The following is a 72089-nucleotide window of genomic DNA, read 5'->3' as shown; positions in this document are numbered from 1 at the left end:
GGGGCCTAAAGTGTGCCAAGAAAACATCCCCCACACCATTACACCACCACCAGCAGCCTGCACAGTGGTAACAAGGCATGATGGATCCATGTTCTCATTCTTTTTACGCCAAATTCTGACTCTACCATCTGAATGTCTCAACAGAAATCGAGACTCATCAGACCAGGCAACATTTTTCCAGTATTCAAAGGTCCAATTTTGGTGAGCTTGTGCAAATTGTAGCATTGAACAGGTGTTCCTAATAATCCTTTAGGTGAGTGTATATATATATATATATATATATATGACCTCTGCAGGTGCATTTTTGCATGAATCAGGAATATATATATATATATATTCCTGATTCATGCAAAAATGCACCTGCAGAGGTCATCGTCACCAGAGTACTAATCCTGTCTCTGGCATCACATTCCATTGCCACATGTGTATTCAGTTTATTTGACATTCTTCCCTCCTATTGGTCCAGCACACCACAGCTCTGCTATCTGCTCCCTCAGCCTTCTCTATATATATATATATATATCCCTCTGTTCTTTTCAGTCTTCGCAGTCTTGCTTTCAGTATAGAAACAATTCTGAGCCCTTCATTTGTGCGTGTGCGTGTGCGTGTGCGTGTGCGCACAAACTCTGTGTTTCTGACCTTGTCCTGGATTGTCCCTTGAACCCAGTTTGCTGATTGACTGACCTTTGCCTGTCTTTTGACGACGACTTTTGGATTTCCCTTCTACCCTGATAGCCTGCTTTTTATCCCTCTTCCATTACCCTGACCTGTTGTCATTAAACCCCATCCCAGTTCTGCAGTAGCCCGCACCTGGGTCCTCCACTTATGACATCCCCTGATGTGACACTGGACAAATCAACCCTTGTCTATTTTTCGATTCTCAAATCACAAATGAGTACAATATTATGGTTCATTGTCAGCCCACTTTTATTATTTTAGTTTATTACAAAGTTTTTATTTGTTTAAGGCCTGTGAATTCCATCTATATACAATTATTATTATTATTATTATTATTATTATTATTATTTTTTTTTTTTTTATTATTTTTTTTTTTATTATTATTTTTTTATTATTATTATTTTATTATTATTTTCTACATTAACAACATGACTAAAAATAGTAGTGACAATTCAGTCAATAAAAGTAATGTTTAAGTGGAGATGACAATAGTCTAATCATATTAAATGTTGCAAGTGTTTTCATTTTGTGTATTAGACCTATTATTAAGAACTAGCCTATATACTGTGAATTATATACTCAGTGGTTCCTAGCAGTTCGCCGCAGTCTCAGCATGAAGACAAAAAAAAAGAATTAAAAAAAAAAGTTTGTTTTTAAGTTGTTGTTTTTTTTATACAAAATTATCTCAAAAGCGGGTCAGCTCAAGCGTCAACTGTAACCTTTACACTGAACACAGCACGTATGCTACTTCCTACAGAAAACTACCATACCCAGAACGCATCACTCTGCCAGCTTATTTACATGGGATACGACAAGGAAGTCTGTACGGAATGCGTGTGAATGCTTGAGTGATATACTTATTGTAAATACTGCACATGTGCAGGGCTCACAAACTGAACATTTTGCCACGTCTCTTGAAACGTTAATAGCTCATTTGACTTTCTCAAGTGCTAGAAACCCTATAGATTTTAATGAAATGTCCCAGTGTCCTGACAATTCTCTCAATCTTTTAAATCTCACAGTTTTTAGCTTTCCATTTAGATTCACTTAAAACTCTTATAATAGTCATGGCATGTTTTTTTTTAATTGTTAAATCCTCAAGGGAAGGGGGGGATGGAAAGGTTATGTGAGGAATATATATATATATATATATATATATATATATATATATACACTCACCTAAAGGATTATTAGGAACACCTGTTCAAATTTCTCATTAATGCAATTATCTAACCAACCAATCACATGGCAGTTGCTTCAATGCATTTAGGGGTGTGGTCCTGGTCAAGACAATCTCCTGAACTCCAAACTGAATGTCTGAATGGGAAAGAAAGGTTATTTAAGCAATTTTGAGCGTGGCATGGTTGTTGGTGCCAGACGGGCCGGTCTGAGTATTTCACAATCTGCTCAGTTACTGGGATTTTCACGCACAACCATTTCTAGGGTTTACAAAGAATGGTGTGAAAAGGGAAAAACATCCAGTATGCGGCAGTCCTGTGGGCGAAAATGCCTTGTTGATGCTAGAGGTCAGAGGAGAATGGGCCGACTGATTCAAGCTGATAGAAGAGCAACTTTGACTGAAATAACCACTCGTTACAACCGAGGTGTGCAGCAAAGCATTTGTGAAGCCACAACACGTAAAACCTTGAGGCGGATGGGCTACAACAGCAGAAGACCCCACCGGGTACCACTCATCTCCACTACAAATAGGAAAAAGAGGCTACAATTTGCACAAGCTCACCAAAATTGGACAGTTGAAGACTGGAAAAATGTTGCCTGGTCTGATGAGTCTCGATTTCTGTTGAGACATTCAGATGGTAGAGTCAGAATTTGGCGTAAACAGAATGAGAACATGGATCCATCATGCCTTGTTACCACTGTGCAGGCTGCTGGTGGTGGTGTAATGGTGTGGGGGATGTTTTCTTGGCACACTTTAGGCCCCTTAGTGCCAATTGGGCATCGTTTAAATGCCACGGCCTACCTGAGCATTGTTTCTGACCATGTCCATCCCTTTATGACCACCATGTACCCATCCTCTGATGGCTACTTCCAGCAGGATAATGCACCATGTCACAAAGGTCGAATCATTTCAAATTGGTTTCTTGAACATGACAATGAGTTCACTGTACTAAACTGGCCCCCACAGTCACCAGATCTCAACCCAATAGAGCATCTTTGGGATGTGGTGGAACGGGAGCTTCGTGCCCTGGATGTGCATCCCACAAATCTCCATCAACTGCAAGATGCTATCCTATCAATATGGGCCAACATTTCTAAAGAATGCTTTCAGCACCTTGTTGAATCAATGCCACGTAGAATTAAGGCAGTTCTGAAGGCGAAAGGGGGTCAAACACAGTATTAGTATGGTGTTCCTAATAATCCTTTAGGTGAGTGTATATATATATATATATATATTCTGTATTGTTTGTATAATTTCTGTAATGCTTTCGAAATACCACTGCCCAAGGGGGAGGGCTGCCATATCAAAGCTGCCATTGGCCCTTGTGACCGTCACTCAAACAGGACCCTTCCTCTTCATGTTTGTATAAAAGGTGATGTCTGCACAAAGACTTCCTCTTTTTGCCGGGAGCTAGAACTCCCGTGCAACCTTGCAACTCTTGGGCAGTGCTTTTTTTCTCAGATAACCACGGAGGAGGAGGGGTTACAGTATAACCAAACCGTCGGAAGGGAGGAGGCAGGAAGCTGGTAAGAGAACCTGCCCCGAGGCATACCTACTAGGAACCGTACCAACTCTATGATAGAACCACAGGGGCCCCTTGGGACCACATCTGGGTAGCCCAGATGCGAAGACCGCAGTCACGCTGAACTGGGAAGAAATAAGCAATGGTGTATCCACGGGCAACAAGAACCTTGTGCCTACCGTGAATCCTAGTAATAGCGGCCTCCTTCTCTACTAGGGGCCAATACCAAGACCACACCATATAAGCACAGGGTGCAGTCTCTTACCCTATGCTCAACATACAGCGGGCTAACCAGACTAGATAGCCACTGCTGGATAGTTCAATTATTAATAAATTAATATATACACAGCGGACCAAAAAAAAACAACTCAAGTGCCTTCCTCTGGACACAGCAGCAGTGGCCTCCAGCACATCTAGCATAGCTAGGGTGGAGCCACAGACTGCTGGCAAAGGAACTATATACATAGTGAGGCACGTGTGCCCTCGCTAACAACAGGAGCAGTTGTCCACGCTCAACTTAATAAGGAGCGGACAAGCACAACTGTCTATTCAAAAGAACTATATACACTGCGGGGTGCAGGAGCCAACTCATGCACCACACACAGGACACAGGAGGAAGTTACACACTGCCGGCCAGCAGCTAGTGGCAACAGATCCTCTACTGATGTCAATAATTGAACTATATACACAGCAGGTCACAAGAGAAGCCAGGAGCCAGTGCCTGATAGACTAATGAGGCTCAACTGAAGCTAACAATGGATTCCCAATAGAAGGAATGTCCAGCCTGTAGAACTGAACAAAGGTGTGCAGCGAGACCCAACTCACAGCCGCACAGATGTCTGCCAATGGGGCGCCTTGAAAACGGGCCCACGACGTGGCTACACCTCGAGTCGAGTGGGCCACCAGGTGTTCAGGCACTGGGGCTCCAGTTGACTCGTAAGCTATGGTAATGGTGTCCACAATCCAGTGCGAGAGGCTCTGCTTTGAAAGCACCTGGCCCTGTGTCCGTGCTCTGTAGGACATAGACAATTGGTCCGAGCGCCGAATGTCCTAGGTGCGCTCCAAATAGCACCTGAGAGCCCACACCAGGCACAACAGGTGTAGCCTACTCTCCTCCTCTAAAGAGAAGGGAGGAGGATGAAAAGCCCTCAACTTAATAGGCCTGTTGATATGGAAAGGAGACGACACTTTTGGAAGGAAAGCAGGATTAGGCTGAAGCGTAACCCTGGAACCATCTCCCACAAGATGGACACACGCAGGGTGAACAGGGCATGTAACTTGATCACGCGTTTTGCTGACGTGACCTAATCTTAGGTCATCTGACTGCAAGGGCTCAAACAGGGCCTTGAAAAGCACGTCCAGCACTACATCAAGGCCCAACGTGGGAAGAGAAGTAGCGCAGGTAGGCCTGGGTGTGGAGGTGCCAATTGGAGGCAAAGACACCAATGCCAAGATGGTCTAATTCACCCTGGGGAAATCCACCAGCCCTGCTTCCTGCGCACCCTGGGTCTTGGCATAGACCTCGCCTGACCGTGCTTGGGCAGGGGCCATCGCCGGGTGGTCCCAGGAGGATTGCAGCTCTGCTAGGAGGTCAGGCAGTAGCGGGAGGGCCTGTGTGGGCCGCTGCGACCTCTCTCTCAAACTTGGAGGGTGGAGGGTCCACTGGCCAGGGAAGTTGGTGGGACTCCACAGCCTGCTGGACGACTGCCACAGCAGGGATGAGATCCTAACCTATGGGGGGAGGAGGGGGGAAACATCCTCCCTCAGATCCGCCTTCAGATCAGATCAGATCAGTTGCTCCGCTCCCCTGGTCCGGTCCCGGACAGAGGGGGCAGATCACGTCACCACTCCAAACCGGTAGCGTGCAGTGGCCACACATGGCACAGCGGAAGGAGGAGGAACGGGGTACCGTCCATACCGTCAGTACCATGCTCGTGCACTGCAACGTGCGTGCGCAGCGACTTCTCCGGTCAGTGCGGACAACGAAGGCACACCAGTAGCCGAGGTGCTCTCGCAACAGTGGAGCACCTAGCGGGACTTGCTGCTGTAAGCGCGTCTCCACTGGCAATGCAACACAACACATTGGGAAGAGGTACTACACGCTGACCACACGCTACTGCACTGGGGCGCTGGGTTAAAAAAACAGGGAACACTTCTCCCAAGTTGTGCCTTTTCTTTTGTGGCAACAACACGGGAGGTCCCGAGGTGTAACACCAAGCACCGCCGAAGTGTGCCGAACAAAGCACTGCACACTGCAAGAGCTGCACGGGCCGTACAATCCTAGTTGCACCACGTGTGCCGGGGGGGTACTGGGAACACTGGGCGCCGCGCTGTTCAGAATCCGGAGGGCTCATGGTAGAGAAACCACCAGCCGAAGTGGGGCTTAACACACCAGAACCACTACACGGATGAGTGAGTGCAGCAGAGCTCAATCCAGTAAACTGGAAGAGTGAGACCTCCTACAGCCGCAGCCACAGGCTGTAGTGCGGGCGCAAGCCGGCAGAGGAGCCCCTCTCACGGGCAAGGTCTCTTATGACAGACCGACAAAAACCAACACAGCGAACTAGCCTGAATAATAATAATAATAATAATAATAATAATAATAATAATAATAATAATAATAATAATATTAAACGACCAGTAGTCATGTGATAGCCGAGATGAACCGAGGCATCCACGGACTTCCACGGCGCAGACAGGACAAAACAGCGTGGCTACTTTAAATAAAATTACAATAGCACAACATACACAATTGTAGCAAATTGGTGGAAGGAAAGCACAGTATATACTGCCAGCCAACCGAAAAATGCAGATTTCTGGTTTGGATAAACACAGAAGGCTCTCTTACAGGTCTTGATGAACCAAAGCGAAGGGTAAAAAGAGGAAGTCTTTGTGCAGACGTCACCTTTTATACAAACAGGAAGCGGAAGGGTCCTGTTTGAGTGACGGGCACAAGGGCCAATGGCATCTTTGATAGACAAAAGTCTTCAATGCGTTCCAGCGATGCACACTGAAAACCCCCAGTGCTTCTAACTCGAAAGATAACAGTTAGTTACTGATATTAGAGTCTTGTAGGTGTATTCATAATACTATATAAATGTACTAGTTGTTCGTAAGAATCAGTTATATCAAGTTACAACCAGTTAGCTACATAGGCTGCTACTGTATATTTAATGCCGATAGGGTAACACAAGGCTATATGTACACAGGACAGCTCTGAGCAACACAAACGGAAGCACTTGGAACTACTAGTTTACTTCAGAGAAATCATAATGGAAAATATATGGGACACTTAATTGTCAATGTTAATCTGGATCATGATACAGGGAGACGTCAGGCTCAACTAGATGGCACCATCTGTAAATTAAGACTTTTTAATTATTATTATTATTATTACTTTTGTAATTTGTTTCATAAATATGCTTTCAATATGTCATGGTGCTTACTTTTGAAAATATGGTCACCCTAGATATATTCTACAAACTTTAAGATAAATAATGTAGAATGTAATCATGTAAAAAATAACAACTCATCTTCACAAAACAGTTTTTATTTGAAAACATAAAGATTACACCGACTATTAAATGTCAATTGTAATATTCAATAAAGGTATTCTGCAGTTGACATCATAATGATACTCCGTCTGTGACTCTACATCTTGACAGCACTTAGCTTTCACCATCCAGGATGTAGGAAGTCACTTATTGTACTTGTGTAAATTGTAAATTGTAATTTGTAAAATGTATTATTCTGAATTGCTGTTTTAGCTAAATTGAATTTGTAATGATTGATGCCTTGTACTTCACTGTATTTTCGAACTTATGTTCTAAGTCGCCCTGGATAAGGGCGCCTGCCAAGAAATAATAATAATAATAATAATAATAATAATAATAATAATAATAATCTTTATACATCTAATTTAAAACTGTTTTGTTTGTGTTTGTAATTTTTTTACAACATTCCATCATCTTATTTTGTACCTTAAAGTTAATAAATAAATAAGAATAATAAATAAATAAATACATAAGAAGACTTGGTGGAATATTCCTTGTGCGTTACCTTCACATGCACAGTATTATAGTGCTGTTCTACAATGTAGCATTGGAATTTTGACAAGATTGGCATCATTAGCATCACCATATCGCTAATGAGTATTTGCATGTCACTACCGGCGTTCCGTAGTCTGAGCATTCATTGGCTAAAAAGTCATATTCTGTGCAAATGCATTCTGGGTATGGTAGTTTTCTGTACGAAATCTGTTTACAAACTGGAGTTATGGATAAAAAGGGGTGAGATTAAGTTGAAAAAGAGACTAACTGACGCGGGTGCATGTAGGTTTTAATAAAAGGCTCTTTTGGAATCGTATGATATTAAGAAGTATTCGATCTCAATCAACAAGACAGTAAGTGAACAGGTTTTATTTATGTAGCTACTGAATTGAATACATACTGTATCTTTTATTTATGATTTATTGATTGCTCTGTTGGGGTTTTATTTATGTGTAAGTGACTATGTACTGTATCTGCTATTTATTATAGCGCTATGTGTTTTTAGCACAGCTTATGATATTTTGTGGCCTTAATTGGTGACTATAAGTAGTAATTTCTAACCAAAAACGTGTTGATCACAATTTTGTGTCGGTGATTTATTGTCCTTGATTTGTGGGTTATGCATTGTCACTGGTAATGAGGAGCTCGTGATGAAAAGTGCGTGATAAATGAATGCAATACAGCAGACCAGCAGGGAGAGGAATCGGATCTAAACATTCTGAATACTAATACAAATAATCTAACTGTAACCCCCACACTACAGATAGATCAAAGCTGATGTAATGAAAATTGTGAAATCTGCATCAAAGCTGTTTAAAGAGGATTTGACTGACAGTTCAAACCATAAAGAAGTCTTTGAAATTAATGTTGGGTTTGTTGAAGGACTTAAAGTCTTAAAAGAAAATCTCAGAAAACATATTGTCTTTACAGTGTTGATAAAGAGCTGGGCAGGAGCTGCTTCAGTTGAAACATTTAAGCAGGAACATATACTTCATAAATAGTGTAAATTATTATTTTATTGTTTTGACCCAATTATTTCTTCACCAGTTTTTTCTATTTTAATATTTTAGTAGTTTTCATCAAACTTTTTGGTTAGTATTTTATTTTCTATTATTATTATTATTATTATTATTATTATTATTATTATTATTATTATTATTATTGCAAAGATTTAGCAGATGTCTTTATCCAAGGTGATCCACAGGGTATAGCAAAACACAAAATACAACTCTCAAAGTTCACCAGATTGAGGCATTTAACTGTTAAAATGTACAATTTATTTTCACGGATTGTGTGTGTGTGTGTGGTGGGGGGGGGGACACTGATACTATATTATACACTATACTGAGTCTGCTACATTATATACCTCCAGATGTATGTAGCAAGATTAAATTTGTATGGAAAAGGTAAGGAAAAGTTTGAGGCTTTACATATTTAAGATTTGAAAATATTACTTTCCAGGTAGGAAAAATGAATACAAATAATATTTTTGCCTGTTTATCTCTACTGGAAAAGAAAGGTACATGACCATAAACTGAAGAATAGTGATAGTGAGTATGACGGCTGTTTGGTTTCAAACTATTTAAGTTTGATTATTACAATCAAATACATTGTCAAATAAATTAATCATGTTTAAAGGGGTATATACTTACCAAAGCCTGTATCAATCAATGTATGTATTTCAGATATACCATTTACCAATGTAAACAGCCAACCTGCAACTAAGACAGAACATTAAACAAGTGATTGATGGAAGACACATTTAAAACAATTATTGCAAGCTTATCATTTAGAGGTATATTCAATTCCATGTCAATATATATTTAAGTATTTAAATATATCTGTAAATGTATTTAAGATATCTTTAAATATGGAATAGTCCCCACAGAAATCTGCAATGTCTGCAGTGTCTCAAAATGAACATGTAATACTATGACTGCCAATTTGAATGACAATGCTAACATATGTCATGAACAGTCAAATTACAAGTACATGAACTAAAAATACATAAGCATACATTACTTTTAGGTGGCATTACTTCAAATTAAAAACATTAAATATAATTGTCTATAAAAATAGTTATTTATTTCTTAATCAAATTAAATGTACATTTTAATCATTCTCTGATAAATGTATTGTGAACATTATGTTTGTAAATGCCTGTATAACTTTAATACATTTTTACAGTTATCAACAGTTTTACAGTTTAGAACTCCAGTATTCAACTTTGTATTCCAAGCAGCTGCCAGTAAATGACATTAATGTATACCTGGTCTCTGGAATTTATTTGGAGTGGACTGTTAGATATTTGCCAAGCTATACATCTCCCAATCATTTAGTGAGAGCAGAATGAAAAGCATGAAAAATATAAGATAATCTTGAATATGGACTTACGCAGCAGAACTTGTTCTCTCTTCATTGTAAAATGTCACCTTGGAGATACCAACAAAGTTGCTTCAGCCATCAACAGAATAAACGTTCTGTATATGCATGAGAATATTTAGACAATGGCAGTAACAATTTTTGAATTTTAACCTAACTCCTGTGAGAGTATGCAAATTGCAACCAGGTATATTAAGCAGCAAACAAGGAAAATGTAAATATTATGTAAATATTGTGGTAGAAATGTGGTATTGAATGTTGCAGTCTCAAATGATTCTTTGTCACTGCTTTTGTTTGCTTGGATGAAGTCCAAACTTAGAACTTGTCCAGAATTCACAGAGCCTAGATTGGTGACAGAAGACCAATGATCACAATAGTGGTATTCATATTTTTGGAATGCTATCTCAATGCTAAAGTGAGTGATGCTTTTAATGTATACATTGGTTAACAAGATTACTTTATCCCTTCTTGTCTATGAAGGTAGCACACTGTATAGAATTGGCAACAATTTAAAATTAAGAACACCTGTGTTTTCTGTGTAGATATCACATCTCCTCTCTCCTATTCCCCAGCTCACCACCAGAGGTCATCACCCCCAGAATAAACTCAGCTTCTGACATTCCACAATCACCAAATTAACATTCCAAGTCACCATATACACTTCTTCCATCACTCTCTACTCCCATTGGTTTTCACACTTTACCTCTGTTACCTGCTTCCCAATGCCCCTGTGTATATGTCCCTCAGTTTCCCCAACTTATCGCAAAGTTTTGTCTTATCCTTGATAGTCATTGCTGAGCATCATCCTCATCCTGTTTCTTTGACTACTTTTCTGGATTTCCTGGTTTTGTCTGTTTCTTCCCTTGATTGACCACTGGATTGTTTACAAACTGCCTTCTGGATATACCCCTTTGGACTGTTTGCCTGGTTTCACTAACATGATTGAGTCTGTGCTTGGGCCCCCCTTGCCCTGTCCAGATAACCGTGTCAGTAGACTACAAGGTGATCAACCATAGAAGTGATAATTTTGTTGATGAAATTGATGACCAAACAGTTTTTCATTCAATTAAGGCCATTTAGACAAAATTCTGACTAATCACCCCAGATGACAACGAAGAGAACTTCCTGTATGTTGACTGAGATTATCAATTCATGTTTCTTCATTCAGTTGCATACAAATGCATGGCAAAGTAAACAGGGAGTGATAATCCTGGGCTACATACAGGAAGTCATTTGCAGATATCTTTAAAAATATCTAGTGCAGGGGTTCTCAAAGTGCGGCCCTCAAGGATGTTTGGTGCAGCCCCCAAAGCCAACCTTTAACCATCCGTTTCTGAACTTTTACTATATTTTTACAGTTTTTGAACATTTTCTGTTACAAATTGCACATGTAATTTTGGTGAAAATAATAAAACAACAATTAAAGTTCATAAAAAGGTATGATTTGGGACATATTTTGTTTTCACCAGTGGTTCATTTTCTACTGCAGCCCCCCATCCCATGCAACCTCCGGAATTTGGCCCTCCATCACCAGACATTAGGAACCCTTGATTTAGAGATCTCTCTAAATAAACAGGAAGTCATTTGCAGATATATCTAAATGATTTGCAGATATATCTGGAATTATTTGCAGATATCTTTAAATTAATTAAAGATATCTCTAGAATGAAGCCTGTGAAGTCCGCGGAAACACTCCAGTTTTTCCAGGACTTTGGGGAGGTGGTGCAGTCCTCCTGGATGAAGTCAGCATCTGCACCTGTGACATCATGTCAGGAAGAGCTGATGTGCGCCACAGAGGGGGCAGAACAGATGGGCCTGGGACCCTTCCCTCCCATTGGGGACTCTGACTCACGCCTGGTCCAGGCCAACACACTGCTGGGGAAGGAGCCCCTGAGCCCCAACAAGCAGTGCTGCACCATGGACCTAATGCTGAAAAAAGTTTACACAGCGGAGACACTGGCAGTCAAGGTGGCAACGCTCGATTCTCATGCTCTACATGGGACACCTGGCCCTCAGTAGCGGACACAGAGGAAATGGAACTGACAGCTGCCTATATGACAGACCTCCTCAGCGAAGGAGGGAAGGCAATGGGCAGGTCTCTGGTGGCAATGGTTGTGGTGAGGTGACATCTTTGGTTGATACAACCTAAGTTTCAGGATGCCGAGAAGTCTGTGCTACTCAACGCAAGGCAGGGCAGCTCCAGACGCAGGGGCCAGGTGCAGCAGAGGGGAAAGAACAGGCTCTCCGGCTGGAGACCTAGGGGCAAAAGTGATCCCCGTAAGCCCTCTGCGAAGCCGCAGGAGTGTGGCTGCCATCGCCAACCCCACCACCCTCTGACAGACCAACCGGACTCGACCAATGGCAAGCCTGCACTCAGGATTCCTGGATGCGAAAGAAGATGACCCAGGGATACGCCCTCCAATTCCACTGTGCCCCCTCCCCCCCAGAGGGTGCTGACCACTACTGTCTCTGTGATGTGTGAGAAACGAGCGATACGACTAGTGGCCACAGAGGACTCCCGAACAGGGTTCTATTCGGGATACTTCCTAGTGCCATAGAAGGACGCAGAGAAACACTGTGACACCCCTATAATATCTGCTGGACACCTCTGGCCACCCCATTTCACATTGTCTAGAAATGCTGTTTCTCCAATAGCTGCTTTTCTTGACGTTTGTGTGAAAAATGCAGATATTTTTTATTGCTTCGGCTCGCTACCAGCTCCTTTCTTCAGCATGTTGTTGGAGTGCGCTTGGCGGTACCATGCACCAATATTGTAACAATTAAAGGAATAGTTATAATAACAACAACACAGTTATTATTACTAGCTATTATTACCATTACTAATATTATCATCACAAATAATACATTTTCTCTTATTTAATCATATAGACCTACATTTTGATAGTCGTTTTTTTTTTTTTTCATTTCCCTCGCCACACCAAGGCAATGGTAGGGGAAACAATGAACTTAAAATTATTCATATAATATTGCTTTACAATTCCAGCTGGGTAATAATTTCTGTAGTTTTCAATATATTCTCAGTTATTTCATATTATTCAATAAAACCTTTCATCCAACAATTTGTACACTGGTTATTATACTTTTTTTGTTTGTTGTGGTGTCAATGTTATCCATGTACACCAGAGTATTTGCCGCTATTCATAAATTACGAATATGTTGTCAGTCAATAACGTAAATGTATTTAAAAAAAAAGACTTATGAGTTATGAATAGTTCAGTTACAAAAGTTGTCACTACATTAAGATTCTTCACATTTTGTTCGACTTAGTACTGTACTATCCATAGTTAGTCTGTAGCAGGAGTTGGACTAGGTTTGTCATCCTGTACTTAGTCTCCTCTAGAGGGCAGCAGCAGTGATTTGGGTTTGAGATAGAGACTTTTTTTAGTCCACAGCTGTGGACTAACTTCAGCTGCCAAGTTTGTTGCATACTAGTTAAATACGGAGCTGCGTACTAACCACAGGATCATCTCCACTTAGTACGCTGCTTTCAGGTCGTTGCAATTTACCCTATATTCCTAATGTGTGCTGTCACACCGTGGGGGATTACCACAATGCTGGGCTCTTGAAATAATATAATACAGGAAATTGATACAGTTACAGGGAGATGTACAGTATGGTTAAATAAGTTCAGGTTTATTATTTACAGTGCCAAACAAAAGAAAACCCTAACTCCTTCTTGAGCCTTACTACACTGTGAAAATTGGTCACTGTCTAAACATGCAGCTAATACAGCAAACAAATCACAATCTATAAAAGTAGTCAGTAGTCAAAATGGGGGTGAGAAATATATCAACTGATGCTGCTACAGAATCACTTTAGAGAGAATTATGCTCTTGCACATTATACGTTATAACAAAAGAAGCTCACTTGAATAAGACAGTGTCTAAACACTGTCCCCAAAATTAGTACTGTCATCTTATAGGTGTCGCTGTAAGACACAACTCGGACCAGGAAGTGAACGAGGTATTTGAGCAGACGGTGATGCTCTGCAGGCAGACTGTCCAACTCCCTCATTTAGGCAGCTGCTCAGCTCAGCTTCGTCTTTACATCCTAGAATAGGAAACAATTTAATTTCCTTTACCTCAAAATGGTTGTAGACAGGGTTCTAAATTAACACCCGCCAACCCGCCAAATGCGGGTTAAAATTCATTTTGGCGGGTGTTAATAAAAACTTACTAGCCAGTTTGGCCGGTGATGCATGAGGCATTACATGCATGATACAAAAGTCTCTGTTCTCAGTCATTTATCCTCCTGGCAGTACTTCCTACATTTCCCATGAACACTGTGCCGTAATGCTACGTGATGACGTTTCATACGCCCCTTGGCTGCGCGCAGTTTGCAGTGAAACCAGCGCGAGAAACCATGGAAACGAACGGAGCGTCCACCAGAAAACACGAGGAAGAATAAGAGCAAACAGAGCCAGAGCAGGGAGCATAGACTGAAAGAGGAGGGAGTTAGCTAGTAAAGTAAAGTAAAAAGTTAAGATTAAACTAAATGCGGCAGTGGTTGGGACAGACTTCTGGGGGTGAGAAGAGGAACGAGCCAGGGGATGAGGACAGAGAAACGAAGAAAAGAAAATGTAATGCCAAATGGCTGACGGGTCGTGAATGGCTTGTGTTTGATCATGAAAATGTCATCATGTTTTGTCAGGATTGCCGCATCTACGCGAAAGTAAAAAACAAAACGAACAATTTCGTGGTGGGAACTAATAATTTTAAAGTCGAGGCAGTAAAGGACCATGAGAGTTCCCGAAGTCATCAGGAGAGCCTTAGGATTAAAAATGCCAAGACAGGTCGTATTGAAGAGAGCCTTGCTGTAAGAAGCCTCGCTTTATTGAAGACGTCTGAGTTGGAGAAGATGCAGCTACTTTTTCGAAATGCCCATGCCATCGGAAAAAAGGGCAGGCCTTTCACCGACTTCGCATGGATGTGTGAGTAAGTGAATTAACGTTACTAATTACATGTTTTAGAAACAGTGCATTTAATATGATTCAGGGTGCTTCCATAGAAACAGATTAAACTTTACATTTGGGGGTTTAAAAAAAAAAAAATCTCACTGAAATGTACTATGTTGTAGCCGCTAACAGTGGCTTCATTTACACAAAAATTAATTTCAGGGTGGACGGGAAGAAAGCTTGAAGATAGGAGAGACATACACAAATGACTACCAGGCAAAAGAGTTCATACACTACATAGCAGAGGATGAGAGAAGAAAGATGAGGGCAAGATTATCAGATGGCAAGTTCATCTCGGTCATGTCAGATGGATCCCTTGACAGTGCAGTGATGGAAGAAGAAATGGTCTACGTCAGGAGTGCCAGTGAGGGGAAGGTCAAAGTTGATTTTGTCGGGGTAAAGCTGTCTCAAAGCCAGATGCTACAAATATAGCTGAAACAGTGTGCAGTATAATGGAAAGTGGTGTCAGCACTGATTGGAAGAACAAGCTAGTGGCAATCACCACAGATGGAGCATCTGTAATGACAGGAGTAAACAATGGTGTAGTTACTGACATCAAAGACTTTGATCCAACCAAAGCCCTTTACATCTGGCATGCTGACAGTTTGCGCACACGCAGCCCTTACTTTGTGCGCAAATTTAGAACAAAAGGAACGGAGGGTGGCTCAGATTCTGATGGCACCTCTGAAGAAGAAGAAGAAGAAGAAGAGCTCTGAAGACATGTGATTTAAATGATAGATATATCCCAAACTTGAAATGAAATGTTTGCACTTTCTGTGTATATTTTGTTGTGTTTTTCATGCCAACAATGTTAATAAAATGATCAAATGCATTCAGTGGCACTCATAATGTCTCTTTATTTTCACCGGAAAAAAATTTGGCTAGTGGAAATTCTGAAAAAGTTACCAGCCACATTGGCTGGTGATCAAAAAAGTTAATTTAGAACCCTGAATATTATAATAATATAATATAATAATATAATATTCATGACTTGCTAGCTCCGTCAGTGACGTAAGAAAACCACTTGGGTAAGATCAATAAAACATAGTATTGAACAACTAATGCACTAACTTCATGCACACTGTTTAATTTGCACAAGTTGTCACATGACAGCCATGGATTTGGTGATGTAAGTATCTTGAGTACTCTTCTAAGCACATGTAAACCTGTGATGTTCCTGCAAAAACAGCAGGAGAGCTGTATGTAGAACTAATTTACATATTTATGTGTTCCTTTGCCCTTAATTTGCATGATGTTGGGTAAACAGCAGCTCGTCCTGAGTGCAATAAACTAAGACCATGTAAACCCCGAGAGGGAGAGGGGCATTTAATCTGTGACTCAAGGACATGGTCTTGAGTAAGGTCAACACACATGTAGAGTAAATACACATGTAAACTCCGCCATTGTATCTTGGACTCGGGTTTCCCTCCAATTGCGAGTGAAACCTTTGTCCAGCAGGGGGCTTCGAACTGTATTTTGACAGTCTTTTTCTTCTGTTTGCAGGGAGCTGTTCCACCAGGCCAGACGAGACGAGATGGGGAGATTCCGGTTGACAGAGCTGCAGAGTCCTGGGTCCTTGGAGCGGTCCAGAGGCCGAGGCAAGTGGAGATTGGGACCGACCGGGAGCAACAAGGGACCTAGAAGCCCGGCCGACCATCTACCCAGAGCCCGGCCTGACCAGGACTGCTCCCCGCTGACGTCACCAGCCAGGATCCAGGAGAGGCCTCGGATCCCAGGGACCGACCAGGCCGAATGGCGAACGGCCCTGAGGGAGTTGAAACGGGGCCGCCTGCCTGAAAACCAGGAATCCTATGCGCCCGACCATATGTGAACCTCTGAGCTGGCTTCCTCGGAGGCCCGGACTTCTCCCCACAAGGCCCGCTCCCTGCAAGAGCCCCGGAGGTGGAAGCTGCTCCCCAGCCAGGTGGACTTGCCCCAGCAGTTGTGGTGGGGAAGAGGCGAAGGACAGAGAAGAGGAGCATGGGTAGGGGGGGTGCGAAGAGCAAGAGGATTAATTCTGCAGGCTCTCCCCCCCCCCCCGCTGCAGAGACCTCTCCCTCTCAGTTTTATACGCCCCACTCCGAAGTGGGCCTTCTCCACTCCCCCCAGTGGGCAGCCTGGTTGAGGACCGGCCCCCTAATAGTAATATCCCTCCTGCCCCACACCCAAGACTCTCTCAGGGGAGGGGACAGGTATGCCCTCCTGGCAGTAGTGGGAGAGCCGCAGGTCCTCAGAAGAAGAGAGTCAGCGCCAGTGTCTTCTGCCAAGAAGACCTCAGGGCCGCAATGGCAGAGTCACTGGCGCTGGGGGAGGAGGCCTGTGGCAACAGACAGCCAGGAAGGGAGAGACCACCCCCTCCCCCACCATTAGTTAAAAAGACATCTAGCGGGGTCTATCCAGTTCTCTCCTCTGTTACACACAAGGCCTCTGCTCTGCCACTGCCTCGGCCGCAAGGGAACCAGGGAAGAACCTCCAGCACCACGGGCCCTGAGCCCAGTGAAGTTTCGCCAGCCTTACCGTGTGGCGGGAGCCGAGCCCCCCCCCATAGTCTTCCTAGAGGATCAAGCAGAGGCAAATGGTTGAAATGATGGGTGTGAGCGCTAAGCTAGGTGAGGGAGAAGAGAGAAGTGGGGAAGAGGAGGGTTTCTTTACATGATTGTTACGGAGCGGGTAATTGCTCTCACCGCCATTATGGCTTTAGTTATTATATCTATAAATGTGAGGAGCACTGCTGAGGTGAAAAAGAGGGCCGATGTTTTAAACTCTCTGGCTGGTATGAAAGCAGATATTATTTGCAGTTTGCAGGAGTGCGGCATCCCATTCCAAAAAGAATACAAAGATCTCCGGGACACTTGGACCCTAGTCGAATCCTTCTGGTCGGGGTCCAATGTGTCCCGAGCGGACGGGATTGCCGTACTCCTGAAGAACCCATTTATAGCTGTAAATAAATTTAGGGTGATAGAGGTGGGCAGGTTGGCCAGCCTCAACTTTAAATACAAGGGGGCAGTATTGAGGCTGGTCAATGTCTATGCCCCCACCAGCCAGAGAGAGAGAGTCCTCTTTCTCCCTCAGGTACGCCCGCTCCTGATCGGCACCTTACCAGTTATCATTTCAGGTGATTTCAACTGTGCTCTGAGGGATGTAGACTGGAGTAAGCCCTGCAACGATAGATCCAGCAGGGACCTCGCTGCATTCGTGGAGGACTTTGAACTCTGTGACGCAGGTCGGGACCTGGCCCTTTTGTTCACCTGGGTGAGTTCTTCTGGCTCCTCCTTCTCCAGGATAGATCTCGTCCTCCTCAGTATGCCACTGGAGAGGACCGCCATGTCTTCAGAGGCGGTCTTCTTTTCAGACCACAGGTTCCTGATGACAGAGGTGCTCATCCCGAGAACTTGGGAGTCGGGGCCTAGGGTCTGGAAGCTCAACACCCCTCTGCTCGATGACCCTCGTGTTATTAAGACCTTTAGCAGACGCCTCGAGGAGTGGAGGACCCTGAGGGACCTTTTTGATTCTCCCATAGAGTGGTGGGAGATGGTGAAGAAAAGGACCAAGGGCTACTTCATTCAGCTGGGGAAACGGAAAGCTAGCGAGAGGCGGGCGAGATATTCCCATCTAAACGCCCGCCTCCAGCGCCTGAGTCTTTTACAGCTCAGAGGCTTCGACCTAGCTGAGGAGGTGGCCCGGGTCAAACTGAGTCTCTCCGCCCTCTATCGGGAGGAGCAAGAAAAGATCAAGGTCCATTCCAGGGTCCGCATCATGGAGGACGATGAGAAGTGCAGCCGCTTCTTCTTCAAGAAAACGAAGGAGAGGCGGCCTGCAATGTCCTCCATGATCGACTCCTCGGGGCAGGAGGTGGAGGGCAGAGAGGCTGTTGAGACAGTGGTGCAGGACTTCTACAGGGAGTTGTACGATCAGAAGGTGGTGGATCAAAATCTGATCCATCACTTTCTGTCCCTGTTGGAGTCCCGCAACGAGGGGGACGAGGAGGCGGAGGAGGATCCAGAGATCACCACCACTGAACTCTCCCAGGTGATGAAGAGTCTTAACTCTGGAAGGACACCGGGTCCCGATGGGATCCCTGCTGAATTCTATAAGATCTTTTGGGAGGTGCTTAAGGAAGATCTGGCTCAGGTCTTGGGGTTGATGTACAGAGAGAGTAGACTGGCCCCTTCTATGAAGAGGAGTATCCTCTTTCTTCTTCATAAGAAGGGAGATCCAAAGTATCTGAGGAACTGGCGGCCAGTCAGCCTCCTGTGCACCGACTACAAGATACTGGCCAAAGCACTGACGCCCCGGCTGCAGCGGCCACTCCCTCAAGTTGTGGGTCCCGACCAGGTCTGCGGTGCCCGGGGGAGATCGGCGGCCGACAACGCCATGCTGCTCAGGGATGTCGTGGCCTACTCGAACGAGAGAGGGCTTCCCCTGGTCCTAATCAGTCTGGACCAGGAGAAAGCCTTCGACAGAGTGGGCCACGAATACCTGCAGCTTGTCATGGAGAGGATGGGTCTCGCTCTTGGCCTGAGGAAATGGGTGAAGATCATCTACAGCGGCCTAAGCAGCAGGGTCCTCGTGAACCGCCACCTGACCGAACCATTCCCCTGTCGGCCCTGCTGTACGTCCTCTGTTTGGAGCCGTTCATGCAGGCGAGCCGCCGGGATGTCCGGGTGACAGGTTTCCATCTCCCGGGTTCCGGCGGAGAGCAACTCAAAGTCCTGGCCTATATGGATGACGTGGCCGTGGTCTACACGGCCGTGCCATCTGTGGCCAGGGTTGAGGAACTGCTGGACGGCTTCTGCAGGGCGACCGGGGCTGCTGTCAATAAGGCCAAGAGCGAGGTCTACCTCTCCAGGGCATGGCCTGTCGTCCGGGGCCCGCCGACCGTGTTCCCTGTGAAGCCGTTCATCAAGGTTCTGGGGATCACGATCGACGGGACCAACACGGGCACCCGGAGCTGGGAGGAAGCCTTATCTAAAGTCCAAAGGAAGATCCACGGCTGGAGCACAAGGACCTTGACGATGGCTGGTAAGGTGCTGGTCGTAAAGGCCATCCTCTTCCACATTACTTCTCTACATAGGCATGATCTTCCCCCCAGACAAGGGCATCGCAAAACTAGTGACCAGAATTATATTTCGGTTTGTCTGGGGGAGCAAAATGGAGAGGCTGAAAAGAGTGCAGATGGTGAAGGTTACCCTGGATGGAGGCAACGGGGGTCCCGGACGTTGTGCGGCTTATAAAGGCGCAGGGGCTGGCATATGTGGTCAAGAACATCTCGGCCTCTGCGCCATGGATAACACCAGGCCGCACTCGTGGGACCCCCCGCCGTTCTACAGGGCGCTGCGAGCCTTTGCGCTCGAAGTAGGCCTCCATAAAGTCGTGCTGGCCTCCTGGGATTATAAAACCATCTGTAGCCAGATGAGATCTACCCAGGAGACCAGCCGGATAGAAGATTTCTCTCCCGAAACCTGCCGGTTTATCTGAGCTAACGCTACGCACGTTTGCCTCACAAACACGCAGAAAGATGTCTCCTGGATGGCTGTGAGTCGGTGTCTCCCCACACGAGTGTTCATGCACAGAAGGGGCCTGGCCCCTTTTGACATCTGCCCCTACAAGGGTTGCCTGGGGAAGGAGACGGAGGCTCATATCTTTAGGGATTGCCCCTCTGCCTGCAGGGTCTGGCTCCTGTTTTCTCCGTTCCTCCGACTGCCCAGCAGATCCTTTATGGTCCAGCCAGGGGAATCACATCTCCAACCCTGAGGTGCTGGTGGCGTGTCGTCTGCGCAGTGTAACAGGCCCCGTGGGAGGGACGGAACATCTGTCTATTCAATAAGCAGGAGCTGGAGCCAGTCGTCATCGCGCGGAGGGGCATGGTACTAGTGAGGGATTACGTCAATCTGGAGGTCCATCAGAGGGGCAAGGAGGAAGCCTTTAAGAACTGGCAAATACAAGATCTGGGGGAGCTCAGGATCCAGTGATGGGACCCACCTCTGGGGACGGCCATCTCCCCCTGGAGCCCGAGTTCAAGATCTTTTAACCACTTTTAATGAATGTTTTTTTTTTAAATGAATCAGAAGCCCCATTCCCTCCTCCAGTGAAAGCAGTGGTTGCAGAGCTCGGAACATTGGGCCCCGCCGTGGTGGAACGGCCTCCTGAAAAGAAACCCACCGCGCCCCCACGTGTGAGAGTGGATAGCAGGGCCCCGGGAGCCGGGTCGAAGGACAGTGTAACTGAGACCATCTCACTGGAGAGAGCCAGCCCTCCCTCTGGCTGCGACGGGCCAGTGGTGAGAAAGAAAGTCCCGGAACCATTGCAGCTGGAGGGGGAATTAGATCAGGTGCTGGCTTGAATAGAAAATAAAGCCAAGGCCAGAAACATCGGCACTGCACAGGGGTCCGGCAGGGGAGCATTGCGAAAAGCGCCAGCGAAACAGAAGGGTGCCTCCTCTAGCCACCTCGAAGATGCCAGCAGTGGAGGTAAGGGGGACAGAGGAGAGGCTAACCCACGGTTTCACCCTCCAGGGGTTCCATACCTGGAGAAGGGGGCCGCGGAGAAGTTCATGGAGATGTTGGGGGCCAACGTCCAAAGGAGAAGATGAGACAGGGTAAGAGATACCCCTACTCCCCCCCTCCCTTTTGTTAAGAAAATCAAAGATGGGGAGGGGGGAGCTGAAAGGCACTCCTCCTCCTAATATGTCTGGTCCAGGAGTCCTTGGGCCTCTTCTCCTGAAGAGCAGAGCCCAACCTGACATGCTAGTCTCAGTGGTACGGACATGAGTGAAGCTTCCCATGTGCACTCAGACTGTCTCTCTGTCTCTCTCTCTCTCTGCAGGTCTGTGAGGGGCCGAGACGCCAGCACCTAGAAAACATTCACACACTGTGAGGATGACGGCGACAAGACCACAGCCTGTGGAGGGGTTCAGGAGTGAAGCATCTGCACTGGGAAGCATAAGAACATCTATATCGGGACTGGGAGGGCCTCCTCTGCAGGATTGATTGTCAAAGTATTTGTTTTTATTCTTTGAAAATAGTATTTACTACTGTGACTGTTTTTAAATGTTTTTAGAGCACTGTTTTCATTTGTTTAAAGATTTTATTTTTATGAGTTATCTGATGAATTGACCGTCTTTTAAAAAGAAAAAAAGGAATGCATTAGACTGTTTTGTTTTGTTGAAACATTTTTTAGTTTTGATTTGTCTAGTGCATTCACTGTTAATTACAATGCATCAGATTGTTTTTGAAGTGATTTGAATTGAGTTAGTTATTGAAGAACCCAGTCTGGATGCATAGATGTTAAATGTATTTATTTAACATGCCAGGCCTGGAAGGGGCCCGACATGGACGCACTATACCTCAGCAGAGACTTATTGGACAGCAAAAGTGAACAGCCTTATATACATTGCAGGGCATGTGGGTCTGTGGCCTGGGTCTGTCACTGGGGGTTTGCCACTTTTGTCCAGTTTGTCACTAGAGTGTTATCTTGAGGTCTGATTTCTGACCCTTGTAATGTTCATGGTAGTCTTCCTCGGAAGAGGTGTGGGATCCAAAGAACAGATGTCTTCCTTTGATAAACTAGGAAAGGTCCGATCCCACGGATCTTATTTAACAACTGTCAATCGCTCATTAACACAAACAGTTCCTGCCTATCCACAAACAGACTTTTAACAAACAGCTGTGGGCCCTCTCTTTCTCTGCAGTTTGATCCTTTCTATTATTGACAGGAATATCTAGAGGCTATGCCCTGAACAACTTGCAAAATGGTTGTTGTTATCATAATACATTCACTTTGCTTGGTCTGCATATTATTATTAATATAAAACATAATACAGTTCATATAAAACATTAATAACGTCTCTCAGTTATATTCACTGATTGTTTTGAGACTTGTTTTAGGTTTTGTTTGCTTTTTTGAAATCACTTTGATTTTAATTTGAATCTCAGAAATGATTTTAATGAATTTTTGAAATGGATTAAAAAACTAAAAATGTATCATAAGTATTACAATTTTGAATGTTTTTTATTATTGCTATGCAAAATACTTAACCTAATAAAATAGTATTTTTGAAGATTGTTCACTGTCTTCATTTTCTGCGATGGGAAGGGAAAGTTAGATTTATTTTATTAACTTTAGGGTTACTGTAAGTAGTCTGTGTAGGATGAATGGTGATATTGAGATGGAGAGCATTCCTCTTTCTGGATGAGAGTCTTTAACTTATACAAACACTGATGTGAGTCCAGTGCATCAGAACTGAAACAATGTTGAATTTATTATTTTATGAACTACTGTCAGTTTATGAACTGTCACATACCGTGGGACACAGGGACAGGGGAACCCAGTTGCGGTGTGTGGTGGAGGTAATCAGACAGACGTGGGTTGGAAACTGGCAGGACAGGGCAATCACAGGAAAGGCAAAGACGTGGTCGTGGTCACAGGCATTGGTCGGGAAATCAGGAGAAGTCCAAAGTCGTGGTCGGGAGGAAAAGCAAGTGGACGAGGAAATCTAGAGTATAACTAGGCATAGGGAGAGAATGCTCAGAGATGCAGGTGAATTGACAAAACTTCACGATGAGTAAGAGTTAGTTAGGGGTTTATATCTGAAGCAGAGAAACAAAATGAGAGGTGCAGGGCGAATGGGAGCAGGGGGTGATCACAGAAGTGCACAAGAGTTTCAGGAATGTTGATTGATAAGGAAGGGTGAGGGCGACATCTAGTGGAGGAAAGTGGAAGTGCTTAGACAGGTGTGGAGGTCTGGGCAGTTGCCGTGACACTGTTCTAACATTCACAGGTGTGTTTGGTTTTATGACAGGCTCATCCTTTCTGAAATGTGAAATGATGAAGGTTACTGTTTTAATGTACATGGATTCAGGGTTTCCATATTCAGGTCCACCTGGCCAAACTAATGCATGAGCTTCAGAAGAAAGAAAAACAAAAAACACAAGCGCCCTTGTTCTCGCCCCCCCCCCCCCTTATTTTACCATTAAACTTACAAAACAATATTTGTTTTGAAAAGACAACATTGTGTATTTTAGTTTTACAAAATATATGTAGGACAGACCAAGCAATACAGTAATTGATAGAGTATAATTAAATACATACGGAAATAAGGTTATATACAATTTGGACACTTGACATGAAGCATTCTAAATTAAACGTAAAAGTGGCATTAACAGACAATTATAAATTACAGCAATAACACTTCTGGGAAAAGAGTGTATTTCTGTGTCTGCAGATCCGACTCTGTGTTCATTCCTGAGGGATGCCCTGCTCTCTCCTCTCCCACTGTGATATGAGCTCTGCTATGTTCTGCAGAGATCAGTTTCACTCTGTTGAACAGCTCAATAAAACTGCAAAGCATTAAAAAAATAATAAAGAAGGGTGATGAGGGAGGGTCAACACAGGAAAGGGTGAGACATCGCCAAACTAAAGTGTCTTCACATCAACAAACTTTTTCCAGCAGTTGAGAAATAATAGTGTGCAGTGTGCCACAGCTGAAGAACAACACCACTAAATAAAGTATCAATAAGAACACCTAATATGAAACAGCTAAGAAGGTCATGGGCTACAGGCAGAAAATAAATAAAGAATGGGTAATGGCTGGTATGTGTCAGAAGATAAAGCAAAGGCCTGAAAAGGAAGCTTCTTAGCACTATATACATAAAGCAAAGATAGAGGTGAGGAGGAATGTCAAGAAAGGTAAAGGGTCCTTTCTAGAGGAACTAGAAATTGAAGCAATTCAAGCTGCAGTGAGGGAAGATATGACTGCAATCTTTTTTTTTTTAACAGCCCAGACTTTTTCAGTGCATAGACCGGTCCCTTCCGGGCTCACTGGGTTTTTATGGTACAGAGAGCAGCTCCTCCATTACTACTCTCCCCATGACTGCAATCTTCATGTTCATGAAGTGCCGATGTAGTAACACCAACCAGTCTGTTTATTATTTAAATATTATTTAAATTGAATTTAAATACTTTTATTATTATTATTATTATTATTATTATTATTATTATTATTATTATATTATTATTATGCTATAAATTATATGATAAAAACAGTGCACAAAAGCTGTCAGATGGCCATTGATTGTGAAAGTTTACACCAATACAGTGTCAAAAGTTTTGACTGACCTATCCAGTATCATCTGGGTCAAGAACAGTATAAAACACCTGAAGACAGAAGAGCCAAAAAGTCTCATTATCAAGCTAACAAAGAAAGGCAACCTCTAAAACTGTGGAAACTGGTGAGGGATAACCCTACTAGCAAGGTTTGAGATTGAGACAGCTATTGACACCAAGCTGAAGAAGAATTAAAAAAAGAAAGAAAATATATTGACCACATTTTCACACTGCCGGACATCCTTGAACACTGGCTTGTGTGTAATACCCCTCTGTTAATTAACTTAATTGACTTCAAGAGATAGCATTTGACAGAGTGCATTATGATACTCTGTAGAACATCCTTTGATCAAATGGAGATCCAATCAAAATTGTGACTCTAATAGGGACATTCCACAACTACCTTGATAATACTCTCTGTGAGTCCTTCCAAATTGAGTGTGGTATAAGACAGGGGTGCATCATCTCTCCCCTCTTTCTAGTTACCATTGACTGGATTATGAGAAGGACCACATCAGATCACATCCACATCCAAGGGGCATCCATTGGAATTTTTGTGTTCTTCCATAAAGATGATCTCATTCTACCACTACTTCTACACTTGAATTGAATCCCTTAAATACAGATTTTTGCTATTTGACAGTGCACCAACATTTAATGCTTAAAACAGCCCTGCACATATTTTCTGTACTATATGAGTAATTCCAAAATACTCAGGCCTACACTATATATTAACAGATTAAGTATAGATTCACGCACACTACTCCACTGCTCTGCTCCCTCCACTGGCTCCCGATAGTGGCACACATTCAGTTCAAGACATTGACCCTCACCTACCACTGTCTCGAGCACACTGCACCAAGTTACCTTCAGACCCTCGTATATCCATACATCCCCTCCAGACCACTGCGGTCTTCTGAAAGACCTGAGGTCTTGTCAAATTTAAATACAATAAAAGACATATCAGCTCCGCATAAATATTCAAATGTATATGAATATGTATATATATTTCCTTGAATGGAATATATAAAATGTTGTTGTATAGTTCTGTCTGTCTGTCTCTCTCCCCCTGCACACCCACTTTTCTGGTTACACATGTAAAACACGTGGAACAACTCTTCCCTCCCCCTGCACAGCGACTTTTGTCTGGTTCCACGTGCAAAACACTTCGAACCACTCTCTCCCCCACAGTCCTTTGCGCATCCCAGAATGCTTTGCGGAGGAAACGGCGATGTCACTCCCGGTGCCTGGTAACCCTACACTCCAAAGGAGGAAGAGGAAGTAGAGAAGCAGAGGGCTGAGCCAATCCACATGCACATCTGGGACACTGCCCTCTGCTGATTGGATATTATTCACCTTTTGTTTAGAACTATATAAAAATGCAAACCCGGAAGAGATCTGTAAGGAAGCTGTTCGAACACGAATTCACTCTGGTTTTCTTCTGGGCCGGCCTGATTAAAAGACTTCTTTACCATTTGCAACACAACTCCTGTGCTGCCGTTTTCGTTAATTCAAGAGGGTTTCTTCATCTTCCAGTTCCAGAAGACTAACTTTACCTCCTCTCCACTCTCCTTCCTCCAGAGCCGCTCCTTCTCATCCCTGGCCCCTAAGTGGTGGAATGTCCTTCCCACTGAAGTCAAAACAGAGTCCCTGATCTCCATCCAGCGATTGTACTTGTAATTTAGCCATTTATTCTCTTGTAAAATTGCACTTATACAACATTTTGTCATACTTCTTGCATTTGCATTACTGGTACACATATTGTTTATTTTGATTTCCCCTATGCTCCCTTTCCCTTAGCTCTTAAATTTGACTTAACATCTTAACAAAGTCTTCACTTTTACAACCTAGGATGTAAGACATATATTGTTTACTGTATATCTCCTATAAACTTGTGTCAATTGGAATTTTAAATTGCATTATGCATTGAACTGTACTGTATTATTGCACTTTGTATTGCTCTTATATATTGTACAGTGAGGGAAAAAAGTATTTGATCCCCTGCTGATTTTGTACATTTGCCCACTGACAAAGAAATGATCAGTCTATAATTTTAATGGTAGGTGTATTTTAACAGTGAGAGACAGAATAACAACAAAAAAATTGCATGTTTATGAGAGAAATAAGTATTTGATCCCCTATCAATCAGCAAGATTTCTGGCTCCCAGGTGTCTTTTATACAGGTAACGAGCTGAGATTAGGAGCACTCCCTTTAAGAGAGTGCTCCTAATCTCAGCTCGTTACCTGTATAAAAGACACCTGTCCACAGAAGCAATCAATCAATCAGATTCCAAACTCTCCACCATGGCCAAGACCAAAGAGCTGTCCAAGGATGTCAGGGACAAGATTGCAGACCTACACAAGGCTGGAATGGGCTACAAGACCATCGCCAAGCAGCTTGGTGAGAAGGTGACAACAGTTGGTGCGATTATTCACAAATGGAAGAAACACAAAATAACTGTCAGTCTCCCTTGGTCTGGGGCTCCATGCAAGATCTCACCTCATGGAGTTTCAATGATCATGAGAACGGTGAGGAATCAGCCCAGAACTACACGGGAGGATCTTGTTAATGATCTCAAAGCAGCTGGGACCATAGTCACCAAGAAAACAATTGGTAACACACTACACCGTGAAGGACTGAAATCCTGCCGCGCCCGCAACGTCCCCCTGCTCAAGAAAGCACATGTACAGGCCTGTCTGAAGTTTGCCAATGAACATCTGAATGATTCAGAGGAGAACTGGGTGAAAGTGTTGTGGTCAGATGAGACCAAAATCGAGCTCTTTGGCATCAACTCAACTCGCCGTGTTTGGAGGAGGAGGAATGACCTCAAGAACACCATCCCCACCGTCAAACATGGAGGTGGAAACATTATGCTTGGGGGGTGTTTTTCTGCTAAGGGGACAGGACAACTGCACCGCATCAAAGGGACGATGGACGGGGCCATGTATTGTCAAATCTTGGGTGTGAACCTCCTTCCCTCAACCAGGGCATTGAAAATGGTTCGTGGATGGGTATTCCAGCATGACAATGACCCAAAACACACAGCCAAGGCAACAAAGGAGTGGCTCAAGAAGAAGCACATTAAGGTCCTGGAGTGGCCTAGCCAGTCTCCAGACCTTAATCCCATAGAAAATCTGTGGAGGGAGCTGAAGGTTCGAGTTGCCAAACGTCAGCCTCCAAACCTTAATGACTTGGAGAGGATCTGCAAAGAGGGGTGGGACAAAATCCCTCCTGAGATGTGTGCAAACCTGGTGGCCAACTACAAGAAACGTCTGACCTCTGTGATTGCCAACAAGGGTTTTGCCACCAAGTACTAAGTCAAAGGGGTCAAATACTTATTTCCCTCAATAACATGCAAATCAATGTATAACTTTTTTGAAATGCGTTTTTCTGGATTTTTTTGTTGTTATTCTGTCTCTCACTGTTAAAATACACCTACCATTAAAATTATAGACTGATAATTTCTTTGTCAGTGGGCAAACGTACAAAATCAGCAGGGGACCAAATACTTTTTTCACACTGGATAAGGGCGTCTGCTAATAAATAAATATTATTATTATTAATAATAATAATAATAATAATAATAATAATAATAATAATAATAATAATAATAACAATGATGATAATAACAGAAGTAATGAGGCAAGAGATTATAGCAGTAGTCTGCATTGATGGAATTGTATTGTAAGAGCCTATATTTCTACCAATGCCACAACACACCATTTATAAACAAACACAGTGAGCAGAATACACAAATCACCTCAATGTCATAGGAAATGCATGGGATAAACTGGAATGTTAAATCAGTCAGATACAGAGTTCTCTTAAAACAAAGCAATGTGGTGTGAGTGACACAGTTTTCCTCCCGCAAACTATCAAAGGGATTGCACCAATCAGGCCAATGGTGAGCCTACATCTTATTAAATAAATGTAGAACAGCTGCCTTTTGGTGCTTGCCTGTTATCCCAATAATTTGTGTAATATAGTACAGGATAGTATAGTGTAATATGGTAGATTTTTACATTCTAGTTTGTGAAGGTGTGAAGCAAAAATACATACTCAAAATATGTCACAGAGGTCAGTGTTTGATTATTCACCAAAAATGATATCAGTGAGGAAATTCCCTATTTAAGCATTAAAGGAAAACACATGATAAGGAAACTAAAATACTTATTTTTATTGCTTTAGTTATTGTGTTCTTATCAGAATAACATGGACTTTGTAATGGCTTATACACCAGCAAAGGTTATTTTGACTGCCAACAGCAACACAGGGGATTCATTCCTTGCATGAAGCTTTGACAACTGACAATGAGCAGCAACCGATCTCAGCATTTGGAAGACAAGGCACATAGAGCACCAGTACTGTCAGAGGTGCTAAGCTGTCCTGTGTGCTTAAGCATTTTCAACAACCCGGTAACTCTACACTGTCAGCACAATTTCTGTAAATCCTGCCTAGATCAGTCATGGGACCAGGCAGGCACCCAGGAATGTCCAGTCTGCTGGAGGAGATCATGTTTGGAGCCTTGTCCCAATTTCACTCTCCAGAATATTGTGGAATCCTACTTGAAAGAGCAGGAACCTGCTACAGTTTCCAAGGGGATGTGTATTCTTCACAGAGAATCACTCAAGCTGTTCTGCTTAGATGATCACGAAGCCCTCTGTGTTGTCTGTCAGACTTCAAGAAGCCATTTGAATCACAGGATCTGGCCAGTCGAAGAGCTTGCTCTGGACTATAGGGTAAGGGGATGGAAAAATAATCCTTAAAAATGAAGAAGAGCATATTTAGATGTTTAGATTTTTATTGTGACTCAATGCTGAATGAAGTGGTTATTTAAAATTGATTAATAGATTAATAGTATATCTAGCATCAGCCTTTGAGTCAGCTGGAATATTGGTCTATCAATACAGTTTTAATTACAATTAATACAGGTTTTAGCATAGTTTTATTCACCCTATTTTTATAAAGATGGTTTAAGATAGGGATTTTATGTAGTTATTTTTATACTTAGCCTAGGTGTTACTTGTGAAAGTTCTATGCTGTGCAGACTCCATACCCTGCAATGCTATTGTCAAGTAATTTGTGTAAAATTGCTGCAAAAGAGGAAGAATAAAAAGAATATTCAAGTTACCTGTGTCCATAGTGTGTATTCTGGGATTCCTTCCTTAAAGACTTTGTGAAGGGAACCAATTTTGAATGAAGTTGCTGAGGTTCTCATCCTGGGCTGGCTTAATCAACCAGTGACAACCACTTATATATGATTGTTTTCTAGTATCTGGTCTGAGAAATCTGATCTAGCAGTTACTGTAAGGATCCAAGAATCTGCATTTACAATACAGATTGGTAGCTTGTGCTAGGTTGGCAAAAGTGTTTATGTAAAGAAGGGGCTCATATGATTCTGGAGTTTAATCATTTTTACATAATAAATATAATATTTATAATGGTAGTTTGATATATTTATTAATTTTCTACAATTTTTGTTGTCTACGCTGTTGTGAAGTTGCCTGTTGTTTATTTCTCCAGTAAATTGCAGTTTAATTTCATTCCAGGAACAACTCAAGAAGGTGCTGATACCCATGGAGAAAAAGATGAGTACATTCATTTATTTTAAAGAAGAATGTGTTAAATCATGTGGATACATTAAGGTATGAGACTTGTTAACACAAACAAACATAAATATCTTACCAAAACACTCACACATATCAATATAATTGGTAAATCATGCCTATGGGCTTTGATTGATTAAAACAAAGTTGGTGGATTAATCTCCGTCATTGCTTCTACAAATGTAAAGCAGCAAACAGAAAAAAATCACATTGGAAAGATGATGGCAAGCATGCTACAAGAAACCATGCCCAAACCTTACAGCTATTCCAAAAATGAAGGGAAAAAAGACTGCAACCTGCAATATTTGCTCATCAGTGCTTATGTTTTTTTTTTTACTTATTTCTCTTTTTACGTTTTTATGTGCAATTAGTTCACTACTGCCATACAAAATTAGGAAACATTTGTGTTTTTACTTTAAAGAACTAGCTGAACAGTATGACATTATTCCCCATAGACACTTGAAGGATTAATTTCCTCACTTCAAATAATAATGGAATTAAATCACAACTAAGACTTTCTTACAAGACGTATTTCTTGAAACTGTAACTCATAAAAAAATAAAATAATGTGCTTTCGGGGGGGGGGGGGGATTGGGAAATGTACCCTGATGTATATTACTATTACTGTAAATGTATTCCAGACACAGACCCAGCAAACAGAGACTGAAATAAAGCAGGAGTTTCAAAAACTTCACAAGTTTCTGCAAGATGAAGAGGCAGCCAGAATAGCTGCACTGAGGGAGGAAGAGGAACAAAAGAGTGAAATAATGAAAGACAATATTGAGAATATTACAAGAGAGATATTATCCCTTTCAGATACAATGAAAAGTATAAAACTTGAGATTGGAGTTGAAGACCTCTCATTTTTAGCGGTAAGAACTAACAACACTGTTTTGCTTCTATGAAAAATATTGTGCTGTATTTCCATTCACTTTATTTCAAAATGGGAAGTCCCCCAGTCCTACCTCAAAAATACCAAAACAGCATAACAGTTCATGGAATTAAATGAAATAAATGCACAATGAAAGTTGCATATATATATATATATATAATATGAAATAAATAATATATCTATATAACATTATTTTTTCAGAACATCAAAGACACAGTGAAAAGGTATGTGAACTCCATCCCATTTTCCTCTTTTCTTTTGTATTGAACCCAAAGCCACAGCAGCAATAACTCCTGAATATTATTGCAGAACCCAGTGCCAAATGCAGGATCCAGAGGGGGTTTCAGGAGCGCTGATAGATGTTGCCAAGCACCTGGGCTCTCTGAAGTACAGAGTGTGGGAGAAGATGCTGGGGATTGTTCAATACAGTAAGTACAAACCACAGATTAACAATATTCATAATATTCATTCACCCCAGAGGTGCTGATTATACTGAGCTAGTCACCCGCCATGATCTATGCTTTATCTTTGAGTTATTCATAAACTGATTCATTAGAAATTTGAGCCCATTATTGTAAATTGTGATAAATTATTATTATATATTTATAATTATAGTCCATATTAGCTACAATTTATGAATGCAGATACACTAATACAGTATTTTGTATCTGCTCAAATGTTGGGTGTGAGAGTGACATCTACGCAATTGAAATTTGCAGCAACCACCTACAGTGAGGGAAAAAAGTATTTGATCCCCTGCTTATTTTGTACGTTTGCCCACTGACAAAGAAATGATCAGTCTATAGGTATAAATTGATTTGCATGTTAATGAGGGAAATAAGTATTTGACCCCTTCGACTTAGTACTTGGTGGCAAAACCCTTGTTGGCAATCACAGAGGTCAGACGTTTCTTGTAGTTGGCCACCAGGTTTGCACATATCTCAGGAGGGATTTTGTCCCACTCCTCTTTGCAGATCCTCTCCAAGTCATTAAGGTTTGGAGGCTGACGTTTGGCAACTCGAACCTTCAGCTCCCTCCACAAATTTTCTATGGGATTAAGGTCTGGAGACTGGCTAGGCCACTCCAGGACCTTAATGTCCTTCTTCTTGAGCAACTCCTTTGTTGCCTTGGCTGTGTGTTTTGGGTCATTGTCATGCTGGAATACCCATCCACGACCCATTTTCAATGCCCTGGCTGAGGGAAGAAGGTTCTCACCCAAGATTTGACGATACATGGCCCCATCCATCGTCCCTTTGATGCGGTGCAGTTGTCCTGTCCCCTTAACAGAAAAACACCCCCAAAACATAATGTTTCCACCTCCATGTTTGACGGTGGGGATGGTGTTCTTGGGGTCATTCCTCCTCCTCCAAACACAGCGAGTTGAGTTGATGCCAAAGAGCTCGATTTTGGTCTCATCTGACCACAACACTTTCACCCAGTTCTCCTCTGAATCATTCAGATGTTCATTGGCAAACTTCAGACGGGCCTGTACATGTGCTTTCTTGAGCAGGGGGACCTTGCGTGCGCAGCAGGATTTCAGTCCTTCACGGTGTAGTGTGTTACCAATTGTTTTCTTGGTGACAATGGTCCCAGTGGCCATGAGATCATTAACAAGATCCTCCCGTGTAGTTCTGGGCTGATTCCTCACCGTTCTCATGATCATTGAAACTCCACGAGGTGAGATCTTGCATGGAGCCCCAGACCAAGGGAGACTGACAGTTATTTTGTGTTTCTTCCATTTGCGAATAATCGCACCAACTGTTGTCACCTTCTCACCAAGCTGCTTGGCGATGGTCTTGTAGCCCATTCCAGCCTTGTGTAGGTCTACAATCTTGTCATTTTAATTATAAAATAAAATGGATACGTTTTAACTATGTAATCCCTATAATATTTTAAACACACTAAAAAGGCAGCTTCCTAAAACCCAGCAAGTGTTTATAAATTTATGTGTCCAGACATTATTTTATGAATTTGGTTTGATATGAAAGTGGACTTGTATACAAATGTTGTAGAATAGATTGCAGTTTTCTAATATTTATTGTATATGTTATTTCTGAATGGTCAACACGTGGTAGTTCATTTTCATATTAAGAGCAGTGTTGAAATCACAGTTCTTCTTTGCTTTAGCTCCTGTGACCTTGGATCCCAATACAGTGCACCCACACTTATCCCTCTCCAAGGATCTAACCAGTGTGACATGCAGCCAGAAACAGGAGTTTCCAGAAAACCCAGAGCGCTTTAAAAACTGTGTGTCTGTGCTAGGCTCTGAGGGATTCACCTCAGGGAGACACTGCTGGGAAGTTGAGGTTGGTGATAAACAGCACTGGGATTTAGGGGTGGCAAAAGAATCCATCAAGAGGAAAAAGGGTTGTTGTCTAACCCCAGATCAAGGATTCTGGGTCATAAGCATGTGTAAGGGTAATCTGTACCAGGTAGAGAAATCCTCACGCATAGATCTCAAACTAAAGAGGAAACCACAGAAAATCAGGATACAGTTGGAGTGTGAGAAAGGGAAATGCAAGATATCATTTTTTGATGCCAGGGATATGGCCTCTATCTACACTTTCAAGTTCAAATGTACCGAGAAGATATTTCCATATTTTTCTCCGTGCTTAAATGATGATGATGATAACAATCCTTGTCCTCTTAAAATCTGCCCTTCAAATATTAATGTAAAAGTGGAGTAGATGAGTGAAGCTAGCATAAAAAAGTCTAATAAATTAACCATTGTCCTTGTACTGTTCAGAGACAGAATAAATCATAACAGGCAGTTTAATTTCAGTCATGTTGAAATCTGATCAAAGCTTTACACTTCTGTAGTCTATATGTGTAACTATTTAATATAGCTGCATACCAGATAGTTTATTTTTACAACTTTTTGGTTATAGTTAAAGGTGCATGCTAATTTAACCGTTCAACATGTCTTCTACCAAACACTGTATTTTTGTTATATGAGTTAGTGTTAGGGATTATGTGTTTCTTGCCCTTTCACCTCTGCCTGCATAATGAACCAAAAAGAGAATTAGTCACTCACTGGAACATTTTCAACAATAATAGGATTGAAAAGTAAAACAAATAGTGTAAACATTGTTAATTATACTATTATTATTACTTTTAATTTGAAGACCTGGTTATAATTTGATTTTACTTTTTGATTGTATTTATACAGTTCTACAGTTATACCATTTGTAGTAGATTGTTTTAAAGTTACTAAAGTTGTATAGATAATGCACACAAATATTATTTTGAATACAAAATAAATATACTGTAATAATCTATAATAATACATGTATTATATCAATCATTCTACAAATTATTTCAAAGCATGATTACATGATTAATGTAGATTAAAATTGCAATTGCTCTTGCAAATGGACTCAGTGATTGTTATGTATAATCATACTGTTGTTTTAAAAATATAACATTTTACTTTTAAGTGACACATACTTAACATTGCATGTTTCTTCATGTCTTTGCACATAACACTATAGGGCCCTGGATTTTATGCAACCAAATTTCTTAGGCTGCACTTCATTCCTCCCAGCATAAAGTGGTAAAGTAGTCTTCTTAATTAAACCACTCACTCACTGATTATCATTAATTAATGATCAACCAAGATCATTAAATTGGTTCAATGTTGATGGTACAGATTACATATTTGACCCACAACTAGAAGCCTTCATATTACAATCGTATTACCAGGTTAACACACTGGCAATGCTTAAATATTATCAGAAAATATAATATAAGAATGAGAATGTTTCTTTCATGAAACTATGAGTTCTTTGCAAATTATTATTTTCCATTTATAGTTTAAGTGTATGCTATGCAACTTCAGTATATTATAACATTGATTTCTGATATAATTATATATACAGACACTATTAAAATTCTACACCCTGTCAAGAAGTGAATCCTTGAAGAAAGAGGAATTTAACCCAGGTCAGATCATGCAAGCAGAAGGGGAGGGACTTATTTGCTTTACTGACAGCACACGGGGGGCAGCAGCAGCTCTGATGTAAAATTAATCACAAAATCTGGTACATTACATAATCATCCCCATATTCAGACCTCTGGGTGTTATTCTCAACTTCAAAGATAACCAAGAATACATAATGGTATTTTTTTTTAAATGTGGTTTATCATAATTAGTTTATTATTAATAACAGTTTATTAATTTGCACTTTGTCAGTAAAGCCACTACTCATACAAATGATCAATTAAAACAAAAAAGTTCAAGGTATTATTTAAAGATTGTAAAACAAAATAGTAACCACAGAAGGCAGTTTAAACTGTCTTCAACTTACAGACATAATTGACTGTTAGTCCATGTGAATCATATTACCTTTGTTAAAAACAAATGCTCAGCTAAGTTACTGGGGATGTCATCTGTATGCAGTTTTTTTTTTTTTTTTAAGAGCTTGTTAAAAATCCTTCTCACAGATCCAACGCTGCCTGTTGCCACAAATACTGTCATTCAGTTTTTTATCTTTTATCTCTCCACAGTCTTCATTGCTATGATTGTTAGGCTCGCCTGGGTTCCATAATCTGAATAAAGAAATTACATAAATTACACACTTAATACATAACAGCAATATATGTAAACAATCTTTTCGGGCACTGCACACAGTGTGATGCAGTTCCGGGAAGCATGATCCCGTGAGACTATGGTACTCCCCGGACCGAGGTGGAGGTGATCTACTGGGAGCAGCAACTGACACGCTGCTCCTCAATGACTGGCTCCCTCCCTTGATAAAACAGGGCATGACTTCCTGTTTAGAGAGGCAGGAGGAGAGCCTGGGAGAGGAGTTGGAGAGTATTGGAGAGTTACTGAGAAAGGATTGCTTTGAATAATGGGACTTTGGCTTTGAACTTTGAAAACGATTATGGATCACGGACATTGAATGGTTGCAGTTTTATCTTGTTCATGTTTGATTAGTTATATATGTAGATCAGGGACCCATTTATATATGTTTAGTTTAGGCTTGAGATGAGCAAAGGTTTTGTTTGATGTTTTCATAATAAAATCACCTATTTACATCTTAACTCAGCCTCTCTGTTTCCTAGCCCCCACCTGAGATCACTGGCATTGGGTCCAACCCACCACGGTGCCACAAGTGCAAGACTTTTTCTTGTTACATTAGTTTTCATATGGTGCTTATTAAACTTCTTTGTCAATGACATTAAATATGTAAAGATTACAGTTGATTTAACCAACTTCAGATGGTGGTGCATTTTTGACTGCCACTCAGTTGATTTCCATTTGTTTGAATGGTGATGATACTTTCAGCTACAACTGGATATATATGAATCATCTTTAAATGTTTGTTGTGTGACTAAACTGTGTTGTTTCAGTTCATGTAATATTTTGTTTTATACAGGTCTTTCAATGTGCATGCAGATAGGAAAATAATATCAGTCCATACCCCGCAGTCATGTTTACAGAGGTTGCATCCACCCACTTCCATGTCCCTTCAAGGCCTTGGTCATGCAAACCCATCCAATATTTTGATGTAATTTGGTGGCTTAAAAATATCTGTATGATAAAAGTACATTCAATTAAATTTAACAAAATTGGAAACTTTCAATATTGGGGCCTATGGAAGAACCAATGGAGATCTTACCAGTGTGTCCTCACTCTTAGCCATGGCAAGGGAGGCACCCTTTTGTCTACATGCATCGTTAGCCTGATCCCAGTCTTTGTTTTCTGTAGAAAAGTAGTAGCATTTCCCATTGTAGTACTTCCATCCACATGGACAGAAGACTGAAAGACACACTACAATACAGAAATATAAAAATGTTATACCCCCAATCCCAAACTAACATTTCTGTGGCCGGTTGCATAAAACTATATTAAACTAGTCTAAACCATTCAATCATTAGACTAATCTTAATTTAACAATTAGATTAGTCTAATGCAAGTTATTCATTTGCCAAAAAAAGACTTAGCCTGAAAAATAGAAGAATATAGAATATAGAAGAATATAACTGAGAATATAAGTCTATCTTTCCATTGAAACTGCCTGTCTGAGTCTACGGCGACACTATCACTGATGCTGACAAGGAAATTGAAAAAATGCACTACTGTAATTTCAGAACTGTAATTTGTATTATACTCGATTTGTAATTTTGTGCTGTATTTAGCACTTTTGTTTTGCTATTGTATCCTGTAAGTCGCCCTGGATAAGGGCATCTGGCAAGAAATAAATACTACTACTACTACTACTACTACTACTACTACTAATAATAATAATAATAATAATAATAATAATAATAATAATAATAATAATAATAAACTCTGCACTGCATTCTTCTTAAATTAGCATATTCTTCCATCATTTCTACCCGTCTTTTATAAACCACACATAGCACAGTAAAGTCCATTATTAAGAAATGGAGAGAATATGGCGCAACTTTGCCTAGATCAGGCCGTCCTCAAAAACTGAGTAACCGGGTGAGAAGGGCACTAATCGGAGGCCACCAAGAGGCCTATGGCAACTCTAAAGTAGTTACATGGCTGAGCTGGGAGGCACTGTGCATACTGCAACAATAGCCTGGGCCTTTATGAGAGAGAAAAAAACTGGCCTTTACGAGAGTGAAAAAAACTCACATCAAATCGCGGTTAGAGTTTGCCAGAAGGCATGTGGGAGACTCTGAGACCAAGTGGAGGAAGATTCTATGGTCTAATAAGGTCAAAATAGAGTTTTTTGGTCTCAATGCTAAGCGCTATGTTTGGTGCAAGCCTAACACTGCACATCATCCTGAGAACACCATCCCTACCGTGAAGCATGGTGGTGACAACATCAAGCTATGGGGATGCTTCTCTATATGCTATGCTTCTCTTCTCTACAGAATCTGAAAGAATGGGCAAAATTTGCTGTGTCCAGATGTGCAAAGCTGGTAGAGACTTATCCACATAGACGCATGGCTGTAATTCCTGCCAAAGGTACCTAATATTGACTGAAGGGGCTGATTACTTACGCATTCAAGTATTTTCTGTTTTGTATTTGTAATAATTTTGCAGATTATATTTTTCACTTTGAAATTATTTTCATTTTCTGTCTGTTTCTGTGTGTTTTTGAGGCAAAAACTCCTGATTAAATCTATTCTAATTTGATATTGTAACACATTGAAATGTGGAAAAGTCCAAGGGGGTGAATACAATTGAGAGTCACTGTATATATATATATATATATATATATATATATATATATATATATTAAAAACTTGTTCAATTCCATTATACTGTTAAGGGAAAAAAGTTTGACAAAATATATATATTAAAAATACTAAACTGAAATATCATCATTTAATAAGTCTCCACCCCCCTGAGTTAATACTTTGGCAGCAATTACAGCTGTGAGACAGTTGGGATAGGTCTTTACTAACTTTCAACCTGGATTTGTCAATATTTAACCATTCTTACATACAAAACTATTCCAGCTCTGTCAAATCCTTGGGAATAATGGATGGACACCCATCTTCAAATTGTGTGAGATATTTTTGATTGGATTTAGGTCAAAGCTCTATTTGGACCATTCCAGGACATTTAACTTTTTGTTTCTTAGCCACTCTAGTGTAGTTGTGTGCTCCGGGTCATTGCCATCTTGAAAGGATCTGTCCCAATTTAAGCTTTTTTACAAGGAGCAGCAGTTTTCCTCAAGGAATTTTACATTCATTGTCCCTTCTATCGTGTATCCCTTCCCTTCTAAGTGCCCCAGTCCCTGCCGATGAACAAAATGCCCAAAATGGTGCCACCACCATGCTTTGCACCACTAACAGGATGGTGTTCTTTGGGTGATGTACTGTGTTAGGATTGCACCAGACATAACGCTTTACATTTGGGCCAAAAAGTTTCATTTTAGATTTGTCAGATTTAGATTGGTAATCTTGGTACTTTGATCATAATCGTTCATAACTGTTTGGTCATCCAGTTGGCCTAAGGGATAGCCTAATCTAGGTAGGGTCTTGGTGGTGCTATAAACTTTTAACTTCTTAATAATCAACTTGACCATGCTCCAAGGCATATTCAAGGCCTTTGATATTTTTTTATAGCCATTCCCTGATCTACACCTTTGAACAGCTTTGTCCCAGAGTTCTTTTGGAAGTTCCTGACCTTTGCTTTGAATTGCACTACCCAGCAGAAGGAACCTATAGGAACTGCTGAATTTATAATGAAATGTATCCTAAATGGGAATGTATCCATGTGCATCACTACAATTTAACACAGGTGAAGGCCACTTGTTCAAGGCGATTGCCTTACAAGGGTGGTGGACACCTATGCAACACCTTTCAGTACTGATGTAAATATTAAGGCAAACCTTTACTAATCTTGGCTTCTATGGTCTGCAGTCTGAAATCTTTCTCTGAATCTGTAAAGAAGCAAAACAGATTGAGGACAACTGTTGTAGTTCTTGAATTTGTTGAATGCACTAAATTTAAAATGACACTTTTTAGTTGTCCAGTAGGCTAAAATAACTTTAAATCAGATTACTGACCTTGAGTTTGAAATTTGGATTCTAAAGTCTTCACTTGAGATATTGCTGTGGAATCTAAAACACACAAATGTGGCATTGACAACATATCTGACAACTTTTTGATTGTTCAGAATAAAAATAATATATAACATCACCTTTTCATAAGGAACCTTACCTAGGGTTTCAATCTGGGATTGTAGGTTCTTCAGGATCACAGACTCTGAAAAGACAAAATTGTGTCTAACCAGTGTAAAATAGGATTTCCATGTTTAACCACTGCAATTAAAGTAAAATGAAAACTTGTTCGAATTACTGTGTTTGTTGTAAAACAAAGAAGGTATAGCCCATTAAAAACATAAATTAAGTTCAAATTAAAAATGAGTTTAGAGTTAAAAAATCAATACAATGACAATAAAGAAAGTATTATTTCATAATGTGTTGTACACTGTGACACAGCCATGGGGTTGAGGATGTGTCTCTGGATTATGTTACCTGGATTATGTGTATATAGTGCTCAATCAAAACAAATAGCCTTGAAAAAGGATGTAAAACCAAAATCAAACATTGCCCACCGGGGTGTAGGACACTGACTAAAACTGCAAACAAAGCTCATATCTACCTCTGGGCCACTAAGCGGTTCCCAAGTTAAAAACCCAGAGCATACAGCAGAAATGTATAATGATGTGTCAATTTTCCAGTCACTGTTCAGAAACCGGGGTCATAAGACATAGTCCTAGTCCTCAATTTCTAAGCAGGTATTACAAACAAACAATTGCTAAAGCAGAAAAGTAACATTACACATTCTTCTCTCACCTACTAATCACCAGCTTTCCTTCACTTTGCATCCATTGCATTCAAATATAGTATCCATAGATGTTTCATTGGCTATTTATATTTATAATGTATTAATAATTAACAGCTACTTTGGTATGTTGGCATTGTGGCAATCAGAAGATGTTTTTAACACTGTATTATTATATAATGATTAAATACAAGCAGAAAGATAGGAACATTTTGACTTTGTTTTTTTTTGTTTTTGTTTTTTGTGTCACAGAAAGGACTTCCTTCAATGAATGCTATGTAAACAGTTTGTAATAAGAAAACTGACCTTGTGATTTCAGTTGCATCTCTAAAGTCTTCATTTGGGACAGGATCTCGGATACTGCAAATAAACACATACTTTCAGCTTCGTGTTATGGATCTGATAACACTACACAAAAAAACATTTTTCTTAATTTTTATCTGCAACCTGCATTCTAACCAAAATATAGATTTAAAGCTTTTGGAATTGTGTCTAAAAGTTTCTGCTGCAGCTGCTAAAGCTTAAGCTATGTGTTTAACATGCATAAATTCAGAGCACATGTTAGTTATATTTGAGTTTTCTGAAAGAGGCCTCTTGGGTGGTTCCCTTGACATGGAGAAACTTAATCTGGAGGCAAAATCAGCAGATTTCAATCTTTGTTTCATTTAGGAAGGGGTTAGACTTAGACTTTCTGACTTCTCTTCTAGTTGCTTCCTATTTTTGCCTTTTCTTGCATTGTCCCTCACATAGTATCCCGCTTTGTGAATAGTAGCCTTGGACACAGATCATTATATTTGAAATCCTCCCTCGGAGACACCCTTATGAAACTATACCACAGGAACTTTGTACCATAATTTGTCATTTTTTGCGTTAATTTTGCCTTGCCTTGAGTTGCGTTGCCTCAGCATGCTTTAACATGATTTCACTTTACTTTCCTACACTTTATTGTTGTTTTCATACACAGTATACTACAGTTAATTTATAGAAAGGTATTGACATTTATCCTTTGATTGGAAAAGCATTAATAATAAATGCTTGATTGGTAATCAGATTGAAGAATCATTTTAATCCATTCGAATTAATTTCTAATATTGAATAATACTTTAGTAAGGAGAAACTGCAATCTTGTTGTTGTAGGATTACAAAATCTTCTGAGCATTAAAAGTATATAGAGGATATATAGAGAATCTGGTGATTCATCACTTTGCTGCACAAACATTGCTTAAACAAAATTGGCTATAATTGCAATTTCTCTAATACACACACACACACACGAAAAAAAATACCTTCTGCATTCAAATTTGTTTGCTCCGATTTCAGGTTTTGCATTGCATTAGAACCTTAGGAAAAAAAAAACATTTTAAAGTTATTTTAAAATTTTAACAGTTGGAAATATACAAATCACTTTCTCTTATGAGTCAAGTAAATCAAACACCATGCATCATTTTCTTTAAGCTGGTTAAGAACTGCAGAGTAAGTTCTTTAAATCTCCAGGATTAATAGGGTCAGCAAGATGCAGAAATATACTGAACAGGCATTACTTTATTTAACTCTGTCTCATTAAAGGACCTTAATGCATTCAATAAAATAAGGCAATATATGTTTACAGAAAGTCATATCTAATGCAGGATTCTGTCTTTTAATGTATAGTCTGTGTATGAACACTACCGTTCAAAAGTTTGGGATCACTTAGAAATTTTCTTGTTTTTGAAAAAGCTAATTAAAATAACATCAAATTGATCAGATATACAGTGTAGACATTGTTAATGTTGTGAATGACTATTGTAGCTGGAAACGGCTGATTTGTAATGGAATATCTACATAGGCATACAGAGGCCCATTATCACATTATCAGCAACCATCAGTCCTGTGCTCCAATGGCACGGTGTGTTTGCTAACCCAAGTTTATCATTTTAAAAGGCTAGTTGATCATTAGAAAACCCTTTTGCAATTATTTTAGCACAGCTGAAAACTGCTGTGCTGATTAATTAAGCAATAAAAGTGGCCTTCTTTAGACTAGTTGAGTGTCTGGAGCAACAGCAATTGTGGGTTTGATTACAGGCTCAAAATGCCCAGAAACAAAGAACTTTCTTCTGAAACTCGTCAGCCTATTCTTGTTCTTTGAAATGAACGTGACTCCAGGATGTTGGCCTTCTAGGCAGAGTTGCAAAGAAAAGTAAATATCTCAGACTAGCCAATAAAAATAAAGGATTAAGATGGGCAAAAGGACACAGACACTGGACAGAGGAAGATTGTGTTATGGACAGACAAATCTAAGTTTGAGGTGTTCGGATCACAAAGAAGAAAATTCATGAGATGAAGGAGTGCTTGACACCATATGTCAAGCATGGTGGAGGCAATGTGATGGTCTGGGGGTGTTTTGGTGGTTGAAAAGTGGGAGATTCGTACAGGGTAAAAAGGACCTTCAAGAAGGAAGGCTATCACTCCATTTTGCAAAGCCATGCCATATCAAGTGAAATCCACAGGATTGGAGCCAATTTCCTCCTACAACAGGACAATGACCCAAAGCGCAGCTCCAAACTATGCAAGAACTATTTAGGGAAGAAGCTGTCGTCTGGTATTCTGTCTATAATGGAGTGGCCAGAACAGTCAATGGATCTCAACCCTATTGAGCTGTTGTGGGAGCAGCTTGACTGTATGGTATGTAAGAAGCCAATCCAATTTGTGGGAGGTGCTTCAGGAAGCATGGGGTGAAATCTCTTCAGATTACCTCAACAAATTGACAACTAGAATGTCAAAGGTCTGCAAGGCTATAATTGCTGCAAAAGGAGGATTTTTTTGTTTTTTTTTTTCAATTAAAAATCATTATTTCTAACCTGGTCAATTACTATATTTCCTATTCATTTTTATATATATCATATTCAAATTCATTTTATGTATGTTTTCATGGAGAACAATGACATTTCTAAGTGACCCCAATCTTTTGAACAGTAGTGTATATATGTTAATATTTAACCTATCTATGTATCTATTTCTGCCCTTGTGAAAAGCCCTCAATATGCAGTCATGTGACTTTGCAAGGGAGGAGTGCAAAGCTTAGATAGTGCTGCAATGGAAGCAATTTAAACATGTTTAAATATGAGGTCTTTGGGGAAGCAATAATTGTAATTATTTTGTATATATTACATAAAACATACTGAGTTGAAGGATGTTAATTGGTTTGTATTTGTATGTATATGCTTATTTAAATGAGTAACTTTGGGTTTCTTTACAAACTGATGTGCTTTGTTAAGCTGAATATATAATACACATATAATTACATATAAGTATTTATTGTTTATATAGCAGTTTTCTATTTTTGGTAACATTGATTGGTGTTTATATATGTGTGTGCTTTGTATTGTCTTTCTATGTTGTAAGTAATATTTTGAACATCTATTGATTTCTTTGTTTGTAGTTCTACATCTGAATGAAGGATACAACGTTTATCCTGTCTCCACATGGTTGCTGTGAAGAAGTTTAGCTATCTGTATAGCCACATAATGTTACATGTGACAAAATATGCACCAATTAAAGTCTGAGTGTGTATTAGCACATTTCTCAATTATTTTCACAATGTGTTATTGATGTTGATGCATATAAAAAAGTGTTTTCCTTTCTGTGTAGGGTTGTACTTCCTTTGCTACTGAACTCTTCAGCTTTAAGTTGCATCTGGGGAGAAAATAATTTATATTTTTCATTTGGGAAATCAAGCAGAAAAAGAGAACTGATATTGCAACATCTTTGTACTTTGTGTAAGCAATATTGTGAAATGTGATTGTGCAAACTTCATAGATTCCTATACATTTTCTTCAAGACATCTTGTTTAGAACCTGTTAATGCTGACAAAGCTTTTTGTCAAGCAGTTTTAACAGCCATAGCTTTTTTACCCAACCAAATGCATACAGGAACATTGGCAAGAGTAGATTCAGAACTGATTGAAAGCAAATACTCTTCTAGAAAATATTAAATCTGGGAACCAATTATTTGGTTGTGTCATCCTTTTCAAATAATCCTTAGATATAGATATTGTCAGAATGAATATGATCACAGCATGTACTCTTCCTCTAGTGAGAATAGTGGCATTTTTACTGCCTATAATTCTGATGCCTGTTAAAGGTCGTTTAACCTTTCCTTAAAAATAGGAAGCTTATTTAACCTTTCTTTAAATCAGTTTACTCAAAAACGAAACTGAAAAAATACTATTTATACAGTGATGAGAGAACATTAGTGAACATTTTAGGTCAAATTAATGCAGGAATACAGATAATTCTAAAGGGTTCACAAAGTTTCTCTCACCACTGAATTATTATAATGATAATATAACAAGGCTTCAGAGCAAGCAAGGTTTCAGAAGTGAGCTAGAAAGGCTAAAAAAGAGGACTTAAATCTCTGAAGTGTAGAGCATGGAGCACTGAGGTGGCCCAAGGCACTGAGTGCCCCAAGCATTAGGATACACCGATGATGGGGGATACTATCCAATACGCCAAGCACAGACAATGAGCCCAGTGTCAATGCAAGATAAAAGCATGAATTCTAACTCTATGCATAATGTGGGGGACTGAGAAGCAAGTCAGAGGGAAGAAAATATAAATGTGGGAAGTGTAGAGCCCTACACAAACACTGGGAAGCAATAAACAAACTATTTCCATAGCTGCAGACTAGTAGCTGTCCGGCCAGGGTGAGAGCCCTCAACCCAGTAAGGATATCCTTAGAGTTCGAGAACTTACTTAATAGTAAATGATTACTGACTTGGTGATAATTAACCCTTTGAATAGTGGCAATGTAGCGGTACAACTGTCGTTCTGTGATCCCCCAGGAGTGAGGACATACTGCAGCTTTAAGTCATGATTACAGATCAATTAAAAGTCACAATAAGATAATTTTATAAGCATAAGTTAATATCGTCTATTTTTGTTTTTGTTGCTTTTTGACCCCTCTTCCGGATTTCTGGGGGCTGTTATTTTCTGCACAAAATAATTAAAAATAATATCTGCATTGAAAAAGAAAACTTTAGACTAGCCTTCTCAGGGAACAACACACCGTGCATACACACAGTCCAAAAGGGTTAAATCATTGCCTACTTAATTCAATTATAAAAGTCCTCTGGAATTTTACTGAAAGATAGAAAGGACTTTTTTTTTTAAGAACATGAATACATTTTCCTCCAGTTTAGCAGTTTATGCTGATTTCTTTCTTTCTATGCTGCCTTTCTTAGTTGTGGTTCAGTATTATTTCCAAGTGAGTCTGTTAAAATAAGTTCTTAAAACTTTAAATTTTAAGTTGAGAACAGAGGATGTTGAAAGCTCCTCTGTGGGACCTCAGAAGTGTGGGAAAGTGGGTAATTAAATAGTGCATACTGTTATTTGTCCAGGTCCCATGTGTCATTCTTAAATGCTGAATCTCTTCTCTCATAGTTGAATCTGAAATGACGGAAAGAAAAACTTTTAACATGGAGCAAGAATCCTAGTTTTGATTTCCATTTCAGGGTTACTACAACCCCAAATTAATCAGTTCCTTAGTTTTGTACAGGACTGGCAGTCCAAACACTGTCCTGTATTAATTAACATAAATGCCACTGCACTATAACCATGTATTATTTATTTATATATAATCAGGCTGCAGGAACACAGTACATGAAAACTCAAGAGTTGGGAGATAATACTTTTCCTTTATTACCAGAGACTATTTTATGTAAAGGCAATATTTAATGTATGGATCATTTAAAAATTATGATTTAGATTAATTTCATTGGGATGGCTTGATAGACTGCTTTACCTGAGGAATCGAGTGCTCCTGGGGTTTGTCATTTGACCCCTTTGAGATAAACAATTATCAATCTGTTATTTATTACTTTAGGTGCAGTAATGTTGTGAAACCAGTTTGTGGAATTGCCCAACATTAATCAAATAACAGGTATGTGACAAACGGCTTTTACAACTACAGAGGAAGTTCAATGGTGTATTTGTGGAACTCCACTACTAGCTTCGAGTTACTTACATTTTGTGAATAGCATTGAAGTCAGAATGATGGATCCAGTAAGCAGCAAGATGCCAAGACACAAAAAGCCTGTGTTCTTGCAGCTACCAAGAAAGTGAGACCATTCAAAAAAATCTGAAAAGCAGGAGGAAATGTTTTCTTGATTCATTTGGAGAACATGTTTTTTCATAAAAGTGTAACAAAGTACAATGAACTGGGGCTCCCAAGTGACTCAACCAGTAAAATGTACTATTCTGAGCAAAGGATATTTCAGTTGATCCCAATTTGGACTAAATTTAACTGCATTTTTTGGTGGGGTTGAGCAGAACACCGAACTGATCTGGCGCTTGTGAGTCTGTAGTGTTGTCAGTCCTCCCCATGATGCTATAGCTATGCTGTTTGCACTGTGGACATGCAGTGTGAAATGAAGCAGATGGCTTAGCAGCTCACATTTCAGAGCATGCATATGTTTGTTAGTTTTCTACATGCTTACTGCAGTAAACACAGGAGTCATATCAGTGAGCAGATTTGATTTAACATTTTAGATTTCCAAATTTATATGAAAATAGATATATACAAAAAACAGTGTGTTACAGTTGCACTATTGGAACCAATACATAACACATTAAAACAATCAGCTTCAATCACCTTCCTATTTTCAGTTGTAACCTTTTGAGCAGCTAAAATGGTTTCATGCACCATTCTGTGATCCTCTTGGAGCAACTAAAACTCACTATAAGATAACTCTATAAGCATATGTTAATATAATCCCTTTGTATTGCTATATACAAAGTCAGTTCATTGTATACTTGTAAATTGTATACTATGTTCTGAGTGATCAGAAATATGTTACACTTATCATGGGGTTTATTATTTGTGTTAAATGGTTACTTACGGTGGCCCTGAATTGCAAAACACAAATGCAAAAAGAAAATCGCAACTGCATTTGTTTTTCTTTTTGCATTTGTATTCTTCTTTCTGCATTTGTGTTCTGCTTTTTGTTTTTGTGTTTTTATTTTTGGAATTGCATTTTTCTTTTTGAATCTGTATTCTTTTTGCATTAGCATTCTGCTTTTTGTTATTGTGTTTTTCTTTTTGCATTTGTGTTTCTCTTTTTGCAAATTTGTTTTTCTTTTTGCATTTGTGTTTCTCTTTTTGCAATTGCATTTGTGTTCAGAGCCAATGTAGTTACATCTATGTTTTGAATCAATTTCATCCCATTATACTCGGATGTCAGTGACTGTGTTAGTGAAGATATAAAGGAAGATTTACTATCAAGAAAGTAAGAATAAGAAAATAAGAATAAATAGAGAGATAGCATTACAATTAGTCTGAGGGGACCTGGAAGAACAGTGATTTCAGTCCACAATACAAAACATAATATACAGAGTACACAGACGTGCTCAAATTTGTTGGTACCCCTCCACAAAAAACTGCTCCAGCTGTCTCAGGTTTGATGGGTGCCTTCTCCGGTCTGCAAGTTTCAGCTCTTTCAATAAAAGTTCGATAGGATTCAGATCAGGACTCATAGAAGGCCACTTCAGAACAGTCCAATGTTTTGTTCTTCTCAATTCTTGGGTGCTTTTAGCTGTGTATTTTGGGTCATAGTCCTGTTGGAGGACCCATGACCTGTGACTGAGAGAGAGCTTTCTGACATGGGCGGTACGTTTCATTCCAGAATGCCTTGATAGTCTTGAGATTTCATTGTGCCCTGCACAGATTCAAGGCACCCACAGGCGATTCTAGGGTATGTGGGGGCGCGGCGGAGTTTTCTCCCGGACTGAGGGAGGGGGGGGGTTTTCCCATTTGGGGGCCCCCCCTCAGCCCGGGGCCCCAGGGAATTGCCTAGGATGCCTATCCCCTTGCGACGCCCCTGAAGGCACCCTGTGCCAGGTGCAGCGAAGCAGCCCCAAAACATAACCGATCCTCCTCCATGTTTCACTGTAGGTATGGTGTTCTTTTCTTTGAAAGCTTCATTTTTTCATCGGTGAACATAGAGCTGATGTGACTTGCCAAAAAGTTCCAGTTTTGACTCATCTGTCCAAAGGACATTCTCCCAGAAGGATTGTGGCTTGTCAATATGCATTTTAGCAAATTCCAGTCTGGCTTTTTTGTTTTTCTTTCAAAAGTAGAGTCCCCCTGGGTCTTCTTCCATTGAGGCCACTTTCACTCAAAAAGCAATGGATAGTGTGATCAGAAACTGACATACCTTCACCTTGGAGTTCAGCTTGTATCTCTTTGGCAGTTATCCTTGGTTCTTTTTCTATCATTCGCAATATCCTTCTGTTCAGTCTAGGGTCGATTTTCCTCTTGCGGCTTTGCCCAGGGATGTTGGCTACAGTTCCATGGATCTTGAACTTCTTGACCTTGTCACAGGAACATCAAGCTGCTTGGAGATGGTCTTGTAGTCTTTACCTTTACTATGCTTGTATATTTTTTTCTGATCTCCTCAGACAACTCTCTCCTTTGCTTTCTCTGGTCCATGTTCAGTGTGGTGCACACAATGATACCAAATGGCACAGTGACTACTTTCCTCCATTTAAATAGGCAAAATGACTGATTACAAGATTGGAGACATGTGTGAAACGAATTAAATATACTAGTTTGGAATATCACTATAATCCAATTTATTATCTTTTCTAAGGGGGTACCAACAAATGTGTCCAGGCAATTTTACAATATCTTTGTAGAATGAGCAATAATTAATCTGGTATGGGGGGAATAAAACAGATGGAACTGTCTGTATATTCATCAGTGTTTCTGTTTACATATGTCATGTGTTAAAGCAATGTTTATATTCATTTTAAAACAAATTTTTTTTGTGTGTACTTGACAGTTAAAATATAGTTCTCAATATACTTATATGAATAATGTTCACCATTTTCATCAAAACCCCATCTGGATTAGAGTTATTTTCATAAAATTAGAACTACATTAAATGTATTGATTTATATTATGATTTACTTATTTCTCAAAGGAGGAGACTAACTCTACTCTGTAGAAAAATAGGTGTATACACAGCCTATCTATACTGATCTGCCAATCTAGTGATTTTTTTTTTCTTATTTTTATTTGTTTTGGTTTTGTACATATAAAGAGTGAGTAAGAATATGTAGTTGATTTAAGTGACATGAATTATGAATTATGATCCATGCCAGTTTCCCTTTAATTTAATGTTATTTCCATTTTGTTTAATTTATTTGTACAGCAGCTCATGTTTTAGAGCTGTAATACCCAGACAGGCTTTGAACATTAGAAAAAAAAAATGCAATTAATGGAATAGTTTAATTTAATCAGTTTCTTATCCTTTCCATCAGCTTATATTGTAGGTTCACATCACATGTGGGTAGCATGATTCAACATCCCAAAGAATATCGGGGTGATCTAGACTGAATTGTTTATATGATAACAGGTAGGTATATACAATAACATGCAATAAACAAGACTGTCACTGATTGGAGATTGGTAAATAGGTATATGACAGAAAAGACAATTCTTACTTTGCATGTGTTTTCTTCTTTTGCTTTTTAGGGTGTCTCTGTTTTCTTCAAATATTTCACTTACTTCCTCTGTTCCTTGGAATTCTGCTGTATTATGTTCAGTGTTTACTTCTTCTTGAATTGTCAGTGTATTCCATGGAGAAGACAAGCAAAGATACAAAATTGATCACCTTTGCCCACAACTTATTACATTTCTGAATTTACATGTAGGAAGACAAAAAATAATAAGTATATAGGTTTTACCTGAGGCTGGGTTTCCTTTCACATCCCATTTATGGAAAGACGCTTTTTGAAACATTGCCATCTGGTAAAGTCAAGTACATTCAAAAGCCAAATTAACTGATAGCGGCAATTTTTACCATCTGCGGAATGATGTCCTCTCTTTAAGAATGCATATTTTTTAACGAGGAAAAGGGTGTGGTGGGGGGGTGTGAGGAATGTGTAATAATATTGTAAAGTTCCTCATGAAAATTGTTTCTCTGTAGGTTTCGTTTCTGGGCAAAATATAGAGTTGAATGCCCTGTTGTTACTTCCAAGTTAATACTGTTTTGCAGGTATGACAAGATCCACCCTATTCATAACTTATTGTTTTCCACAATTAAAAATACCTCCATTAAAAAATTATCAAAAATTACAGTTACAGTATAAATATTTGTACTCATGAAATTAATCAAGCAACCAATTAATCTGTCAGCCCCTTTTCATACATAAATAAGAACTTATGTTTAATACATTATTTTGAAGATATTTTAATTTTTCTGGTCTTTATAAGACTCAAAATGTTGGTTACATTTAATTACTTTGGTATGCAATGCTGTATCAACCACAGTTTGATTAAAGTATTGTGCTACAACGTGTATATGTGGATTGCCTAAAGGAAACATCAAAGTGCTAAACTGTATGAATACAACACATACACCGATCAGCCATAACATTATGACCACCTGCCTAATATTGTGTAGGTCCATCCCCCTTTTGCCGCCAAAACAGTCCTTACCCGTCGAAGCATGGACTCCACTAGACCTCTGAAGGTGTGCTGTAGTATCTGGCACCAAGTTAGCAGCAGATCCTTTAAGTCCTGTAAGTTGCGAGGTGGGGCCTAAATGGATCAGACTTATTTGTCCAGCACATCCCACAGATGCTCGATTGGATTGAGATCTGGGGAATTTGGAGGCCAATTCAACACCTTGAACTCATGATTCAGCAGACCAGGCCACCTTCTTTCATTGCTCCTTGGTCCAGTTCTGATGTTCACATGCCCATTGTAGGTGCTTTCGGCAGTGGACAGGGGTCAGCATGGGCACCCTGACTGGTCTGCGGCTACACAGCCCCATACGCAACAAACTGCGATGCACTGTGTGTTCTGACACCTTTCTATCAGAACCAGCATTAATTTTTTCAGCAATTTCAGCTACAGTAGCTCGTCTGTTGGATCGGATCACATGGGCCAGCCTTCGCTCCCCACATGCATCAATGAGCCTTGGCCGCCCATGACCCTGTCGCCGGTTCACCGCTTTTCCTTCCTTGGACCACTTTTGATATGTACTGACCACTGCAGACTGGGAACACCCCACAAGAGCTACAGTTTTGGAGATGCTCTGACTCAGTCGTCTAGCCATCACAATTTGGCCCTTGTCAAAGTCGCTCAGATCCATATGCTTGCCCATTTTTCCTGCTTCTAACACATCAACTTTGAGGACAAAATGTTCACTTGCTGCCTAATATATCCCACCCACTGACAGGTGCCATGATAACGAGAATATCAGTGTTATTCACTTCACCTGTCAGTGGTCATAATGTTATGGCTGATCGGTGTATTTACAAGTGTATTACAATAAAGTATTAAGCAGTAAAGATTAAAGTATTTCATATGGCAATGTCACTCTGAGAGTTCACCGAATCAAACCAGTTCGTATGGTTTGGGAGTAGGACAAAAAAAGTTGTGTATGCAACCCATGTTATCTGAAATAGAGATACACAAAGGGGACTTTGGGAACATTGCTTTCATAACGTATTTCAATAACAGGAATGTATATCAAAGCTACCCATAGGCACCTGTGCACTGTCAAAATATAAGAAGCCAAATATAGGAAATTGGGGGACTAGGGTGGTTCAGCAAAACAATGATCCTAAACATACATCCAAGGCTGCACTGGAGCGATTTAAAGACAAGAAGCTGAGTGTCCTAGAATGGCCCAGTCAAACACCCAGACCTCAATCCAATAGGGAATGTACGGCAACACTTGGAAATTGCTGTTAAACAAGAGTATCCATCCACCTTAAGAGAACTTGAGCAATTTTGCCAAGAAGAATGTGCAAAAAGTACTGGAACCAGATGTGCAAAGTTGGGAGAAACTTACCCAAAAATACTTGCAGCTGTAATTGCTACCAAAGGTGGTTCATGCAAGTATTGAGTTATTGGGGTAAAACTTACACAACTAACATATTTTTTAATTTTATTTGTAATGTTTAATTAACTTTTGTTTCACAATAAAAAAATATGTTGCACCTTTGAGGTGTATGTGGTGTTAATCAAAGTGAGAGAATCCCAATTAAATCCATTCTCAGTGGTGAATACTTGTGCAAGTCTTATGCAAGTGAATACTTATGCAAATACTAATGCAATACAACATTTTTTATTTTTTTTTATTTTAATTAAAATAAATTAGATTAGTTATTTTGTCAAAAGAACTAAACTATTACAGATAATATAGTGTTGTGTGGAAGGAGTCAGTTTGTTGAAAGGGAAAGCCGAGAGCCTGGCTACTGAGCGTATCACAAGTTTAGTAAATGTAGGGCACAAAATGTAAAACAATGCATTTTTTTATTGTGTCTCTTTTAACTGTGTGTTTTTTAAATAAATAATTAAGCCTTTCCCCCCATAGGTGGAAGTACAGTGAGGGAAAAAAGTATTTGACCCCTGCTGATTTTGTACGTTTGCCCACTGACAAAGAAATGATCAGTCTATAATTTTAATGGTGGGTGTATTTTAACAGTGAGAGACAGAATAACAACAAAAAAATCCAGAAAAACGCATTTCAAAAAAGTTATAAATTGATTTGCATGTTAATGAGGGAAATAAGTATTTGACGCCTTCCACTTAGAACTTGGTGGCAAAACCCTTGTTGGCAATCATAGAGGTCAGATGTTTCTTGTAGTTGGCCACCAGGTTTGCACACATCTCAGGAGGGATTTTGTCCCACTCCTCTTTCCAGATCCTCTCCAAGTCATTAAGGTTTCAAGGCTAATGTTTGGCAACTGGAACCTTCAGCTCCCTCCACAGATTTTCTATGGGATTAAGGTCTGGAGACTGGCTAGGCCACTCCAGGACCTTAATGTGCTTCTTCTTGAGCCACTCCTTTGTTGCCTTGGCTGTGTGTTTTGGATCATTGTCATGCTGGAATACCCATCCACGACCCATTTTCAATGCCCTGGCTGAGGGAAGGAGGTTCTCACCCAAGATTTGACGGTACATGGCCCCGTCCATCGTCCCTTTGATGCTGTGCAGTTGTCTTGTCCCCTTAGCAGAAAAACACCCCCAAAGCATAATGTTTCCACCTCCATGTTTGACGGTGGGGATGGTGTTCTTGGGGTCATTCCTCCTCCTCCTCCAAACATGGCGAGTTGAGTTGATGCCAAAGAGCTCGATTTTGGTCTCATCTGACTACAACACTTTCACCCAGTTCTCCTCTGAATCATTCAGATGTTCATTGGCAAACTTCAGACAGGCCTGTACATGTGCTTTCTTGAGCAGAGGGACCTTGCAGGCACTGCAGGTTTTCAGTCCTTCACGGCGTAGTGTGTTACCAATTGTTTTCTTGGTGACTATGGTCCCAGCTGCCTTGAGATCATTAACAAGATCCTCCCATGTAGTGCTGGGCTGATTCCTCACCGTTCTCATGATCATTGAAACTCCATGAGGTGAGATCTTGCATGGAGCCCCAGACTGAGGGAGACTGACAGTTATTTTGTGTTTCTTCCATTTGCGAATAATCGCACCAACTGTTGTCACCTTCTCACCAAGCTGCTTGGCGATGGTCTTGTAGCCCATTCCAGCCTTGTGTAGGTCTACAATCTTGTCCCTGACATCCTTGGACAGCTCTTTGGTCTTGGCCATGGTGGAGAGTTTGGAATCTGATTGATTGATTGCTTCTGTGGACAGGTGTCTTTTATACAGGTAACAAGCTGAGATTAGGAGCACTCTCTTAAAGGGACACCTGGGAGCCAGAAATCTTGCTGATTGATAGGGGATCAAATACTTATTTCCCTCATTAACATGCAAATCAATTTATAACTTTTTTGAAATGCGTATTTCTGGATTTTTTTGTTGTGATTCCGTCTCTCACTGTTAAAATACAAATACAAATGTGTTGTCATTACGCACGCCATCTTAAAAACTTTTGTTTTATATTAAGTGCAAACATCACTATGGACATGATTTAGGGACCTTTTCTCATATACAACTGTATTATCTAGTTAATATGTAAAATTAAAAACAAATTTAACCAACACACTTTATATTCATTTCTGACGCATGACGAGCACTTTAGAAGGATGCGATTTACTAACTTTATTAAACTGTTAAGGTCGGAGACATGAACCAAATTAGGGAGAGTGTAGGCTAACCTCTTTCAAACACCTAAAACAGCCCCTGAATGCTCAAAAACAGCCTTTGTTGACGAATGCATGCATCAGAACAATCAATAACTCACTCTGCTGGGTCCTTCAGAAAATAGAGAACCTGCCTCTGAAAGGTTATAATGTGTGTCGCTCAGTGTGGAGTATTTTGGAATGGCCGCAGGTTCAAGTCCATCTTTGATCAGGAAAAGAAAGAGTGATGAAAGTGCTAATGGATGAGAGAGGATTTGAGCCGCGTATCCCACTGATTGGCTCACTACAGCACTGCTACAGCGTGATTGGTCACAAGTATCTAGCAAACCTGAAACATGTTAGTTCCACTTAGATGTATGTAATTCCTCTCTCCAATTATGATACCAGTAACAAATCGCCTGTGGGAAATGTAGTGGAGTAAAAAGTACATTATTTTGCTCATAAATGTAGTGGAGTAAAAGTAAAAGTAGCCACAAATATAAAATAGTTAAGTAAAGTACAAATACTCGAAAAACATACTTTAGTACAGGAATGAAGTATTTGTACTTTGTTACTTTACACCCCTGGTGCAGAGTAATTGTTTAAACTAGGGACCAGGGGGGCAGGGAGTTCTGACAATGGGAGATGTTCCACTAAGGAAAGAGAACCAAGGGAAAGGTTCAGGTATAACCAGTTATCTGCTGTCGGGTTAATTTATAACAGGCAAAATCAAAGAGGTGGTGGGGTAGCATTATATGTCAAAAATGACACTGAGGCAGACGAACTCAAATTAGATCCTAGTAACAAAATATAATCTTTGAGGGTTAAACTCTTGAACTAGTGGTAGGAGTGTGTTACAGAGCACCCAACTCAGATATTCAGCAAGATGTTGCATTGTACAGTATAATCCGGACTGCATGTAGCAAGGATGTGGGTGTTATAATGGGGGATTTCAATTTCCCAAACATAGACTGAGAAAGCCCAGTTTGGACTACAGAAATAGAAATAGAAATGGTTGAGATAGTAAATAACTGCTTTCTAACTCAATTTGTCAGGAAACCAACCAGAGAGAGCGCACACATTGACTTTTCAAATTACCAAGATAGAGTCAGAGGGACACTAGTTAGAAAACCAATGGCAAACTGTGATCACAATATGGATAGCTTTGAGGCATTCTTTCAAAAAAGAAGCGCATACAAAAGGGATAGGTATGAAACAAAATACAAAGAATATGTTGAGCTGCAAAGAGATGTTAAGAAAGGGATCAGGAAACCAAAGAGGGAAATAGAAAAACATAGCTCTTGGAGCTAAAACTAATCCAAATAGTTTTTTCAATACTATAACAGCAAAAAAAAAAAAAAAAAAAAAGATTTTTACAAAAGAAAGAACAGATAACATGCCACAGGTTAACAATCAGTGCAGTCAAACCCTAAGAGAGATCAGGATAAATGAGGAGGAGGTACTAAAGGGACTAGCAGAATTAAAAACAAACAAATCACCTGGGCCAGCAAGCAGCAGAGTCGCCGTAAATCCTGAATGACCCAGGCAAGAGAGAAGGCAGCAGAAGACGGCAGAGAAGCAGTGTTTGTGATAAAAGTTAATTCGGTGGATTACCAATCATTGGAGAGAAATTGGACAGGACCCGAGGATCCAGTGCAGAGCAAAACGGCGGAGCGAATTAATGGTGAGAGGCTCCGAGGAGGCTGGTACTGGGAACCAGGGTTATATTTGTACTTAAATGAACAGAGCGTGGATACGGTTGTGAAGGACACTTTATTGAAATAAGGACGAGTGTTCCCCATCTGCTTTTAGTATTTCTGTCTGGACCACATCAAACCAGAGGAGATATCCCAGATCAGCAGGGACACACACACTCGTGGACACAATTGGAAATTGGGCATTGAAGGCGGAAAACAGGAAACATTTCTTCAGACAGAGAGTTGTCACAATCTGGAACAAACTACCCAGTGATGTGGTTGAAGCTGAAAATGTGGGAACATTGTAACAGTCACAAGCCAACCCGAGTTGCACTGGATTACAACACCCATTACTGCTTTTGATCCATGATTACAAGACCTCCTCTTTGCAGACACAATCCGTTGCTGTGATGTACAACCCAGATCACCAGACAGTATTCAACAACATGCAGCATGTTACAGAAAATACAAGTTATTAAGGTTAGTGTTGCTTTTCCTTTAAGATTTTTTTTTTTATTATTGTAATCACAATTACATGGAGTTTTAATGGAGTCAAAAATTATTACCTGTATTCCTAGACTGGAACCCCCATAATGGCCTTTTGAGTCTACGGAAGGTATCGTTGTTAAAAGAATGTAGACAGCTAAGCTCTACCCATTGTCCCTTATGTTATTCAAAATATTGAAACATCTTCTGATGTTTGTTTAATACTTGGTTTGTTAAAACACTAACGCAGATCAATTCTTGTGGAATTGCATAATTGTCAATACATTCAGATTAAGTTTAATATCTATATGTTTTAAAAAAGGCATATGTAAATATACATTCCAAATTTCTAGCTGCAATGAAACCCCACTGGAAGTCAATAAAGAAAATACAAAACGACAGTTTGAGGCACAAGGAGAAAGGAAAAAGTGAGTGGTTTACTATATGTAGTTGCAATGAGGAAAAAATTGATAATGAAGTTGTGATTTGAATTTTGAAAAGACTGAGAATACCGTTTTATTTTTTGTCTAATTTTAATTAAAACAGTTTAGTTAAAATATGAGGTAAAAGTAAACAAAATAGATTGAAGATCTTTCAAGTTTTGCTGAAATGTATTGGACTATTCCTAATATTACTCATTGTAAGAGACAAATCATATTAATTTACCTGATCAACTGTTTAAATGCTTTAAGTATTTTTAAACTTTTCCATTAAAATAATAAAAAAGAGAGAAATACACCTGCATGCTCTAAAGACTCAACATACCAAATGGCTCATTCATCAAGACAGGACTGAACACCCTACTGATTGAAGTTACTATGAGCTCAGAGGAGTCTGGATAAGAGGTTGACCCCATTGGTCCTGGCGAGAAGATAGGCCTACCTGTTAAGGTCATAAGGCCAAAGCGATGGGAGTCTAACTCATTCAAAGAGTCCAAGAATATCACACAAAGCTAAAGCTAAAGACATACTTGGTGAGTGCGCAGAACTTCCTCCTGAATCTAACTGGATCATAGCTTATGTCTGAAATGTGGTTTGTGTGATACTTCATTAATCAATATGCTATCCGACACTTCTCAAATATATTATTAAAAAAATGGTTCAGCTTATTAACTTGACAATCTGACAATAGATTTTAAACTTTTATGCTGTAATTAATGTTTATTCATTGTGAAAAATAAAATGTACTTCTCTATCACAGTCTTATTTTTTCTGCAGTGTGAATTTAATGAATTCAGTGAAGACAAAAAAGTACTGTGTAGTTATGTTTGTGTGACAGACTTATCACTTGAATCCCACTTCTACCACTTCACGTCCCCGAAAAAAGTATACCCAAGATAAAAGGATTAGTTTACAGTTCCAGTCTAAACATTGTGAACACTAGGGGCCTAATTTCCCACTGTGGACAAATTGCTCACCATATATGTACTATGGCATCTGTAATTTGCTCCAAATGGAAAATATAGGCCTAGATGTTTGCCGGTAACTACAGGTTGCTAGACACATGTTTATTTAAAGTATACATTTGTGAACCTGAAATGTTTCACTATTCAGTAAACTGTGTGTGAAACACATTTACAGTAAAAACCTGTTGTAAAAATATACATTGTGAACTTCAAGGTAAGCACATATTCCTCTTAAATGTTGTAAGCTGACCCCTCAACCCCTTTCCCAAATTACCTCTCGTCTAAAACGTTTCTGTGAGATGTTTCATTGTACAGACACGATGACACAAAGTCAATCACACATACAAACCCAGATGTAAAATTGAACCCAATTTTACAATTTTAAAAATGGTAAAAGTAGTCCATGTGGCAAAAACATATCTACAAATAATAAAGAAGGTTTTGCAGCATGTAATTCCCCAAATTATCATGTTAAATATATGAAAATGCACTAAAAGTAATACAACAAAACTTAATATAACTACTTTATATTGATTTATTAAGTAAGAATTGCATGCTTAAACAGATGCCGAAAGTTCTCTGTTTTATAAAATAAAACATCAGCTAATTATACTAAAATAAGCCAAATAAATAAATCAAAGGAAATGAAGCACATAATTACAACCATTACAAAAGTTCCCTATAGTTCCCCATTACAAAAACTGAAGCAGTAATGAAAAGATGCACTTATTCAGTCACTTAATTTATACACATTTGATAGATAATTTAAATAATGATCTGGCAAAGTTTTGTCAGCAGTTAAACCATAATAAGAACAAGCAAAAAAGAAAAGAAAAGGGAAGAAAAATCACTAGTAAGGACAAGCAAAAGACAATAAATGACTCAAGGCTTCTTGCTCTTTCACTGTTGTAGAACAAGTTTGTGCAATTTAGAAGATTTACCGAAACATTGTAAAACAATGTAGTAAATTGACACTGATGTAACCACATGATGTTCATGGAATAAGTATTGACCCTTCTTATCATTTAGGAATCAAAAAAGTAAGATTTATTGTACATGTCTTTTCTACATTTAGGATACATTCCCAAGGCTGAAAAAAAAAAATGCAAAAAAATGGGGATGTTCTTGTTATCTATTGGGAATTTGACATCTAGCAATGGACGAATGAAATGGTCATACAAATGAACTGTTACAGTGCAGTATTCCTGGGATCCTTCAAGTAACAGCAGGATCCGTGAATAAATAACTTACTAGTAATCTTCAAAGGCTGGATTGTGATACTGTTGAAAATTCAAATACTCTCGGATTAAAAAAAATTTTTTGTAGGTGTGTCATTCTCTCAGCAAATCTAATGCATCAGTGAATACTAGGTGCACAGACCAGTTTTTGGAGGAACTGCAGAAAAACTAAATTACGCCTACAACTGGCTGACCTTCAGTGAAAGGAATGTATCCTTAGTGAAATTACATTTAAGGAAGTAGAGAACCTGTATCCCTGTTCAGAAATGGCAGCAAAATCTGCTTCGGGAGAGGAACTGTCCTGTCCTGTGTGTAGCGATATTTATAAAGACCCTCTCATCCTGCCTTGTAGACATCGCTTCTGTAAAAACTGTCTTCAGGAGTATTGGAAAAGAATCGGTTCTCCTGGATGCCCAATTTGCAATGGGACTTCAAACAGCAAGTCTCCCCTCAACCTGCCTTTAAAGGATCTCTCCGAGTCCTTCCTGAAGGAGAAAAATACGAGACCCCCAAACGCACCTGAAGCGATCTGCAGTCTGCACAGCGAGAAACTGAAGCTGTTCTGTCTGGATGATGAAGAGCCTGTCTGCGTTGTTTGCCAAACTTCCAAAAAGCATGAAAACCACAAATTGCGCCCTGCTCAGGAGGCAGCTCAAGATAAAAAGGTTTGGAACCATTATTTATGTCATATCCAAAGCTAAGCTATTAACCATGTTTAATCTAAATAGGGTATGACGCTAAATATTTTGGAAGTTGTAAAATGTATTATATTTTGAATTGCTGTTTTATGTAAATTGAATTTGTAAAGTTTGATGCCTTTCTTACTGTATTTTTGCACTTTGTTTTGCACTTATGTTGTATTTTAGTTAACTACAATCTGTTAAAATGTATATAATGACAGTACTATTAATGGTATTATTTTTGTTATTTTATTAATTGTTCATTTTCGATCTGTGCTTCAGTTTGGATAGATCATCTTTATTTTTTACTAAGCTTGACTGTGAAGCTTCTGTGTTACTCAGTTGACCTGTGTAGATGTACAAACAATGATCAGTGACTTTTATCTTTAAAACCATTATCCAGTGCATTTTACACATTTCTGACTTGATTTGTTTTACTCTACACAGATTTGCACTTTCACTAAGAGGCTGTGCATTTTACATTTAATATAGGAAATATGTACACTACCGGTGAAAAGTTTTAGAACACCCCCATTTTTCCAGTTTGTATTGAAATTTAAGCAGTTCAAGTCCAGTGAATAACATGAAATGGTACAAAGGTAAGCGGTAAACTGACAGATTAAAAAATAAATAAAGTTTAGGTTACCAAAAACTGTACATTTCAGAGTTATATACATAAAGGGTAAACATGCAGTCTGTTCGGGGATGGGGGGCGGGCGGTGGTCTCATTCAGACGGTCACAGATCAGTTTGCAAATAGGCTTGTTTTGTTCAGAACACCCTAATGATTAATCCAGTATATTTTATTTGATGTTCTATCAAACACAGAGAAGTTCATATCCAATTATGTAAAATCATTGTGTTTTAGTACACTGTAAACAGAGTTTTCCATTTTAACATTTTGAGCCTTAACATTTTAAGGGTACCAGAGGGGTTTGTCAGCTTAAGGGGTTAAATTTTGTTCAACAAAACGATTTCATGATGTATTTTTTTATCTCCAATTGTTTATTTGTTCTACGCTTTAATTTCAGAGTACACTGAAACATTAAACTGCGTAAATTTCAATAAAAACTGGAACAATGGAGGTGTTATAAACTTTTGACCAGTAGTGTACATTAGTTAATTTCAGTCCTGTGTGTTTTATACTTTTGTCTTTCTTGATACTCCAGTCTGTCACGTCACATATGTCTCACTTACACCCACATTCTGGATAGCATAGGTATGTAGACTATCTGGTTTATTTGGTTTCACTCCTTCCAATGATCATGTCATGTTTTGCACCAGCCTGTCCCCAGTTTATATAGATATGCAGAATTGAAAATAAATAATGGGATTAAGAGGTTCGATAAAAAGGTTAACTTCACAGATTAATTATATCTTGGAAAAATATCCCTGACCACCATAGCTTTGCACTGTACAAAGTATACAATGGTGGAGTTTACATGGGCAATTGGGTGTGTTTTTCAATTGTTTTCATAATTTTGATGTCATTTACTTGAGTATTTGGGATTGAACATGTCCTTCTCTGTGGCTGTTTTTTTTGCTACAAACCTGATTCTGCCGAGTTTTCGGGACAAATGTGTACGTGCATCATCACTTCACAAGTTACAAACACTGCATGTAAAATCACCCAATTTCCCTTTACATTAATTATTTTAAAAGTATTATTTCCGTTTGATTGTTTCAGAAAGAGATCAAGTCAGCACTGGACTCCTTCATTAAAAGGTTGAATATCTTTAATATAATTAAGGAAGACTGGAACATAACCCAAGAGCACCTGAAGGTAATGGGTTTAAAATCCTAATTTAATCAGATAAAAGTATTTATTAATATCAGATATTATATATAACATACTTTTATTGTTAAATATTTGTATTCAACTGTAGACTCAGGCCCAAGAAACTGAGAGGCACATAAAGGAGGAGTTTGAGAAACTGCACCAGTTTCTACAAAAAGAAGAGGCTGCCAGGCTAGCTGCCCTCAGGGAGGAAAAGAAGCAAAAGAGCCAAATGATGAAGGACAAGATTGAGAACATTACAAGAGAGATATCATTTCTTTCAGATAAAATCAGAACTCTGGAACAGGAGATGGGGTATGAAGATTCACCGTTCCTACATGTAAGGAGCAGTTATTATTTGGCTAAAAAATTCTTATAAGCACTGAATGCCTGTTTTCGGTTCCCATTCTCACTCTGATAGACAGTACTGCAGATGCCTGTAGATGTAATCCTGAACTGCTTTTCTGTCATTTGATAGTTTCAAAAAACATGTTAGTTAATCGTTTGTGTTGGAGTTTTGGGAGTGTTATGAGAGAATTTCCATAGGATTTAAAAAAGAAAATATAAATAAGTAAGGACAGTCTAATGCTTTGAATGCAAATTTATATTATTGTTTCCTATTCTCAAATTAATAATTGTATGAAAATAATAACTAATTGGTCATTTTGTTTTTTAGAATTACAAGAAAACAAAGCAAAGGTAGGTAAACTGCAGCCTGTCTTCTCATTTTCTACTGTATTGAATCCAAACCCACAGAAGCACTGACTTCTGAATATTATTGCAGCGCCCAGTACACACTGAAAGATCCCGAGTGGGTTTCTGGAGCGCTGATAGATGTTGCCAAGCACCTGGGCTCTCTGAAGTACAGAGTGTGGGAGAAGATGCTCGGGATTGTTCAATACTGTGAGTACTGGGGAACAATGGGGTAGGACTGTCAACATTTTATTGTCAATCAGAAAGTAACAAGTCAGAGTGACTACATGCATGTGTAAGAGTTATGGAGGGAAGTGAATGATTCTTCCATTCCACTAATCAGATGGGTTATTTTTCCTGCAGCTAAGCTAATACACCATGTGTTTTTGCCAAAATGTTGCCTGATTTGGCCATCCCGGCAAATCTCCACCATCATGACGACAAGCAGCTTGGTAGGGATGAGTGCCTGGTACAGATGAATATGTAGTGTGAGCAGGTCTGCAATGCTATCGCATGCCCTCCTATCCAACCTTTTTCTCATCAGGGTCATCACAATAATATCAAACATGTTATCAAACTATAATCTGCAATGATTGAATAAGAAAAAGATACTCAGGAAGAATAAACATGACAGGAGTATTTGATTTTCAGACATATTTATCAAAATACTTCAAATGCAAATAGTTATTGTGAGGCAGGTTATTTAAAATTCTCAAATACAGCAGAAATAATATTTTCAAATACAAATGGCAATTAGTATCTATAATTGACCAAGGTCTGCACAAAATATTGATACCTAAAATGCGATTTTCATACTGTGAGATGGATATAGGCTATAACTGTTACTCACCTCCTGCTCTCAGAGCATACAGGCTATATTGACCTCAACTCCTCAGCCATGTCTTCACCCACATTCTCTTTTCTCTCTGCTTTTTTTGATTGTCCGCACACAGACACAAACAGCAAGGGCAGCAAGCTCATTAGTGTCAAGGTCCATGTTTGTTTACTTCTTCTCTGGATGGATCACGTGTGTTTCTGCTAGATTTGGGGTGTTTTGAGGCTGTCGGAGATCCCCATGACAAAGGATTTCAGATACAGTTGTTAAGTCTGTGACCCCCTGTTCTTAAGTGATCATCTAGTGTGCACCCCATCACAACACAAAATACATAAATTTGGTGAAAGCCGGTCATTAAGTGTGAGCTGCCCACCAATTATAGGTGTAGTGTGAGTTCTAGCTTTAGGGTTTAGAGTCATGGACACTAAGTGAATGGCTTTCACATACAATCTTGTTTTAAAATTCAGCATTATTAATTCATACAGATTCACAAAACATGGCAGAAAAATCACAAACAAACTGCACCTACCAAAAAATTAAACACCCTCTAGAATGTAATCTTAAAACTGAAAACTGTCAGCCATATACCTGATTTAAGGGAAAGCTTTGAATGACCAGTCAATTGAAAATTACAATCCCTGTATTTGATAATAATAGTCTTCATGAGTCTACCATGACCAGAGGAATTGATCCCCAATCCTGACACAAATTAGTTTTGGATCCCAACTTGTTACTCAACATTTGGGTTAAGCCATGTCAGAAGTAAGCAATAATAGGAAATTCAAAAACTAGCAAATTGAGTGACTTGTGACCAAGCAGCCTAGCTTGTGTGCAGGTGTAATGATCATGCAGGATCTTGCAGCTTTTTGCGGTTAAGCAATTTGATTCAGTTAAAATGGAAACTTACAATCTTTTGAAACATAAAAAGGGATGCACTAAAGAAACGGCAATAATCCAGGCTCCTCATCAGATAAGGTACAGTGCCTACAAAATGTAAGTACACTGAAATGCTTGAAACATTTACCCTTAGGAATGTCAGAGTAAACATTGATGTACTGTTGCATATATTGTTGTATTTATATTTGTTTTCTAAATCAATAATGTTACTTTAAACTTCCTTCCCTTGTCTAAGCAAGAGCTGATTTCTAATTATTTATCTCTTTTGTCTTTAAGTTCCTGTGACTCTGGATCCCAACACAGCACATCCCAGACTCTCTCTTTCAAAAGATGTAAACAGTGTGAGAGATAGTGATGAGAGGCACCAGCTTCCTGACAACCCAGAGAGGTTTACCCCCAGTGTGTATCTGCTGGGTTCCGAGGGATTCAAATCAGGAAAACACTTCTGGGAAGTGGAGGTGGGGAACAAAACATGCTGGATGTTGGGTGTGGCCAAATCATCCATCAACAGAAAAGGATCCATCAATATAAGCCCAGGAGAAGGATTCTGGGTTATACGTTTGTGGGATGGCGAATACAAAGCATTGACATCACCACAACATACACTGCTCACTCTGAAGAGTAAACCACAGAAGATCAGGGTGCAGCTGAACTATGACAGCGGAGAAGTGTCATTCTCTGATTCTGTTACCAAGCTGCCTATGTACACATTTAAAAATACTTTTACTGAGAGGGTAGTCCCATTTTTCTGCCCTTGTTTCTTTGTGACCAACCCTGATCCTTTGAGAATCTGCCCTGCAAGAGTGTCTATAATAGTAGAATAGTGTTGTTAACTTCAATATGTTATATCTACCCCCTTGAAATAATGGAATACAATTGCTTACATCTTGGTTTCCTCTTTGCTTTCCTACCACTATGTACATGTTTTCAGTATTGGCCATCAGTCAGGAAATGTAGTCCAGAATAAGAACACTAATACAAATAAATGATTGTAGAATACAAAACAAAAAGGAAACTGACATGTAAGTAATGACATTTTGGTTACATACCAGGGCTTTCTTGAAAAAAAAAAACTGTCTAAGGGTAGTCAAATGACATTACTTCCACTGCAGGATTTTGGCACATCCAGCCTGGTAATTCTATGATTAATAAATGTAATTAATTAAGAACTTGATTGCACCAGAGACTTGTGGTGCAAGTGGATTGGGAGGGCTGGTTTTAGGCTGATCAGCTGAAATGATTGTAGGACATTTTATTCTGTACTGGGTTTAAAGGGTTTAACAATCAAGTGGTCTTTATCACAAAGGGACTATTTGATCATTTTTATTTTCCTGGGTTAATGGCTATGCAGTGGAGCTCTTTAAAGGTGTAAAGAACATTCCTGTTGGGGAAGCGCTGATCTTATAGGTACAATATTCTGTCATGTATATCACATATTTTAGTGTTGTAAAGACTTCAAATGAAGTCAAAGTTGGATTTCATTATTGTGATGGGATTTTAAAATGTAAATGCTATATCACTGATTTTCTGTCACTTACTGAAATTACTGAATTACATTTGTGGATGGATTTGCTACTAGATACAAAATACTAATATGGGTTGAATAGCCTGCTATAATGTATAATCTGTATCTTCTAATGTAATTCTGTAATAGCTTAAAATAAAGATGTGTGTATTTGTCTGTGTGATCATACATTAACACATTAATGGAGAATTTCCATACTAAATTAATTAAATAATTAAACAAAACATTTTCTTTTAAGTTTCCTGAAAGCAGACACACTCCTGGTTTCCTTCAATAAAGTAGCTTCAGCTTTAAAGGCATAGGTTATATAAACAGAACCTGTTGAATGTATACCTTCCTACTGGAGTATATAATAGCAGGAGCAGGTCGTGAAAAAAATGACACATTCTAGAATTATTGCATGATTGTCCTTGTCAAAAATACACAGAATGATAGTGGTTAGCACTGCTGCCTCCTAGCTTCTGGGAGCCGGGTTCAATTCAAGCCTTGGGTGTCCATCCGTGTGGAGTTTGCGTGCTCTCTCTGTGGTTGTGTGGGTTTTTGCCCTGTACTCTGGTGTCCTGCTTTATCTAAAAGGCAGGTTGATAGGCTACTCTACATTGCCCATCTGCACTACAGTAACAGTTACTGTACTAGACTGTACTAGTAGACAGCTGCTCCCTGAAATGGGTACCATTCTCCTGCTTCCCACAAATGATGAAAACGTCCCGGAAGAAACATGTAACCCTACAGGACCCTACGTTCTATTTTTTTATTTTCGTAAAAGACATTTAGAAACATTCTAGCACCCCATCAAACTCCAAATCGATCCGAAGTGATGTCATGTATTTGTGCTACGTGTGTGCTGGTTTGTGCAGCAAAAATAATTGTTTGTACCAACATGATTCTTGAGATATTACACATTATATCTTAATCACTTAACAGTGGTCTCTGTCCCTTATACTATGATTGTCCCGATTCATGCTCGTACGTTGCAGTGCAATTGCACAACAGGGTCTTTATTCGGCTGAACACAGCAAAGCAGGAGAGTCGTTTTTGGACTGCCGGCAACACCAATCAAGCCATGTTTTGCTTTAATAATAATTAAACACGTCATCAGTGGATACACGTCTCCATGTCTCGTTTTCCTAGTTTAGGACTACATTGTGTATAGGTTTAAGCCTAAACCCCTACCATGAAACCGCAAACCAACACTGGTAACCAGGACACCATGAATACACTTTCAGTTCACAAATTATTACATGTTATCAACAGGTTCACCTCTCAATTCTGGGTACAAGGAAGTAGCCTATAATATAACTCCGAATCCTATACAATTGAAAAGGTATTTTGTTTTGCACCAAACATCAGTTATCCAGGGCAACTCTTTACTATGCTATTCACGCATTGTAAGTTATTTCAATCGCACTGCATTAAAATTGGTCTCCTTTATTTAATAAAAAGTTGAGCCATGTACCCTAATAAAACAGTGGTCGGCATAGCACATAGACATGTGATAATGAAAGATGCTAATTTAGACATTCCAGAATTAGGAATGACTCGATTGAAATCGATGTTTTTTACTAAAATTAATTTAATAGACTTTCTGTTGTTGTTGAAATCTTTACTCCTATATGTGTGTGTGTGTATGTGTGTGTTGACAAATAAGAAGTAGCCCCACGTAGTTTAATCCGTAACTCGATGTTTGATAAAATGGCAACATTGGAGAATCATGCGAGAGTGTATCAGACTACGTTCAGAGACAGTTGTTATGGAAATGTGTTGATGGTTCGAAGCAGTACTTTACTGAGCTCACCTCAGTGTGCATTAGATAGGTTGGGTACATTTCCGTTTTGAATTCCATGAGCCAATGAGCTCACTTGAACAGGGTGTCTCTGCTGCTGTCAGGAGCATTGTAAAATCCAATCCATGTTCTCATCTACGTATTGCAGTGTCAATGAAAATTGTTATATTGTACTGGTATCTGTGGCATTGAATGAGCCAATCTGTACCAAAAACATTCCCCTACAGCCTACAGCGTGACACCACAGCTCATAAAATATAATGTTGTATAAAACAAATAGCGAAAATAAGCCATAACTTATTTGTCACGGAATATCCACAGACATCAAAACTGAAAGCAGATGTTTGTTACACTAAGAAGCATCAACAATAACAACAACAACAGAAAGTCTGTGCAATTGCACTGCAACATACGAGTACGAATCGGCACAATCGTAGCATAAAGGACAGAGATCACTGTTAAGTGATTAAAATATAATGTGTAACATCTCATGAATCATGTTGGTACAAACATTTTTTTTTGCTGCACCATCCAGCACACACGTAGCACAAACGAATGACATCACTTCGGATTGATTTGGAGTTTGATGGGATGCTAGGTGACGTCATCGCTGATCATTAAAAAAATGAATATCTAAAAAATTATAACTGCACTGATGAAACAAATACAGCACAAACTGGCACTAACGTAGCACAAACGAAAGAGACTATTTTGGTGCGATTTGGATGTTGAAGGGGTGCCGAGTAACGTCACTCATTAAAAAAGTATCTCTTAATAACTCGAGAAATAAAATAGCACAAATGTTTCTTTTAACAGCACAAACCGGCACTAACGTAGCACAAACGAAAGAGACTATTTTGGTGCGATTTGGACGTTGATGGGGTGCTGAGTGACGTCACAGCTCATAAAATATAATCTTTAATATCTCAGAAACCATACCGGCACAAACGATGATTTTTGCAGCACAAACCTGCACAAATGCAGCACAAACGAATGCATATATTTTTATTCATATTCTGAACACATGGGGTGCCAACTTCATGGAGGTGTACAGAAAAGTACACAGCAAATTTCAATGTTTGAATTTAACACCATGAGTGTTCAATTTAACACTTTTGAAGTGTTTATTGAAGTTCTAACACTTTCTCGGAGTAACTTTTTAACACTATGAGTTAATAGCTAATAGCACTGTGCTCAGTGTTGAAACAGCATTTTCCCAACACTATGTAGAGTCAGAAATGTACTCTGTACCAGTGTAAGCAACACTACACAGCAAAATATCATTAGCAAATGTAACACTGTAGGTGTTTAAATCCACCCTTTGAAAGTGTACAAAAAGTTTTAAATCAACACTTCTAGCAGCACTTTATATATACATGCATAGACATATCTAAAAATGTATTGTAATTTCATTGGTTTTATACTTAACTTTTAAGTAAATAAGTAAATACCCTGACCCAGTAAGACAAGCAAACTGGTCATGCATATATAGGTCATGCTCACAAGCACCACCACAAGCAGAGAAATACAAAAAATATATATATAAAAAAATAAATGTGGTAGGTGTTGACTCAAAGACATGACTTTCAAGTTAGGGTAGGAAAACACAAATATAAATATATTGGTGGGAAAATACACATTTTATATTCAAACAATAAATGCTTTACAATAATTAAGAAATAACACAATAAAACATCAATTATTCTGGAAACTACCACAATGCATTGTGGGAAAGTTTAGTTATTTGGTTTTACACCAGTACAGTGTTAATTCAACACTCTTATTTTGACACCCAGTATTAACACTGACTCTCAAGATGGTTTAACTCTCAGATAGTTAATTACACCCAATGAGTGTTGAAACAACAGATTTTTAACACTACATTTTAACACTGTAATTTTAGCACTTTAGATTTTGCTGTGTACAGTTTTCCAATATTGCAGAGTGCATTTTGATGAAGAGGACTGTCTATTATGGCTGCTATTGCTGCCGCTGTTTGCAGTGCCTCCCCCCGTGGAGAAAAAGGGTATTCGTGAGTAAATAACACATCTCAACAAAAAGACAACAACACTTAGTTATTATTATGTATTTTTTCTCTCACCGTGATTTAGCAGCGAGACTAGTAACTTCTCTATTAATCAAACGATTATTGGTATGTACTTAACATTTGAACATTTTTTTCCTCTGCATCTATTGCTCTGGATTTTAAGTGTTTTAAAAAATATAAAAAATCGCCATGAAAAAAGGTTTAGTCTCAATACAGCTAAACTGAAATGCTTACATTTAGGCCTACCTATTTCTAAACTCGGTTTGTTAGTAGGTTATTATCCCATTAGGATAATAAAATTATGTCTTGTTGTTTAATGTAAATGCCTGTGAATGTCTTGTTGCCCGCTCAGCATATACTGTGCAGGTTGTGGGTCAATGTTTTCCTGGTAGATATCGTTTTATCACATAGGTTTATGTGTAACATTGCAACCAGGTGGAGGCACCATGTTAAAGTGATTTGAAATTGTGACTATATACATTCTCTGCTAGTTATACAGGGGAAAGACATGTAATGCTGGGGACCCATTTTTTTTTTTTTTTTTTTTCCTGGTTGTTTACAATGTGATGGTAGGAAGACATCACAGCATTGTTAGTCAATATATATATATATATATATATATATATATATATATATATATATATATATATATATATATATATTGAAAGATCTTTTATTTACTTATTTTAAGTGACCAAAATAGGGTTACACATGCAACAAATTAAGGGCTCATAGTACATAAGTGAAGGCAATAATAGGCAGCATTGAATACACATGGTTTTAAAACACTATGCCATTGATAAACAATAAAATGAAAACTGAATTACAACAGTTTTAATGTTTACTTCAAACAAATGATTATGCCACATATTAAACATTTTTTTACTTCACTCTATTCTCTTAATGGTTTAAGCATATGTGGGCATTAGGTAATAGCAGTTACTTATAACATGAATCATAATGCCATGTAGAAAATTGACTAATTATCTTTTAAATTTTGAAAACCTCACTTAAATGGGAAGTGTTGACCATTGTCAGCAGATCGTGAATATGTGCATATTTTAGTAGTAGCCTACCAATTAAGAGAACATATCCGTTCCAAACCCAAATGTACAACTTAATATGCTCCCGATTAATTTCTTCCTTTTGAACTTATTGTTTCTGAATTTAACTGGTGAAGCACAGTTCCTTGATCAGACTCGAGGGTGTGTTTGTAGCCACTATACTTGCTGACAGCTACGGCGTGAGCCTTGCTAGTTTTGTGCTTGTTGCAAGCCATTCATGTGTTTCCAGTCTGTGAAACCATCACGGGCATAGCCGGGAAAGTATTCTGAACAAGGGGTGCTGAAAAAAAGGGGGGGGCACGACTTAACAGAATATTCAAAAGGTATACGGACCAGACTCGAAAAACAAGAACATAACACATAAACAAAGCCCAGTCTCCATAAAAAAAAGCCCAGCAGCATATAAAGAAAGATAGTTGTCTTACCGCCTGCATCACAGAACTCCAAATGTAGCCTTTCTCTCCGGACTGCCGCTGATGAAGGTCCTCATTAAGGCCTCAATGTTCAGACTGTCCAAATATCGCCATGAACATGCATGAGAGCAAGGTGTGTCAGTCTTTTTTGTGTCATTGTTGTGCGTAACCATGTATTTAGACGGCGCAGAGTGGAAAATGTTCTCTCCGATGAAGCAACTCAAATGGGGAGACATAGGTATAGTTTAATGAGGTTTTCAGCTTCTTTGAAAATAGCCCTTGTTTGTGGATGGAGTTTAGACATACTTGCGGCTATGTCTTTTATGGTGTTACAAGGAGAATCGCCAAAGATGTCTCTGAGTATTTTCAGCTGGATGTCCAGTCGGGCTCCGTCAAAGTGCAAGGGAAGGTGAAGGGAATCTACATTCACTGTTTGTTCCTTGTTGGCTGCCTTAATAACCACCTTCTCTCTGAGAGCTGCTGTTTTCATGTAATCTTGATTGAACCTCCTCTTTAGTTCCTCTGTGACCAAGTCCACTGCTTCAAAAAACTTGCGTCGCCATGAGTGCTGCACTTCTGATTCTGGCTCTGTTGTGTGCCAATAATGGACTGGGGTTTTTGTCATCCTGTGCAAATCAGCATCACCTGGCATTTTCAGTCCCGCTGTGGCTACCGTGTGTAGTATGTTCTCCACCACTGCATCATCTCGAAGTGCTTCCATGCACTTTCTAAGCAATTCAGTACACTCAAGGGCATCCAGTGCGCTGGCTTTGGGGTTCTGTAAACTCCTGGTCACTGACTCGCACGGCCCGA

At 39.5% G+C, this 72089-nt stretch overlaps 3 protein-coding genes across 5 annotated transcripts; 2 read left to right on the top strand and 1 right to left on the bottom strand.

The window, feature by feature from the left end:
• The first annotated feature begins 29154 nt into the window (after positions 1-29154).
• LOC136752628 (E3 ubiquitin-protein ligase TRIM35) lies at positions 29155-44292 on the top strand. Of its 2 annotated transcripts, XM_066708113.1 has the most exons (7): positions 29155-29630; positions 30441-30536; positions 31139-31369; positions 31591-31613; positions 31699-31817; positions 33517-33695; positions 44087-44292. In XM_066708113.1, the coding sequence occupies exons 1-7, from the start codon at positions 29202-29204 to the stop codon at positions 44096-44098; spliced, it is 1089 nt and encodes a 362-aa protein (XP_066564210.1). In that variant the 5' UTR covers positions 29155-29201; the 3' UTR covers positions 44099-44292. The 2 variants fall into 2 exon arrangements, with proteins under 2 accessions (XP_066564210.1, XP_066564209.1); XM_066708112.1 differs by lacking the exon at positions 44087-44292 and having other exon boundaries at positions 29156-29630; positions 33517-36435.
• LOC136752629 (C-type lectin domain family 10 member A) lies at positions 35525-50534 on the bottom strand. Of its 2 annotated transcripts, none has more exons than XM_066708114.1 (12): positions 50391-50534; positions 50148-50261; positions 46669-46782; positions 46029-46091; positions 41955-42008; positions 40975-41028; positions 40042-40086; positions 39888-39941; positions 39711-39761; positions 37014-37165; positions 36816-36925; positions 35525-35937 (listed from the first exon to the last, which is right to left on the bottom strand). In XM_066708114.1, exons 1-12 carry the CDS (start codon positions 50449-50451, stop codon positions 35814-35816), a joined length of 996 nt encoding a protein of 331 aa, XP_066564211.1. In that variant the 5' UTR covers positions 50452-50534; the 3' UTR covers positions 35525-35813. The 2 variants fall into 2 exon arrangements, with proteins under 2 accessions (XP_066564211.1, XP_066564212.1); XM_066708115.1 differs by having other exon boundaries at positions 50148-50258.
• A 9250-nt stretch (positions 50535-59784) lies between these two features.
• On the top strand, positions 59785-66129 carry LOC136752627 (zinc-binding protein A33). The gene is made up of 6 exons (XM_066708111.1): positions 59785-60228; positions 61930-62025; positions 62129-62359; positions 62696-62718; positions 62804-62922; positions 64721-66129. Exons 1-6 carry the CDS (start codon positions 59830-59832, stop codon positions 65266-65268), a joined length of 1416 nt encoding a protein of 471 aa, XP_066564208.1. The 5' UTR covers positions 59785-59829; the 3' UTR covers positions 65269-66129.
• The last annotated feature ends 5960 nt before the right edge of the window (positions 66130-72089 follow it).

Source organism: Amia ocellicauda, chromosome 7 (genome assembly GCF_036373705.1).
Source record: "Amia ocellicauda isolate fAmiCal2 chromosome 7, fAmiCal2.hap1, whole genome shotgun sequence".
Lineage (NCBI taxonomy): Eukaryota > Metazoa > Chordata > Actinopteri > Amiiformes > Amiidae > Amia > Amia ocellicauda.
The sequence above is the reverse complement of the archived record's forward strand: the minus strand, read 5'-3'. Positions and strand labels throughout refer to the sequence as shown.

Coding starts and splice junctions, on each gene's coding strand:
- LOC136752628 (XM_066708112.1), top strand. CDS start 29,202: ATGAGCAGCAACCGATCTCAGCATTTGGAAGACAAGGCACATAGAGCA. Junction 31,614..31,698: donor ATCAAAGACACAGTGAAAAG/GTATGTGAACTC, acceptor ATATTATTGCAG/AACCCAGTGCCAAATGCAGG. Junction 31,818..33,516: donor GCTGGGGATTGTTCAATACA/GTAAGTACAAAC, acceptor TCTTTGCTTTAG/CTCCTGTGACCTTGGATCCC.
- LOC136752629 (XM_066708114.1), bottom strand. CDS start 50,451: ATGGCAATGTTTCAAAAAGCGTCTTTCCATAAATGGGATGTGAAAGGA. Junction 46,783..50,147: donor AAGAAGAAAACACATGCAAA/GTAAGAATTGTC, acceptor CCTGCTTTTCAG/ATTTTTTTGAATGGTCTCAC. Junction 39,942..40,041: donor ATCCCAGATTGAAACCCTAG/GTAAGGTTCCTT, acceptor TGTGTGTTTTAG/ATTCCACAGCAATATCTCAA.
- LOC136752627 (XM_066708111.1), top strand. CDS start 59,830: ATGGCAGCAAAATCTGCTTCGGGAGAGGAACTGTCCTGTCCTGTGTGT. Junction 60,229..61,929: donor AGGCAGCTCAAGATAAAAAG/GTTTGGAACCAT, acceptor TGATTGTTTCAG/AAAGAGATCAAGTCAGCACT. Junction 62,923..64,720: donor GCTCGGGATTGTTCAATACT/GTGAGTACTGGG, acceptor TTTGTCTTTAAG/TTCCTGTGACTCTGGATCCC.